This window comes from Oreochromis niloticus, linkage group LG3 (assembly GCF_001858045.2).
Source record: "Oreochromis niloticus isolate F11D_XX linkage group LG3, O_niloticus_UMD_NMBU, whole genome shotgun sequence".
NCBI classification, from domain to species: Eukaryota; Metazoa; Chordata; class Actinopteri; order Cichliformes; family Cichlidae; genus Oreochromis; species Oreochromis niloticus.
Genome location: NC_031967.2, coordinates 37,274,038 through 37,334,985, shown reverse-complemented (window position 1 = coordinate 37,334,985; position 60,948 = coordinate 37,274,038). Strand labels below are relative to the sequence as shown.

Sequence of the window (60,948 nt, the reverse complement as noted above, 5' to 3'; positions counted from 1 at the left end):
TTTGGTATACAAAAGAATGTAATTCTCACAATGAGAACTGGTTAAGAGATTAGCATCTGCTACACATCAATACCTGTCAGGAGACACTTCCTCATAACACCTTAAATTACAGAGAAAGATGGGAGAAAACAGATAAAAGGAGCCTGAGTCAAAGTGAGGCTCTGTTTGGAGGTTACAGTGCTTAAATAAAAACCTTTCCACTGTAAATCTGCAGGTGAACTTCCGGTACAAGATGAACTTCCACGAGTGCAATCAGTCAGACATATGGGGTTGCTTCAGATATAATTGTCTCCAGTCGACCTACATACTAAATGTGGTAGAAGTGGTAAAAAAGGAGAGCAGTGGAGAGTGATGTCAGACAGAGGGACACATGATTAAACAGTATTCCAGCGATGCTCCATTTGAAGTTGTGTATGTGCATGTCACGATTAAACAAAATGAAATTTGTTGCAGATATTTTCTGCACAGGGTGACAAAATCTGAAACGCCTCCTCCAATAATAAAAATAATGATTAATAATTAAAAGACTCAAACTGTATGGAGCTTTATGAGAATTTTGCTTTTTTAATCTGGGTGGTGTCTGAAAACCCAATATCATGTTTGGGGTGGGTATATCTGCACATACAATTTGCTCTGACTGACTTTCCCACAAATTTTCACGAAAGGTTGGATGGTGGTAACTGGATAGATGGCATTGTAAATGGTATCGTGTCATGGAGAACTGTAGCTCTGGTGGAGCTGAGGAACAGATCTGAGACCGGCAAAACCAATTCATCACCCCAGACCACCATCATACCAGCTGTGAGGTAAACGTGTTCATTGTTGTTTCATGTATATAGATACACTTACCGCAAAAAAATTACAAAATAATTTTAGAGAGTTACTTGTAAATAAACTTCATCAGTTTAGAAGTGAATTCTGCTCAAGTTGAGATTTAAATCCAAAGAAACATTGCTACTGCTTTTTCTAAGAAAGCCTTGAGGAACCTGTGAGTCCAGTTATTTATGTTAAAAAATACCAAGTGAAATACTTTTACTTAACCGACAACTAACACGTGACCTTCCTTTGTCTAGTCAAGAGAGATTAAATCTCTGCTTTATTAGAGTGAGCAATGACTGTCAACAACTGCTCTAAATGTAGAGTAAATTCAGTCAATTAACCCCCTAAACAGGTGGTTGTTGGTGTAGATGAAGTTTACACTGAATCACATTGCCATTTTGGCATTTTTACAGAATTATGCTAAAATTTGATTTACAGAAGAGAACATCAAGTCTGTCTAAAACAAACGACACATAAGCAGGATTAATCTGCGAAAAAGCCAGTGGAGATGGTGTGAATGTGGGAAATGTGGACATCTAAGGATAGATGGACAATAGCAGGTCCACAAAGCCCTAACCAAACCCACCTGGCTGAAAGAAGATGAGGAGAGAAATCATGAGCAACACACTGCAATTCCTCAAGAAAATTCAGAATTTTTACCTGAAATGCTTCCACTGAAATCCGCGGAATCATTAACCTGAAGGCTAAAGTGCAAAACTGTTGAAAGCCGATCTTCACATGGAAGTTGGAAAAGTGGTTGCAGATCTTTAAAATGTATATCAGTTGACTGATGAGAAAAGTAAATTTAGATACAAGCTGATTGAATATTGAAAGCTCACATGCTTTAAACAACTTTAAGACAAATGAATACATATAAAAATGAATTAAATTAATCAACAAATGTTACTGTATTATTAATAGTCTTACAGACATGAATTTATTTTATATAATATTCCCATGTCATAAAAATTATAACATAATACTCTTAAATCTTATTTCAGTCTTAAATTTTTGTTTTTACAATGTAGCATAAAACATTTAAAAAAGAGAAAAGAAAAAAATAGAATTACAAAAATTCAACAATCAACATTGTAAGTTAAAAATCATAAATGACTTTGAAACAAGAGTTTTCACAAATACAACTTATGTACTTAGCAACTAAGCACATTTGTGGAAATAGAGACAGAGATGGCAACTTGCACTCGTGACTTAGACTCGAGTCCCACTTAGCTTGCAAAAACCAAAGACTTCAGACTTGACTTAGACTCGAGGTTCAGAACTTGAGTCTCGAGAAACATTTTTTATCTAATAATGTTATCCTCTGTTTTTGTTTCTGTTCAGATTCAGCCAACCTTTTAGCTGCCACCTGCACTACAGGCTTGACAGTGCTTGAACTACTATCAGTCTACCTAATCAACTGATCAGTCTACACATCTTTAATCTACCGTTCATTTTTTGTTCAATTTTAAGCACAGTGTCCAAATAACATTGTGGTAATAGAGAACTGTGTCAAGAGTTTTGAGTAAATCTCAAATGAAAGCCTGACGCGGTGACACAGTTTAAAACATTCTGTGTCTATAGTCAAATGAACACATTAGTCATTTTTTCAACTTTGATGAATAAGTATCAGTAGTTTACAGCATACCATGGCAAAGACCTTTTTTACACAGTGTTTAGTTCCCAAATCTAGTTATCTCAGTTAGATATATATCACTAATTATTATACACAAGGGTTTAAATTATCCAAACTCCAACAAGACAAATGTGAAAAACCTGGTTGTGGAAGTTTAATTAAGAAAAATAAAATTACAAAATGCGTCACTCGACATATTCACATTCCCAATTCTCCTCCGAGAGAGGGCTTTTAATCTCTAGGGGTGAGAGAGAGATGTCTCAATGTCTGCCACTGTTTCTGCTCACTTACAAAAACACTCACAATGAATTCCACATCTCCATGTGGATACTGACATGGTTCCTTATTTTTCCTTTTTTCACTCACACACACAGGCACAGACTTATATTTTTATATGTCTTATATATCTTTTATATATCAATGACTTCCAAACCCCGAAGCAAATATCCTCTCAACTATTCTCAACTGTGATTGTTACACATGTAAAGGTTTGATACACAAATGCACAAACACAGACAGGGACACAGACACACACTTACAAACACACATATGCACTCAATTGAACACAAATCATTCAGCTATCGGAATTCACACTGCATTTTCTTCAGGAAATCAATTCTGTACTCTCTTCCTATTCCTCTCTCAGAGTTCCTTCAAACTGTGCAAGAGATTTCGTCTTGTTGGCATTTGAACCTGGTGGCGATGTGGTTAAATGCAGAAATGGGGATAAATCACTGTCAGAATGTAATCCCTGCACTCCACCATCTGTCCTCAGCCTCGCACCAGTAAGTATCAAGAGTAGTTCCTTAAGTTATTGACGTGTGTTGGCAGATATTGTAGTGCTAGACACTGGTGGCTGAGACCAAACTGAGGCAGCTACAAAAAACCCCAATATCTGATGAATTTATTTTTCTTTTCTTTTTTTGGAGTCTTGTAATCTGTCCTTCCGCCAACACTGATAGCAGTAATGAAGGTCCATATGCAGTACAGCTGGTGATGGAGGACTTTCCCCGGCAGAACATAACTCTGACTCAAACCGATGGGACACAGCCTAATCTAACTACCAATAATGCTATTGGCAAAATACTGGTCCAGTTTGTTTTAAGGGGTAAGACAACATTTTTTGACAACCTGAATCTGTAACCACAAAGAGCTGCTCTGAAATAAGGAATGATGAAAGTTGCTGAGTTAAGACATTTATGTGTGTTTGTGTTAAATCTGCTACCAAAGATAGTCGCAATCTTCAGGAGCAATAGTTGAATAGATATTCTAGTTTGGACCAAATTTTTGGACCATCTGATGTATCAATTTGCATTTCCATCCCATGAAGACCGGCTGAACATTGTTTCCTTTCTGTAATATTTTAGTGGATTCTCCAGTGCCATCCTGCACAGAAGGACTCTTTCTGCCACTATTCCTGCCTCCAAGTCCAGCCAATGGAGCTCAGCTATATACCCCTGTAGGACAAACCCTGGAAATCAGCATCAAAGCAGAGGCGACAAATTCCACGTAAGTGAAAGAGAAAAAAATTTAAGAGGAGTTTTGTGGATGTGTAAAGTTCAAGGTCAAAGTAAAGGTTAAAATACCAAGAGTTAACAGTGCCTTTAATTACTGCCTGTGATTGGACATGAAATCACTTTACATTGCAAAGACTTTGGAGAATATCCAAAATTAATACATGACACAGGAAAACAAGATGAAGAGCAAACTTGAATACCAGCAAACTTTCAAAGACAAACAAAATTTTTGGTTTGATAACATTTAAGTTGAAAAAAAAAAGCTTTTTTAATATGAATAAACAGATGCATTTAATCTGCTGCAGCTTTCATACATTTTGAAAAACACTTTAATCTATTTGTATTTGGGTGAGTTTTAGAAATGTAGAAATCTTTTGTAATCTGTTTGTTGAAGGATCTCTGAGCTGCTCTACAGTGGGCCCTACACTATATTTCAAAATAAAACAGAACCAGGAGAGTTCATCCTCTCATGGATGCCATCTGAGAGTGAAGCGGGAAAAAGCTACCCCATCTGTTATGTCGTCCAGGCATAAATTGGGTCAGTATCTATTATCCCACAGAGAAATACAACCCTGTAATGTGTTTCTCAAAAACAGAACCATATACAGCGTAAAAGATGGATGCAGCCTCTGGGAAGTAAAACACTGGTTGTTGGACTCTGCACCTTTGGTGACCTCCATGTTGGCTTTTTTGAGGCTTCCATATTTAGACGAAAGGTGTGCTAAACCGCTTGCTATGCTACCAGGTTGTTTTGTTTCTTTTGTTAAGATGCACTCATAAACTTTAATGTTGGAAAGCCTGACTAGTTCCCCTTAAATGGTGCCATGTTTGTAAGGACGTAAGTGAGTTACACCTATAGCAGGGTTGCCAATGTCTTCTCTGTCAATGCCAAACAGGGTATTCTGCTTTTGACTCTTGTTTTTTGTTGTTAATTGGACTGGATGATTGAAGTATGAAGAAACATAACATGTTGGCAATTTAACAATTAATTCTTTTAACATAGACGAGCCACAGAGTCTGTAGCACAGCTCGTAAGGACCATAATATAAATAAGGGACTGTTTAAGTTCCAAGAGCAGTAATGTCTGCTTTCATTTTTAACTTTTGCTTGAGACCTGTGTGAGTTTTGTAATCTGATGTTTTAATGAAAAATTTAAATTAATTCCTATTTTAAAGCCACAGCAGCGAGACAATTATTTTAGCTAAGCAGAAAGAGTAAAAACAAGTAAAACTGTCCAACGAGCGGTAAATCCATCTATCAGCTCCTCTAAAGACAATTACAGTGGAACCCCGACTTACGAATACCCTGTTTCACGAAAAATTCAAGTTACGAAAGGAACTGAACGGCAATATTTCTGCCCGTGTTACAGCAAAATGCCCGAGTAACGAAAACTGCTGGCTCTGATTGGCTGAGCCTACAATGCCCACAATGCCTTCCGAATCATGTGACAACCCCTTGGCTTCCCTACTTGCCCTTCCCTGTTCCACTTGAACAACGTATTGTTGTTCTTGTTAGCAATTAGCCTATAGCCTATCATTCACTCAAAACGCGCAATGGGTGCTTCGACTTACGAAAATTTTTGACTTACGAAAAACCCTCGGGAACGAATTAATTTCGTAAGTCTGGATTCCACTGTATTAAAGAAAATGATTTAATTTTGTTTGCAAAATGCCAGTCTGACGTTTTTTTGGAAGTTTATTTGTTGTTTCTCCAAATCTCAAGAACAGACTTAATGAAAAATAAACTAGGTGAACACTAACTGGAATATAGTGGACCTACATTATAACAGTGGTATTGAGTTCTTATTTAGTTCCTAGCAAAAAAACAAAAACAAAGAACAAGCAAAAAAAAAGTAGTTCAGCACAGGGGCGATTTTAGCCCATTTTGGGGGTGCTTCAGCACCCCCAAAATGAATCAAAGCACCCCCAAAGATTTCTTACTTTTTTTTGACAATATTTGCTGTTTGTGTGACACACTACTAAAAATATAAAAAGCATACAGTACTTGGTTGAGACGGAACATTTTAACAACAAAAGTATAGATAATCCCTCCCCCCTCCCAAAATGGTTTGTTCCAGCTCGCCCCCACTCTGGCTCTAGGGTCGTTGCTGCCAGAGCGATGGTAGCTGAGACGCAGCGGAGCGGAGGTGGAGTGCCTGGATTAAAACAGGACATATTAGCTGCATTTAACCTTCAGTTACTCTTTATGTAGTTAGATAGGAGTCATGTTTTTTTTAGCTGAAAAACCTTACACCAGGTAACCTGCAGTGTTGAAAACGTGTTTTCCAATGATGTTTGCTACCCTACAATCCGTCCTACTCTGTAGTAAATTCAGCGACATTTGACCGTCCTGTTGCTCCCACTGAAATGTATACAGCCTATTTAAAATCTAAAACTTAAAATTGTCCGTAGCCTGCTGTTGTTACCACTGTCCTGTTTGAAATGGATGCTAACTAGCTAACTGACTGAATGCCCATTAACCTTATAACTCTTGGTGTGTGTGTGTGTGTGTGTGTGTGTGTTTGTGTAGAGAGAGACAGCCAGGTTCATAAGGGATATAAGGAAGTTTTTTCAAAAACAGGAGCCACATTCAGGTAAAAGTGTAAGATCAAATGATCCATCATTAAAGGATAATGTTGGATCAGTGTTTCAATATTTTATATCTTTTATTAGATGTTCATGTGGTTTGGTTATTTGCCTTTTGGTTGAAAGTACACTGAGACAGGACTTTTCGTTAGTGATCTTAATAATTTCTTTTTTCATATTAATGTAATTTTTTCATCTAATTGAATACAATCTATTTGTGTGCGATTGTCAGTCCAAAGAGGGAGAGAGGAAAGAGGGGAACGTGAGGAGAAAGTACAAGGTCAGGAAGAACCAGGTAAGAAAACAGACAGGGAACAGTGACAGGCAAAACAGAAACTATTAAACTGACGAAGAGAAAAAACCTGATTTTACTCATACAATCAGGAAGTTGTGCTCTCCCTATATTAAAGCTGCTATACAGAATCTGCAAAACAAACTGGGTTGAAACATTTTTGACCCTCTTTAACAACATTCCAACATAACATTATCATTGATTGAGGAGATTAAAATTAATGATATATTTTTATGTGGTTCAGCCACAACTCTACTAAAACCTCAGCCAGTAATAGGTAGGCCAACTTTTGGACCGTCCAGTTGTCTGTATGACTGCCGCATACAGACTTATGTGGCAGAGAAACACTTATCAGTGTTTCTCAAACTTTTTACAGTGTGCACCACCTGAGAAAAATGTCAAGCTCTCCCAAGTACCACTATGAAAGCATGAAACTCATAAATCTTACAACACAAAATTAGTATTATTAAATTAGTTAAATTAGTATCTGCAGTAAAGATTTTTTCATACATTGTATACATTCTACCACAGGCAAAGTTGCCTCCATTTTTATAGTTTTTTATTAATATTTTGTAATAATTTATTCTGTTTTGGGAGTGTTTTTTATGTATCTGTATTATATTATACATACACATTAAAAGTGAATCTCAGTCCAAAACATGCACTCAGTTTACTTCTTACTCACTATGAGCATCATTTAAATAACCTTTATCAGATTTGATGGTTTTGTTACAGACTTCTCAAAAAAGTGTTTTGCTTTTCTTTCACAAATGTGGGGATTAAATTGTGTTAAAATGTACAAAACAGTGATGTCATGTTTTGTGACGAGGACCCAGGCACAGAGAGACTTGATGAATTTAAGAATCTTATGATTTAATAAAGAAATTTGCAGACTTGCACAGAGATGGTAAAATTATGATGACTGATAACGGAGATGAAGACAACAGACGATGAGGACAGGGAGGAACAGGGGTTTAAATGCACCAAGGAGACAGTCAGAGGGAACTCGGGACAACTGGAGATATTTAAGGATGCATGGACTGACAGAGACAGTGTTAAGGTTCAAAAATGTTGAGGAGGAATCCATAAATAAGCACTGATCCGGGCGTGTGCAATTAGACGGCATTTTAATGAATACACATGTGTGAGTCCGAACGCTGTGCAGATTTCAGCGTCGAACTAACTACAATATTCACAACAAAGACTTTATAGGGTTGGCAGTCTTCCTGTTACCAGGCAGACTCAAACAAAGCATACGTCAACTCAAAACCACAATGACTTTTAACATAGTCTAAAACAGAACATCATCTTCGCCTCGAAGGCAGATGCTTCCTGTCTCCATCCTCGCTGTCGCTCATCTCTGGGACATCTGGTGTACTTCCTGGAACAGACTAACACGTACGCACCCAAACTTTGCAGTTATAAACTCTTACCTACTAAATGAGTCTATCTCATATGTGTGTGCGTGCACGTGCGGGGGCGCGTGCGTGCTGTGTACTGCGTACATGTTGTGACCTCTCTCACATCTCCCCCGCTGCACTTCTGACCTTTCACCAGAACAGAGGCTCATCCTTACATATACTAACCTAACTGGAACTATATATGTAATCTACTGAATAAATGTTTTAATCAAAAGCCTCTACTAAAAGCTTAATACAGTTTCATATCCTACTCACAGTACTTGCATTCAGAGTCTGCTTTCAGTTTCACTTCTGCAAGAGCCTGCAACTTCAAAAACATGTACTTCCTGTCGCTGCAGCTCAGTCTTCTCACCCACTGAAGACTCCAGTGTAAGAATATAAAAACATTCAAAAGCCTTTAAATTATAGATTCAACTCCACAGTTTAAAGTGGTTCTTCTTGGACCTGTAATAAAGACTAATATGATACCAATATATTTGAACATCTGAATGCATCTAAATGCAACATCACTCTCAATAATGAAATGTTAATGATGATTATAGAAATAGCAGCAAATAATAGCAGTAAAATATTTCTCCTCTCGATAACAGGGAAGAAGTCTCATCGTGATGTGTAAAGCTTATCTTGCCTGGCTGGGCAGCTCTCTGGGTGCTCAGCACCCCCAAAGCTCTGATCCTAGAATCGCCCCTGGTTCAGCATGATTCCAATTTATTACTATAAAATAAAGAAGGGTTTACTTGTACTTGTAATACTGTGTTGTGTGTTTGTAAGGCTATGTGATCACGTTTACACTTTATATGCTTTAAACAGGAATTTAAAATACAGATAAAAATATTTACTACATAAAATTAATTCAGCTCATTTATTTCTACAGTGTAGTGAAGTATCACTCTGACCTTCGATGCATCATTGTGACTGTTGAAAATGGTGAGCTGAGTTTTTCCTCATTCTTTTTGTCACCTTTTAAAATGCCAATGTTAATTTCCTTCCTAATTTTTCCTAATTTTTCAATTTTTATACCTGCTTTTGTCACTGCCCTGAGTGGGAAGATCTCCTTCTCATTGCCTTTTACTGCAGACAATGTCAACAGTGTCGTCATCATACAGAAGGTGAGTCTCTTTTTATCTGTCAGAAGTAATAGTAACAGTGACAGTAATAATCAAAACCACTGCATGTTTCCTGCTGTAGATTAAAGAAGAACTGGAGAAACGAGGTCTGCCGCCAGACGCAAGTCTATGCCTCGTGAGAGGAGACCAAGTATTACAGTTTTTCTGTCGCTTTGGTGCGTTTCTCAGAACACCATCAACATTTGCACAGCAGTTAGTGCATTTCCCAAAACAATTAGTGCAAACTGCAAAACCTAGTGGATAGCCTGCAAAAGCACGTCACATGCACAGAATTGATTATCCATACCGCAAAAGCAAGTATCCATGTCAATGAAACTGCCAGTGCCATCAAAATGAAAAGTCTTGACACCATCTGTATGAACAAGATAGTCAAATGGCATTGTCATGTTTCCACTATGACAGTTTATAATTTCAGTGTTTCCCATTGCAAAAACAATTGGTGACACCTGAAAATGCTGACGACAGCACTATGGCCTACCTGTACAGCCATCTGAAATGTGCAGTGAAGTCACTGTAGATGTTATGGGAGTCTTGGGAGTAACTGAGACACTGAATACGTACGTTTCACATTTCCATTGTGTAGAAGTGTTTGTAATCCTACAGAATTGTGCAAAAGAAAAATATGCTACAGTCACTTGTTCACTGTAGAATACATGTAAACATAAAATCACCCATTTGGTAGAGCTGTGCACTAATGTGAACAATAAACAGCACATGTAACAGTACAGTAAATCATTCTGGCACATCCAGACGTTCCTGTCTGTCTGGCCACATATTTTCATCTACATCACAACAGATGTTATCCCTCGCAATGCAGCGAGGAAAGTATCTCCTGGAGTGGCGAATCCATCCTCTGCAGGACTCTGCTGTGATGTCATCACAAGCTTTTGTAGATTCAGTATGCACCTCATGCCAATCCTGTCTGTTGGTTTACATTACAGTTTTTCTCAGTTGCTTTGGTGCATTTCTCGCAACAGAATTAAACTTTGCACAATAGTTAGTTCAACCTCCACAACATATAGTCGTTTTGGCACAACCTTGTGGCGGTTTCATGTTCATTTCGTCCAAAGGCAAATGCCTTTGGACATGAAGCAGTTGAGTAAGTACAAATATCTAAAGAATGGTCACTTTTGACTTGCTATTCATCACTATCTCCTTGCTTCTATCATGAATGTCACAATTATTTATACTTGTACCGGCTGAATAGTCATTGTCCATACAACTAATAGTCTTCATGTCATTGCTTGTGTCAGTGCACTCAAAATTGTTGAACATCTTGTCAAACAATTTGTACACCCATTTTGAAAACCCTATTTTTAAGGAGTTTCCATGAAAATCTCCATAAATTACTTTTCTCAGGTGAACCTTATCTCACACTAATGAAAACTGGTGTGTGTTACTCTTAGTTGCAACCAATGAAAAGCCTCTTCTACCCAGTCATAGGTGAATACAGTATCCCCTACTCTACAAGTATATATATAATGTAAACCAACAGACAGGATTGGCATGAGGTGCATACTGAATCTACAAAAGCTTGTGATGACATCACAGCAGAGTCCTGCAGAGGGTGGATTCGACACTCCAGAAGATACTTTCCCGGATGCAACGATAGAGCTGACATTCGCTGTGATGTTGATGCAAATATGTGGGCAGACAGACGGGAGCGTCTAGATATCAATGATTGATATGCAGCAGTGTCTGTTTTTCAGGGGGGTTTTTGTTTCATAACTACTGCAGTAAGGTTTACTGTCTAAGTGAGTTTATGTTTGCTGTAAAATGTTTGATTTACTGTATTTCCCCAGTTGCACAATGCTGTGCACAGTTTCAATTGAATATTATCAAGAGTGCATATGAAGTGTCTTGAGTTTCCTTTACAATTTATGGTTTTCAGACTTGACATGTCATTGGGAAGCACCTACAAAGAAATCCGTCACAATGAGAACATGTTCAAACCATTTGATTTTGTGACCAAAGGTGCTGGTGTACTGACTTGTAATTGTGACAGCCCTGACACTTTGATTGATATAAGTACTTGCTTTTGATGAATATATTATCTGTTTTGATTAAGGGACTTGCTTTTGCAAGTTATCCACCATGTTTTGCAGTTTGCACTAATTGTTTTGAGAAGAGTCTTAGTAGTGGTGCAGAGATCAATTCTGTTGTGAGAAATGCACCAAAGCAACTGAGAAAAACTGTAATAGCAACCACAGCACCCTCTTATGGCTGATTATCACACTGCACATGAGTGCACAGCTCAATAGCCAGAGAGTGTGTTGGGGATTTTTTTTATAACATATATACCTGTATAGACTGGACATATACTCATATAATCATATATGCTCACATATATGCTGTGTAATCATATATACTTTTATACACTATATATACCTGCGTTGGAGTATTTTTATGTATACATGATATGTACCTAGACGGGAGAGTTTTATATATTGGAATCACTGTGTTAAACATTTAACCTACATATTCAAATCACAAGACCCATATATGTAGATCACATAAACCTATAATATTATCGACAATTATATTAATGAAGCCTGTGCCTGTGTTGTATAATCACCTGTTGATCCATACTGTTTGAAATGTAGTAGTTAGGATCAATAAGTAACCTTTAATTGTGTTTTGTATTTGACAAATCATATTACATTGATAAGTGGGGTATTATTGACATTTGTAGAGTAGAGAAAATATTTATTAGTTTAAAATTAATACAATCCAAGTAAAAAGCAAGGAATGAAAAGTTACCCAACAGCAGGAGGATGGGTCACTGACCCTATATAAGAGGAGGGTCAGTTATGCCCCGATCAGCTTTTTTCCTGTGTGTCATTTTTCTCTGTTGTTTGTGATTAAAGGCTCTTGTTAGGGTTCAATGTTGAGAGAAGAATCCATAAATAACCACAGATCCAGGCGTGTGCAATTAGACGGCATTTTAATAAACACATGTGTGAGTTCAACAACCCAATCAGTGTTGAACTGTCTTTATCATATTCAGACAACTGTTTTATGGGGTTAAGAATTGTACAGCCCCCTTTTCTGTTACTAGGCAGATTTACGTCACACCAAAACCACAATGACTTTTAACATAGAACATCATCTTCGTGTCGACGGCTGATGCTTCCTGTTAGCCCACCTTCGCTGTCGCTTATCTCCCTGGAACATCAGGTGCACTTCCTGTAGAAAATGTCACTCATACAGGCACAACCTTGCAGTCTAAAACTCATTTAGTAGGTAAGAGTTTATATCTGTGTGTGTGCACGTGCAGGGGCGCGTGCATGCTGTGTACTGCGTACGTGTCATGACCTCTCACTATTTGTCTGTCTGTGCGTGCACAGAGTTTGCATCTGCTTTCTGAACCTTAGTTGACCTCAACTTAAGCAACTTGAACTTTCCCCTATCAGTGATCCCTCTAACTAAGTGTGTGGGTGGTTACGTGTATGTCCGAACCAAGACTATATATGTAATCTACTGAATAAACACCCTACTCTTCAGCTTGCGCTCACTCTGCTTTCGGTTTCACTTCTGGAAAAGCACGCCGTTTCCTGTCAGCCTGCAACTCAGTTTTCTCACCCACTGAAGACTATGTGTAAGAATATAAAAACATTCGAAAACCCTTAAATTTTAGAACAACCTGTAATAAACCTGTTAATATTTGATTATGATAACCCCTGTAATACAAATTATAACCTAATGCCAGCACTTCAATAAATGCTTGGATGAAATGATAATTAATGCAATGATAAAGATGATGGTTATGAACAGTAACCCTAAAATAATTCCTATAATCCTACACTCCCCTCTCTTGACCTCTTGACCACAAGAGGTCACCATACACTTATAACATTACTCTGACCCTCTCTAGAAATGCCCGCTCCCCCTAAGAACACTCCATGGGTAAAGTCAGGTTCGTCCTTGGTCCCTCTCTTGTGGAAATCTCCTCCTGTAAAGGATAGAAAACACTTTCTCCCTACTTTATTCAAACCTGATTCCAGCTAATATTACTCAAAACATGAACCTAATTTTGTATTTGGTTTTTTGACTTTTATTTTTATATCTCATTCAACCGTACTCAGCATTTGTAAAACTCTCAAAGCACTGCTTGCACGTCTCTGCAGGCTTCCTGTTGGTTCCTTATCTGATCACCCACATCCTGTACACAAAACTGTCACTGCTGCAAGGGCCTACCTCTCATCTAAAGTCACCTTTCACAAGAAAAATCCTAAACACTGATTCTACTAAAGGATCAAAGAAAAAACAACCATTTTAATCAACTAAGTTTAAGCATATAATCAATTACTCCTAAATAACTCTCATCATAGCTAAAAGCTCCCTAGGAACAACTTCTGTGTGTTGACACTAACTTCATTGTAACACTCACAGTTCCTGTGTTATAACCTGTTTTAATATATCATTTTATTTCAGTTTACTACTCTTAATGTAATGGTACATTCTAATTATATTTTATCAGTCATTATATTTTATCAGTTTTAACCAAAATACACAAGCTTTTCCCCCCTTGGACCTGGTTTAAAGCAAAAACTTGATCCCTTCAACAAGTATTTGTTATCCTGTAACTGCATCTTATATAAGAGGACTAATTTAGAACTGCATGTGTTATCTCCATATTTTACATGTCACACAGTTTAGTTACAAACGAAACTCCTATTGAATTAAATGCTAAATGGATTTCAGGCCTTTTGCCTGGAATCAATACTGTCAGGTCTTAATGAACTCTATATGTCTGTAAGCGTGTGCAATCCTTCAAAACTCAGGTCATTCTCACAGTAGATTGGCTAATCATAACGTTAACCAAAAGTTTGTGACCCTCAAGAGACGACTCTCTGAGCCACAACTCCGTCAAAGGCACAAAAATGCAATGTGTATGAAAAAATCCTTTCTACATATATAATCTCCAATATTATTCATTTGAGTCAGCGAGACTTTTAACATCCTCGTAAAAGCTCTCCTCTACCCTAGAAATAAATCTATTTACTATCTGTTTCTAAAGCCTACATTATAACAACATTCTAGCATTATGTCACTGTTACAACTTATCCTAAAAATCAAAAAGAAATCACACATTTTCTACTCATAAAATCGTCACTATCTTCCCCAAAGCATATCCTTTATTCCCACAATTTCCCCTTTAAGTTTGGTGTACAACTTCTTATTAACCCCAGCAATTTATCTTCTAAACCTAATTCAGTTCATTTTAATCCTTTCTTTTAACAAGTCCTCAGTTTTACTATATCTAGATTATCAAACAACCCCAATCATTATAAAATCCTAGTAAAACCCCTTTCACCTTAAACAAATTAAATCTTAAATCCCTCTCTTTTTTGACACATCTCATGTGGCAAAAAACTCAACATGCTTCACCCACGCTTAACAAATTAACAAGGGAAAAAAGGTTAGTCATCTCATATCATTTCTCAGGACAGCTCAGCAATCCTCCTCTCCGGTATTTTGCTCCAGCCCTGAAAACCTGTGTTTAAGGAACAAAATCAATTTAATCATCATGTCAAATCTCCTCCAACTCGTTGCTCCATGCAAAGTCTGGATCCTTGGAATTTCCTGAAAACAAAACCTGTGCCTTACATTTCATACTCAACTCTCCCTTTATGATCTAGTCTGTGTCATGACAAAAATAACCTTAAACAAAACAGTTATTAATCCTGAGTTACCTCAGTTAATGGTAACTTGAATCTCATCAAACAATGTTTCCCCTTTTAGCATTTAGCATTCTATAGTGTAATAACATAATCCAACCCCAGTAAATAATTTTCTCAAAACAAACATCAATATCCCAAAATCAGCATCCCCAGATTTAAGTCTCCCACTTGTCCTGCTTATGGCAAAAGCAAAACAAAGCATCCCCTTTCTTTTCCTCACATGATAAATCTGTCCACATTTATTCATTCCCACCTTAGTCCAGTCACTCACATTCACTCACACTCATCCACACATGATATTTTTTTTTTTTTTTGCTGATCTGCAGCCCTCCGCGCACGTCATCAGATGCTCCACATCAGCAAAATGAGCTCAATCATTTGTTTTAATTCGTTTTCCTTTTTAGGAAAATAGTTCTCTATATTTTTGACTGGATTGAATCGATACAATCCATTTTTAGACAGAGACTTGCCGCCACTCAGTCTCTGATTGTAATCAATTATAATTCTGTAATGCCCACCTGATTTTCGTACTTGGTAATTTTGTCAGCGCCATCCGTTCACTCTCTTCCAGGCCTGCTTAGAACAAAAATGAAAAAAGAGAGCTGATTATTAGCTCATCAAAGTACCAAACAAAATCACCTGACAGGTTTTTTCCCGAGTGCACTTACTACTACAAAAAATTTTTTTTTCTCTGGGCCCCTCTCAGACCTATCCAGGTCCAATCAAACTCCCTCTCTTGAAATAAAACAACAGCCTCAAAAATCTGAAACAATCTTAAATTTCACCCGTTCAACACACCGAAAACCTCGTCAAAAGATCAAAGACCGTTTGCACAATGTCACCCTTCCTCACTTTGCCATGTGTTCATTCAGCACAAGATAAAAACCAATTTCAACCACATATCATCCTTAAATTATAAATTTCCTGTCCAAATCTGCCCCTCTGAACAGACCTGACCACCGTAATCAACTATCCTGATACTTTACCATTATATTTCGCCAAATACTCTTCATCAGCCCCGATCTCTCTTGAACTGAAAGCCTCCGACTCACACGCACACAGGAAGTGTCTCTGCTCCAGCTAATTTGCATAAACCCACAGCTCAACAGCCAACTTAACAACAGGAATACATGTTTAAACCTTATCACATTATTGAATTATTTTCATTTTCTTTCTATACTAATCACTTACTTTGATAAATCAGTGCAAGAGCACTCCTAAGTAATTACTCCTCTTTTGTTTTTGTTTTTTTTCCATAACTCACTCCCTTGTCATACAGCTTCGTTTGAGTTATTCCACAACAACTCTATTTTATCCAAGTGTGTTTTAAGTGTATTTTCTTCAACATTCACACCATTTTAACCCTCATGAAATTAACAGGCTGATTTAATTACATATGTTTGTGTTCTTAGCCAAGTTTTAATCACTATCTATGCATTACTCTTCATGAGCTTATCTCTGTAAGGTTAGTGCATTTTCTGTTTGTATGTGTGATTTTTATAAATGTTTCTTTTGCAGTGTTTCAAACTCCTTTGACAGGGTGTATTTTCTCTCTCTGGTTCATCACTGGTCATTGTTAATGACATTTCCCCTTCGTCTGTGCCCAGTGGCCTTACCTGTTAAATCCCGTCTCCTCCAGTGACTCCAAGGTCACTCCGGGACTTAGGTTCAAGCAATCGTGACTGCGCCTTGCCTTAGGTTGTCCCAGGGTTTCGAGGTGGGATCTTACCCGTCATGGGCTGTCCAGCCTTCCATGCCCGCCTACTACAGTGGCCAACTGGGCAAGGGTGTTATCAGATCTAGGGGACACACTGGTTCTGGAAATTAAAGGAGTGTAAACTGCTTTCTTTATTAAACTTTCCAACAATAATTTCACATGTAACAGTTTGTGTACGTGCATTTTCAATTCATTAATGTAATTGTTAGTTCCTGTATTTATTTCTCTCGGTCTGTCTCTTTTCTAAAACCTGTAATTAATATAATTTTATTACTTTATTACTTTTTCTTAAAACATGCATTCGCTTCATCTTCTTAGAATTTAACTCTGTCTATTTCTCTGGGTGCTCCCCTGACGTCATCAGTCACACACACACACCTTCCTCTCACACACACTTTTAAATAGAGCTCTTCCAAACATCAGGACAACTAACACTTCTCCACGCACAGGACCATTCTTTAGGTCAGTTTTATAGCATCAGTCACCCAATAATCTCTTAACTGGGTTTCCCAAGTATATATACTTATGTGTTTTCAATCAGAAAAAATAAACTCAACCTGTCATAACATCTCTCATGGATTTCTTGAATTAAAAGCACTTTCAACTTTAAAACATCCTACTTTTCATCACAAAAGAAATATATTTCCCACTCCTTTATTTCATACACACGTTTAAAAGTTCTAACCTCTTTAGTCATTCAGTAATCGTCTCACACACTGCCTTTTCTTTCAAACTCCCCCTTTTCACTTACTCAGACAAATCACACAGTCACTCAAATCAAATACTGACAGCATTCACACAGTTAAAATCACACAAAATACGCTTTCATACGAGTATTTTGGACATGCCTTCCATGATCAGAAAGAGCAAGTCAAAAGAAAAAAGAAAAAGAAAACTGAAACCTCTCATCGTCTCACAGCTTCTCCCCACACACACATAACTGAAAAAATAAAACACACCAACATTTATGGCTCACGATATATACATCTATCAAAATTCAGTCATTTTCTATACATCCACACTAATATATTCAAACTGTATTTACACTCTCATAATAAGCAAAACCAACCTCTTACATACAGGCATTTAGCAAAAAGCTCCATTCTGTCGAAACTGAAACCACCCTCTCTGCGCGTCACCGCTGCTCATTTGCATTTACACACCATCAGTGCACATCCGGCTGTGCATCACTGACACAGAGACTGATCTTACTCATAGATCTCATATTTTATATTACAGACGTCTTATTAATTACAACTGCACAGATTTTTTAGGCTTTGTCGCTCCTACAAATTTCGACAAATTTAATAATAACCGCCCAGCGGAAAACTCCCTGAGTTTTTTGCGACCAATTTAGCCATTATCCCGTCCCCGACGGTGGCCCGATTGCTAATACCCTAACCAAATTTATCGTAGCCAAAAAAGCGCAAATAGGAGACTCTAACTCCTAGCAATTTTGAAGATTCCCCAGTCCTTCCCGGCTCGTCGTGCCGTACTAACCCTACTCTTCAGGGTAGGTCAAGGATAAACGTCTTTATCCAGGAGGGAGCGTTACCTCCGAGAAAATGCGCTTCTTAACAGACGCCGCTGCCGTTCTAGAAGAATTTAGAATAATTTGAGTCAACAATCTTACCCTCCCCAACAAGGATTAAGATTGAGGACAACCCTCAACAATTTCGGAGATTCCCCAGTACTCCTCGGATGTTGCCCGAAACTATCCCTACTCTTCAGGGTAGGTGAAGGATAAACGTCTTTACCCAGCAGGGAGCGTCACCTCCGAGAAACTTCTTCAGGATTGTATAACCAATGGGACTCTAACCCACAGATTGACCAAATTCCCTATCACTCTAAGTTCACTTATTACTTACTTATTCTCATTACTCAGTACTGTCACTTATACTTCATTATCATTACTTCACCCGGTAAACTTCATGAAAACTTCACCAAAATTAAAAAACAGACATTCACCAGTAATTTTCAGTGAGTAGACTTTAATTTGACATGTCCAATCTAGCACATTTTGGAAAATTCAACAGGTATGTGCCTTACCTCTGTTTAAGCCGGCTTGTCTCTCACTTCAGACCACTGACTCCTATCTGCCCATCCAATCACCACAGACCCTGGATCTCTCCATCTACACCAAAATTATTCCCTCTCTCTCACCGGAACGAGCCCCCAAATGTTAGGGTTCAATGTTGAGAGAAGAATCCATAAATAACCACAGATCCAGGCGTGTGCAATTAGACAGCATTTTAATAAACACATGTGTGAGTTCAACAACCCAATCAGTGTTGAACTGTCTTTATCATATTCAGACAACTGTTTTATGGGGTTAAGAATTGTACAGCCCCCTTTTCTGTTACTAGGCAGATTTACGTCACACCAAAACCACAATGACTTTTAACATAGAACATCATCTTCGTGTCGACGGCTGATGCTTCCTGTTAGCCCACCTTCGCTGTCGCTTATCTCCCTGGAACATCAGGTGCACTTCCTGTAGAAAATGTCACTCATACAGGCACAACCTTGCAGTCTAAAACTCATTTAGTAGGTAAGAGTTTATATCTGTGTGTGTGCACGTGCAGGGGCGCGTGCATGCTGTGTACTGCGTACGTGTCATGACCTCTCACTATTTGTCTGTCTGTGCGTGCACAGAGTTTGCATCTGCTTTCTGAACCTTAGTTGACCTCAACTTAAGCAACTTGAACTTTCCCCTATCAGTGATCCCTCTAACTAAGTGTGTGGGTGGTTACGTGTATGTCCGAACCAAGACTATATATGTAATCTACTGAATAAACACCCTACTCTTCAGCTTGCGCTCACTCTGCTTTCGGTTTCACTTCTGGAAAAGCACGCCGTTTCCTGTCAGCCTGCAACTCAGTTTTCTCACCCACTGAAGACTATGTGTAAGAATATAAAAACATTCGAAAACCCTTAAATTTTAGAACAACCTGTAATAAACCTGTTAATATTTGATTATGATAACCCCTGTAATACAAATTATAACCTAATGCCAGCACTTCAATAAATGCTTGGATGAAATGATAATTAATGCAATGATAAAGATGATGGTTATGAACAGTAACCCTAAAATAATTCCTATAATCCTACACTCTACACCCTGGCTTGCTTTGCTATGTGTTGTCTTGCATATTGTACTGTTCTGCTTTTCATATGACACTGTTTAATAAACTCTGTTCTACGAATTCTACGGTTTTCCAGAGGATCTTTTTTGAGTGATTTGACTTTAATTGGATCTGAAAAGCTAGACCTCTACATCCTTGTCAGGATAAGGTTATCATATTGGCTTTAAAATTTTGCGATCCAACAAGTGTTTCTCAAAAATCTGTCAAAAATGTTTTAGTACGACTTTGGCAAGCTACTAAGCCGCACCGCTTGATGGATTGTCTGAGCAATCTACCGTATCTGGGTCCAAACTCTGCTGCAGGTCCAAAAGTCAACCGAACACTGCGGCATCACTGAGAGTTAAAAATTGTGTCAATTCTTTCATCTTTAATAAAATGATCAGTGTTGCTGCTTTACCAGGTGTAGCAGTTAAGTTTAACATCCAGGCATCCATGAAAGCTACAGGGGCATCACACTGCTCAGCCTCTCTGGGAAAGTCTATGTCAGGATGCTGGAAGGGAGAATCCGTCCGTTAGTCAAACCTCGGATACAGGAGGAACAATGAGGTTTTCGTCCTGGTCGCGGAACAGTGGACCAGCCTATTTATCCTCTCAAGGATACTTGAGGGTGCATGGGAGTTTGCCCAAACAGTCTACATGTGTTTTGTGCATTTGGAGAAGGCATTTGACCGTGTCCCTCGAGGGGGGCTGTGGGTGGTGTTGCAGGAGTATGTGTCTGGCCCATTGCTACAGGCCATTTGATCCCTATACAACCGCTGCAAGATCTTGCATAGCGTGCAATAAGTCGGACTCGTTCCCAGTGGGTGATAGGCTCCGCCAGAGCTGCCCTTTGTCACCGATTATGTTCATAACTTTTATGGACAGGATTTCTAGGAGCAACCAAGTGGCGGAGGGCTTTCACTTATGTCGCCTCAGAAACTCATCTTTGCTTATCACGGATGATGTGGTTCTGTTGGCTTCATCGGGTGATGGCCTCCAGCTCACACTGGAATGGTTCGCAGCCAAGTTTGAAGCAGCGGGAATGAGGTTCAAATGAAGTTTAGAGTGCCCACTGTGGGTTGTGGACGAATTCCTGCCCCAAGTGGATTACTTTAGGTATCTCGAGGTCTTGTTCATGAGTGATGGGAGAAGGGAGCTGGAGATTGACAGACGGATTGGTACTGCAGTACCTCCTGGGTGAGGTGTTCTGGGCATGTCCCACCGGGAGGAGGCCCAGGGGCAGACCCAGGACATGCTGGAGAGATCATATCTCTCGGCTGGCCTGCGAATGCCTTGGTGTTCTCCAGGATAGGCTAGAGGAGGTGGTCTGGGCTTCTCTGCAGGCGCGCAGGCAGGCGCGCAGGCAGGCAGGCAGGCAGGCAGGATGGATGGATGGAACTTTAATGCCTGTGTCTCAATTTCACGGCCCATGTCACCCCTACTTGCAGCCTGCATAATGACATGAAGAAATGTTTTTTAGAGCCTCTTAATGCATGTTTTGTTTGGTTTTCCACCGGCGTGGAATTACCAAAAATAGAGAGGGCATAGCCTAATATATGAAACAGGAAAAGACTGCCGTGTAAACCATTTATTTCAACAAAGTAACTGTATTCCAAATACCACCCTTTTAAACCGTAACTGTAACGAAATACAGTTTCTCATATTTTGAATGTTAAATACGTAACGGCGGTACATGTATTCCATTACTCCCCAACACTGAATATAAAATAGGAGTAATGTGAGCTTGCTTGCTAGAATGTGTATTTAGTCTGGCTTTAGCATAAGATTATTCTATTTGTTTATTTGGGAATAGGCAGAATGTCCTCTCTTCCTCACTGGCTCCATGTCTCTCAGTATGTCATGCACTGGTTTGCTGTCTCTCACACAAAATCACCACGACACAGCCACTGATCACGTGACTCTGGTCAGCTGAACTAAGCATCCAGGCATCCATGAAAACAGAATTTATTAAAGTTAATATAGTTAGAAGTTTGTAGAATTTAGCATTACACATCTGACTCCTGCAGCTCCTTCCACTCTCTCCTCCAACTGTACAAGAAGGAAATATGTGTTAATGAGTTTTTACATGTCAGAGAGCGCTCGACTCTAACTTTAGTATAGCAAAAGCCCCAGTCCGTGAGATCTTCAACGCACACCTCCAGCAGAGCTTCAACAGCATTCTGGGGGAGACTGGGGAAAAGGACTTTCGGACTTCCTTGAAGAGATTCTGGCAAACCGTCAGGCAACTCAGGAGAGGAAAGCAGTGCTGTGTATAGTGCTGGTGGGGCGCTGCTGACTTTGACTGAGAAAATTGTCGGGCGGTGGAAGGAATACTTCGAGGACCTCCTTAATCCCACTGACTCTTCCTCACTGGCTCCATGTCTCTCAGTATGTCATGCACTGGTTTGCTGTCTCTCACACAAAATCACCACGACACAGCCACTGATCACGTGACTCTGGTCAGCTGAACTAAGCATAATATTTCTACACAGTATTTCTGAAGCAGTGTGTTTTTTTTGTTAGCTCCACCATTACCAGAGGCAAAAAGGGATGTTTATCCAAGCTGTTAAACAGGGCATCATGATAATCTAAATGAGATGATACAAATGCATGAAAATGTTTTTCCAGATCAGCTGAGAAGATCATTTATTGCAATTTAGAAATGTTCCTTAAATGAAAGAAACAGGAATGATATAAAGATTTTACAAGCAAGTCGAAGCCCAGAGAAGGACCACATTAAACCAAGGTTTCTAATGTTCGACTCAGCAGTTGGACAAAAAGAAGTAAGAACCTAACTGATTTTAGAATGTAACTCATGAAGGGTAATGATCATGGCCTCAGTCATGTTGGTGTTTATTTATTGCTAGAGAGCCAACTGGTAACCTGAGTTAAACAGTGGACTGACGTGACTGAGTGAACAACCTATCCAGCAGATGAGGCATAAAAGACTGACATATACAGCTGAATGTCAGCTGTATATGTCAGTCGACACAGAAGTTATAAAAAATGTATTTAAAAAAAAAAAAAGGATATATGTGAAAATAATGCCAGCTAAAGGAACCATGTAGAAAGAAAGTAATAATGGACCCAAAACTGAACCCTGTGTAACCCTGCAGGTTAGGGAGGCAATGTTAGAGGAGAACTTGCTTGTTCTAACAGAAAAGATCCTATTAGATAAGTAAGAAAAAAAGCAAATATACCAGACAAAACCTTAATCCTATTAAGTACAATTTTGTGGTCAATGGTATCAAAGGCTGGACTCAGACCAAGCAAAAATGAATAAATAACTATTTTCTGAAGTCATATAAAACAACAATAGTGTAAAAACAAAAAACATTTTATCATGATTTCATGTTTATTTTTGTAGAACATAAGAGATAGGAGTTACTACATTAATATAATTTTAGAAAATCAATAAAACATTATGTTAAAATCATAAATCTAATGGAAAAAAAAACATTAAACATTATTATAGTCGTTAAACATCCATTAAAATTACTGGGGGGAAAAAAACAATGAACAGAATGAGAAGCATATTATTACATAATATTTGCAACCTAACAAATTTATATTTTACTTATTCAATCTGATCATTCTTGAAAAAAGTTATCTGTAGAAATATTTATATAGATTTTCTGATTTTCCTGATCAGACAAGGAAGTTCATGTTCTAACACATGATGTAACAGTAGAGGGCACTACAGCTTCATCAATCTGCACCTCACTGCTTCAGAGAGCTACAGTAATGTCTCCTGACAGCCTCAGTCCGGTATATCGTTGATTTCAAAAAGTAAATGAGATGCAGGAATTTAGATGCAATGTGTTGTAGAAACCATCCATACATTAGAGATGATCCACTGGGTGTCAATGTTATTATTGTGTATCGTATGTGTAGTTCAAAGGTTGAATGAGGAGACTCAGTTATGGGCAATTTTGTGGAATTAATTGTGTGACAGCATATTTTACAAATTATTTGCATTTTTAAAATTATAAACCTGCCTGTTGGCTTACAGGCTTTGCAAGGCCTAAATATACCTGCAGATGTCATCAGTTTTCTCTGTAGAGATGTTTGTAGGATTATAACTACATTTCTAAAGGTGGAAATATACTGGTGATAGAAGATGCAGGTCTGACAAAATATACCTATTGTAAATGTCAAGTACCAAAGCATATAAATTTCTTGATGCATACAAATTTGCTCTTTGCATTTATGGCACAATGCTCTATCTGTAGTTAGGGACACATATATAAAATTCAACAAGATAAGACATGGGTTAAGAGACATCATCAAAAGTTCCAGGAACTTAGAAAACTCATCTGATTTAAATTTGGCCAATCTTCCAGTCTTTTTGCACACCGATCGACTGTTTTCAATCCAGCTGCTATTTTTGGTAGAAGTCCCATTGTGCCTGATTGTCCTAGCAACAGCTTTCCTCCTGTGTGTAAGTGATAAAATATAGGAAGGTAGAAAAAGTTATGGGAGGGTAAATCTGCTGAGTGGTCCAGGTGGTGAGAAAGAAAAAATTTGCAGTATGGCAGACTTGTACACAACATATTTCACATCTTCCTCTGAATGTTTTCTCTCAGATGCCTCATGATTCTATAGTAGTATAGTAGTCATATTGGAACATCTTAGGTGAGACCTGAAAACAGCAGCCATGCTGGAAGCTGCCCGGACATGCCAGAGAAGATGAAGTTGAAAGGGAGACTGGCTAAATGCTGGAGTTTAGGTACATTGACTGGGTTTAAAAATAAACAATTAGTTACAAAGAATCAACATTAACAGAGCTGTTATAGATTGTAATTTATTACACAGGATTTGGTTACATATCAAAAAGTAGTGGAAAGAAGTGCACACTTATTTAATCCCACCCCTTTACCATAAATTATCAGTTAATATAGTTAATATTATCATTATTCAGCTTCTTTACCAATATAAACCTCAATAATAACAACTAATATATTTCTAATATAATATATACACTATTTAAAATACAACTTCTTATCATATCATCATCTTTTTGCATCTAAAACTTTCCCTCCACACAACAAAGTCAATACCTGCAGTTTTGGAAAGTTAATGTTACAATTCGAATATGCATGAAGCAGCAACTTTTTAAACAGAGATTTTCGCTGTCAGAGCTCTGTTAAGCCAACCGAGGCTTGCTCCTGCTTTCTTCACTGTTTCAGCACTTGTTTAAATGTTGTTACAGCATTTTGTGAGCTTATTATACTATCTTATGCCACCTTATACTTCGAATCAAAGAATTGTTGAATCATTATACGGCTATAGGCCACATTATGCCTTGGATTAAATATTGTGAAATCATTACACTGTTTTATGATGCATTATACTGCTGATTTATCAGAAATACTGTTTTCAGAAGATCATGGCCTTATTTGTCTGATTAGAAAGAACAGAACATACTGCACAGGAAGCCAAGGTCATAACTTAGGCTCACTGAGAGAGAAAGAATGTGGAAGTTTAGGTTTTATGACTTTGGAGGGGGGCTGAAGCTAAAAGAATGTGAGAAACGGTCAGACATTCGAGATCTGGCGGACACCCTCCTGTCCACATCTCCCGTCTGGACGTTTATGCTCAAAGTGTTGTATGGAATAAAGAGAATTGTATGGAATAATAGAGAATGTTGATTGAGCATTTATACAGCGAGTGTTGTTCTTCCTTCAGCTGAAAGATCAAAGAATTGGGGTATTTAACAATTTTCAGAAAGTGAGGCTGTCATTATCAACATCAATTAATGTTAAAATCTTCCACTATAATTATTTTATCTGAGCTGTTCTTCGTGTTTTCCAGTTGTTGATAATCAATCAGTGTATCGGTGCTAGACTAAGGATAGTCACACCAAAAATAACATTTAATCTAACAATTTCTAAGCACAAATTAAATCATTTCAGATTATAGCACTGGAGAGTCAGGCTAACGTGTTGCTTTTAAAAGCTGCTCTTGAGAAGTGAACTTAATTATTACAAATGTTTGTTAAATAGCAGTGAAGCCAAAACTTCATTCAGCAGCTGAAATGAAAAAGCTCTTGAAGCTGTCAGTAGATGTTCATGTTGTGCCAGTAGAGGGCGCTGCAGTTGGACCAATCTGTGGTTTGCTGCTTATGAGTCGGACGATCATGTGTTGGGGCAGCCCTTTGGATATCAGCAAATTTTTGATCTACAGAGAGAAAAAAAGAAGAGCGAGAGATATGATCACTGATTTCTTTTTTTAAATGTAAGAAAGAAACAGCAAAGGTTTTACAAAACTGTGCTCACAGAAACAATTTTTATGTTGAAATATGTACTTTTGTGGTTGTGCATGTCTATCAAGTGTGAACACTGTGGAGTAAATTAGGATGATTATTCAGTTTATAGTATGGCCCCATACAGTCATTTCTCCCAGTGGGATGTTAGACATGCTCACCCAAAGGAATCCTCTGTCCAATGAAAACTCACATTCATACAAATTATGATAGCAGTCTTGTATGCAACGGTTTCGCAGAGGAATTTGGTTGCATATTTTTGTTTTCTTGCATCCTAGCTTTTTGTGGAAATTTTTGAAGTGGGGTATTCCACACACACACAAACACACACACGCACCCTATAATGAGACGCCACTGCTGCAACAAATCAATCAATTTTGTCTTTCCTACATATTCCATGATTAACTGTAAGTGGTATCATTACAGAGTGGAAGTTGTTAAGAATCACAGCAACTCAGTCACAAAGTGTCAGACCACATAACGTCACAGAAAAGGGTTGCCAGGTGCTGAGGCACATACTGGGTAAAAATCTCTGACATTAACATCAGCACAAAAACTGTCCACCTGGAGCTTCATGTCATGAAGTTGTCATTTCATGGTTTTCTTGGGAGATTGGCTCCTGTAGTTTTAACATGTTAGTGGCCCAGTGTTTTTTCCATTTAGTGTAATAAGGAGCTTGCCCTCATTCCCTTTATCCTTATGACTCAGTGGTGATAATGGGTGTATTCCGGTAATTTGTTGTCGATAAACTTTTTCCTTACAGTTCATGTGGTGCAGTTGTTTGACGCTCTGATAGCATTTCTGAATAAATAAAAATATACTTACCTGTGTAAGGAAGGTATCTCTATCAATTTTAGACAAGTCCACCAAAGAGGTAATTTTCATTTGAAAAACTGCAACATCTAAACACAAGAATGCAACATGTTAGAATTCATTAGAAATCACTTTGCGCTAAAGTTACTGCAAGTAGTTGCATTTATCAAAGTTTCCAAGCAACCTCAATTCTGTTGATATTTTTTTAATTCAGACCAAATACATTTTTTCTATTTTGTGTTAGTAGTGAGAGATTGTGTCTTCCATGTTGTCCTCCATGACACATTAAACACAAATGGCACAGAATGTGACAATGTAAAATCGATCAGTGTATCTTTGTTTAAATAGGTGCACACTTTAACGACTTTTATATCAAAAACATTTGTTTGTGTTTGTTGTTGAACGAGCCTGTGTTCATCCACCAAGGCTTAGTTAGCTTTACTTAATAATCGATTTACTTCCTGCTGGCATTTTGATTGTGACTGTATATTTCTTACTTTGCTGATCTTAAGTTTGTTCATTAATTGACACTACTGATTGCAAAGACAACGATTCGGTTTTTGTGGCCTGGTGAAAACCACCTCTAATCAGCTCATGCCTTTATTTTGTACTTTGGATTTTGTATGCAGTTAGTCAGTGCTACAAAATTCACTCAGTATACCTCAAAAATATTTTGCTTTATTTACAAATTGTGACCTGAGAGTAATATGTAGTGATATAAAACTGATGTGAAATTTTACTGTTTTGGTGTGACCAGTAATCAATAGACATGAAATAATGTGAGATTAATAATTCTTACACTGAGACAGAGTAACTCTGTAAACATCACCTCATTTTATTCATACTCACAAGATGGTTCACTGGGTGTAGTTGATGTAGGAAGAGTTGTGCTTGGAGTATTGGTAGTAGTTGTTGCAGGTACAGTAGTAGTTGTTGTTATTATTGGTCCTATAAACAGTCAGAATTAGATGTAATAACTCAGTTACACTGATTCAGTATTTTACATTTAAAATATGGCTGAAATGGTGAACGGCTCTACTTACTATTTGCTACAGTCACAGTGACACATCGAAGCTCTGAGTGATACTTGGTTCCACTGTAAAAATAAGTCAGTTTAAGACAGGCCTCCGATGCCATGATAGCTTCAAGTCACCTAAACACTGACACTTTCTATCTTAATTGAGCATGCTTTTACAACATGGTGGTTTTCAAACCCGCTGCTTTCTAATACTTGCACCCCTTACTGGTCACTACTGATCACTACAGCAGAAGATTTGCCTCCTGTGTTTCCAAGGTCCTCTTCAGTCACACCAACCCTATGTATGTCCTCCTTCACTACATCCATTAATCTTCTTCAGTCTTTTTTCTCTTCTTCTCTTTCTATTTTAAGGTCCCCAATGAGCATCCATATTTATTTACTTGATAAATCCATGATCCTCTACCCAGGTTCTTAGTGTCTTTTCTTATCTAAAAGCAGTGTTGCAGAGTAACGGAATACATGTGCCAGCATTACGTATTTAAAATACATAGTAATATTAGTAACTGTATTCTGTTACCGTTTAAATAAGTGGTGAAATAAATGGAATACACGGCGGTCATTTCCTGTTTCTTATATTAGGCTATCCCCTCTCTATGGCTTCTCCAATTTGGTGATTAAACACAGTCGGGCGCAGGTTTAGCTCAGTTGAATCCGCGTGTAGTTATATATCACATGGCTGAGAGCGGCCGGCCTAGGTTCAAGTAGGATTGGCGGGCCTTTTTTAAAAAAAAACAACAAAATAAAACCAACTCAATTTCTATTTGGGATTAATACAATTTCTCTGATTACCAACATTGTTAGCTGGCTTTAGCTGAGGTTAGCTCATACACTGCAGACTGTTAGGCCATTTCTAAATACTCATGTACTTGAGTCCGTACTCGTGTTCTCACTAGTCTGGACTTCATAAGTTCACACGGGAGTCCAGACTTCCCGAGAACGCAGTGCGATCATTCCACAATTGGAATGGCAGTGTACATTAAAAAAATGACACATGATGTAGTAGATTTCTTTAAGAAAAAAATGATAATCTGAACTAATTTGAATTGAATAAATATTTAAAATATAATCTGATCATTTTTGGAGCAGCCTTCAGGATCTCCAGTATTAACATGCTGTTTTTAGACTTGATGACAGCATTAACATCGGGGCCTGGAGCCTGGTCCTCGCTTGGGCCCCTTCAGGGGTTTGGGTGCCCTCGGCCTCTCGGCCCGGGGCTCGGTCACTCTGGCACAGCTGGCTGCCGGCGGAGCTCACGGGCACGTCACTGCAACCCCCCCTGGCTTCTGCTCTGCGGCTGCTGAGTGACCCCTCATTTGGGGCTCTCCTCGGCTCTTTCCGGGATAGTGGCACGGTTGCCCCTCTGTTGGTCTTCCTTGGTCTCTGGTTCTCTGGGGGTCTCTGGTTGTCTGGAGCCTGGATCTCCTCCATACCTGCTTCATGCCCTGGAGGACGGGGCTATGGCCCCCCACACCCTCTAGCAGATCATTACATGAAGGAACCTTTTAAATACAAGCGCGCTCATGCTCACAGGTGTACACACGAGGACTCACACACACAAACTACACCCTTTTCTGGCTCCTACCTCAAAGCACACTGTGCGCTGTCGATCTTACGTGCTGCACAATAATATTCAGTATTTAGTATTTACTGTTATATTCACATAGATCATCGCGATGATGTTGTTTATTATATTGCTCTCTTCTTTTTGCTTGTTTTCTCTTTTTTTCTTTCTCAACAGGTGATCCATGTGATTGATATATGTATTTTTTGTCTGTTTGTTTTGTTGGTTTTTGTTTTTTGCCATTTATCCCCGTCCCTCTTCCCCGCTGTTTTTCTTTCCCTCTTTCTTTCTCCCTTTTCTTTCCCCCAGTCAAGTCTGTCCTGTATTTAGCAAGTGAAAATAAAATAAAATAAACAATAAAAGGTGAATCAAATAGACCATTACGGCAAGGCTGGGATGGTCCATTTGGTAAAGTAAATCCGTTGGGCATCTTTCTTTGCCTTTAGACAATAATTCTGATGGCAAAAGAACCAAACGGGACAGGCAAAAAAATAAATAAATAAATAAAAAAGGCTGCTGGGGGATTCCCATGATGCATTGAGTTTTTCCTTTCCAATAAAAGCTGTCTGTCCAATAAAAGCAAAGGTGAATCAAACAGACCAATACAGCAAGGCTGGGATGGTCTGTTTGGTAAAGTAAATCTGTTGGGCATCTTTCTTTGCCTTTAGACAATAATTCTGATGGCAAAAGAACCTGCTACCTGCAAATAATCATGTGCAGTTCCACATGATTATTGACAGACACAAAGAAAACATATTACTGATACCAAAATAGTTTTCTAAACAAGATCACTGCAAAAAGTTCAGTCTTGCTCAATGTCCATCCTGCTGTTATTCATTTTATATTAAGATTTAAAAATCTAGTTGTTATTGGTATAGCAAGTAACCTTCAGTAATAGTAATAATGTAGTTGTAAAAAGCATGACAATATATTAAGTAATCCAAAGTATTCAGAATACGTTACTGTCATTGAGTAACGTAACAGAATACGTTACAAAATACATTTTGGGCCATTTTTTCTGTAATCTGTAGTGGAATACATTTTAAGAAAAAACATTCCCAACACTGTCTAACAGCTGTTTTTCTCTTGTTATCAGCTTCCTGGTTTTCATTTTGCCTTCTCACTACAATTGTAATCTCAAAAGATAAAAAAATATTTATTGACTCAAAGGAGAGCTAACTGACTTCTAATGACGGAGCAATCCTTAAAACAGGAAACTTGTTAGGCAAAAAGTTAAAATGTGACTTTAAAAGCTTTCCTTTCAGGAATTTCAGCTGCTATAACTTTCTACAGAGTCATTTATATGAAACAGGAGACTGACTTGAAAACTGCCTGGACAACAAAACAGATGGGGAGGCTTTGTCCGCCTTCGCTTTCAGATGATGTCCATCTCAGGGTGAACTGTCCTGGTCCTGATGTACTGCTGATTAAACTGTACGGCCCGCTGTAGAGCAGCTCAGAGATCCTTCAACAAACAAACAAACAAACAATCAAAAACTCATCAACCTTCTTTTTTCAAAATCTCTACATCTGCAAAAGGTCAAGGCTTCAGAGTGCGACTAATTTGGTCGCAAATGCAACCTAATCTCTCAATGGTCCGACTAAAAAAATCCTAGGTCGCACTGCTGTGACTAGCCATTCGAGCAAAAAACCCCAATTTTTCTGCAACTCTCAAAGTCTCTGTGTGGCCAGCAGCAGACAACATTATGCCCATATCGTGGCCTTAACCAATAAGAGATAGCCAAGGGCTGAACCTCTCAGATGCCCAAGGTAAGATATTCAGATATTGAGATATTCTGTTGGACCCCAAAAATGCACCTGTTAAGAGACATGCTCACGAAGTGGATTTCAAACTCTGTCAATCGCGCAGTAGAACACGGGAATAGAGCAGTTGCCAGAGAATTCAACATTAATGAATCAGTGGTACAGAAGTGGAGGAAGCAAGAAGAATGAGCTGAGTAAAGTTTGACTTATCTGTTTGGTTTCGCTTAATGCGCCTTATAATCCAGTACACCTTATGGTCCAAAAAATATGGTAACTTATCTTTCTTGTAGAACTGTGCTCCAAATAAAGAACTTTCTGTTTACAAGATTGTTATTTAATCATTTACAAATCAATATTGACTGTATGGACAGCAATGTAAAAAACAAGGGAACATGTAAAACTGCGGTGTAAAGCAATGCGCTTCAAAAGTTTGGGTGCACCTAACTTTTGCACTGGTGCACCTAAGAAAAAAAGTTAGGCGCACCAGTGCAACCATGACAAAAAGTTAGTCTATAGCATATTTCTTTTGCTTTCCAACTAGAACACAGCTTTTTTTTTTTTTTTTTTTTTTGTATATACCAAACCAACCTTGGAAGTATTTCATGTTGTCTAACTTTCAATGTTTACTGTTGTTTTACTTAATCTTTTTGTATTCATGTCCTTATATCTGTGTGGTCTTGGCTGTTTTTCACTTACTGTGTCATCTAACTTGACTCCTGACTGTAATCTTGTACATCAGCACTGGAGTTTTGTAATACTAAAGATCATCTCACACATGTAACCTGATAACCTGAAACATATTTTTGATTTTTCATCACTCATTTCTGTTAGATCCATGACTTGTAGGATGATATCTCATGTCTACCCAGAGGCTGCCCTGAATTAAATATTGAAACTTTTATATCTTTAACTGTGTTTTACTTACGTGGAGTTAAGTGCCTCTGCAGTGATGTTAATTTCCAGAGTCTGACTGACATTGTTGTAGAGCTGAGCTCTGTTGGCTGGTGTTGGAGGAAGAAACGTGGGCAGAAAGAGTCCTTCTGTGCAGGATGGTACTGCAGGATCAACTGGAAGAATACAGAGAAGTTAACCACAGGATGCAAAGATGATCCACAGTAAAATATCTGCTGGACAGATTAATATTTGTTGGTCCAGAGAATCAGTCCTGATGACACTGCTGGTCAAACACCTCAGTACGTGAGGCCTTCATCGTCAGCAGCAGCTCTTTAGTGCTTTCATTTTAAGATAATGAAACTTTATTGGTACCTTTCAAAGCAAACTGAATCGGTATTTTGCTGATGGCATCGTTGGTAGTTATTGTTGTTTGTGTCCCGTTGGTTTGAGTCAGAGTGATGGTCTGTCTGGGGAAGTCCTCCATCACCAGTTGTACTACATACGAACCTTCATTACTGCTGCTGGTGGGGCTGAATGACAGAGTACAAGAGGACTGCAAGAGGACGAAAATGGGCTTGAAGTCAAAATAACTAAAATGTTTTCTGTTATGTAATTAAATTCAAGGATAAAAAAATGTTGAAAAAACACTTGTTTTGGATAAACTTTAGCTTCTACAAAATTTATATGAATTGTAATTCAATTAAAATATTCCCGTCACAACGTTGTGTGACTGTCTGTGCCAGCTTTCGGTCTTTGCCTGTCTCTGAGAGTAACAATCATTGCTCACCGATGAGAGGCTGAGGACAGACGGTGGAGTGCAGGGGTTACACTCTGAGAGTGAGGAGTTTCCATATCTGCATTTAACTTTGTCTCCATCAGGGTCAAACATCAACAGGCTGAAATCTCTCTGACAGTTTGAAGGAACTCTGAGAAACAAAGATTGTAGCTTTATTTGCTGTATTCATTTCAATGTAAAGAACAGGTGATAAATACTTTGTTAAATACATTTTAATATGAAAGGGATAAACGTAAAATATGAAATATAAAAGAAAACTACGCTTACAAACATAGACACACATTAAGTGGGCTTACCTCACAGCTGGTAGGATGGTGGTCTGAGGTGATGTGTTGGCTTTGCCGGTGTCAGAGCGGTTCCTCAGTTCCACCCGAGTCACAGCTCTCCATGATACAATGTTATTGATGTTTGATATCCAGGCAGCACTATTCAACCTTCAGTGGAAATTGATCAGAAATTCAGTTTTTAAAGTCTGAATATAAAATGTTTTAATAAATTATTAGTTAATCATGAGCCACCAATACAGCAGAGCTGATCATTAACATAATTCTTCACTTCTCTAAAACATTATTTTTTGTTTGGCCTTGAAGTTTTCGGGAAACGTGGTTTGGTTTGGTTTTGTTGCCCATCACTGATATTTTAAAAAAGTTTTTACAAATGACTTTTTCCTGTTGTTGTACACTCACCAAAGCTCAAACGGAGCGTTGCTGGAAACCTGTCGAGTCATGATTCCCTCTCTCTGACACCAGTCTCCACTGCTCTCCTGTTTTACCACATATAGTGTGTGGGTTTCAGTCCCACAGTCACCACTGAGGCACAGCCAGTTATCAGCTGTGCAGCCATGGAAGTTCAGCTTATACCGAAGTGTTACCTGTAAATTTACAGCCACAAAGTGTTCACTGAGGTCTTGTAAGATTTTTAAAAGTAAATACATTATTTTAAGAAAGAAAATGTACGTACTGTGACAGATCCATTTGCAAAAGTGTCCTTTGGGTAGTAGGTCATGACTGTGCCTAAAAAATGTGAAGCCTGAGTGCCGCAAACCATCAGCAGCACCAACGATGTCACAGAGAGCGACATGATGAATGTGTGTCTCTGCACAAAGGCAGAAATCACTGAGAACACGAACACCTGTACTTCCAAAGACAGCCTCTCTTTCACTCTCTGTCCTTTTGTCTGATGTTTTTTTTTCCACACACAGAAACTGACTCAGTTTGTAAACCAGAAAATTACCTGGAATGAGGAAACGTCTTTCAAACATTACAGTCAGATGGGGATTTCACCAATGCAGCAGTCTAAACCACTTATAAGAAGCACAAGCATATTTTTAAGTATATTTAAACAAAGTTGTTTTGAATTTGTCAGAACAACAACAAACATTTGTCAAGACCTTTTTCACAGATTTGTTTTTAATTTCATCTTTTGGGGGGCGACAGTGGTTCAGGGGGTTGGGAAGCTCATCTTGTAACTGGAAGGTTGCCGGTTCGATCACCTGCCCTGTCTGTCTCGGTCGTTGTGTCCTTGGGCAAGACACTTCACCTACTGGTGATGGCCAGAGGGGCCGATGGCTCGATACGGCAGGTTCGCTTCTGTCAGTCTGCCCCAGGGCAGCTGTGGCTACAACTGTAGCCTCCACCAGTGTGTGAATGAATAGTGGAAATGTAAACCGCTTTGAGGGTCTCAAAAAGCGCTATATAAATGCAATCCAATCCAATCTTTTAGTTGTAATAGTGATTAACACAATTGGTTTTGTGAAACAAAAGTTATTTCTGTTCACAACAGATCACAGAGAGTGCAAGCTCCATGTTTCGTTAGTGTCTTTTGCGCATGGTAAAATGTACCACAGTCAATACTAGTAGTGCAACGGATCAAAAAGCTCGCAGTTGGGTTCGGGTCACTGTTTTGAGTCATGAATCACCAAAAAAAGAAATAGACAAGACAAATTTAACTCTCAAGTTATTTATTTAAATACTTTTTGGCCATTAAAAAACACTCAACTCAAAACTCATTCCACGCAATTATATAAATACAAATGAAGGTGCATAATAGGGCATGATAATCATTTGCTTTAATGTGGGCACAATCAAAAACAACTTAAAATGCAATTTAAGGTATCGTTGCTTCTTACTTTGAAAATGGAGAATGAACTCCACATCATCAAACATTTAAATTTACATGTAGCTCTAGAGGTATTTAGGTGCATTATTAGCAGTAGGCTACATCGATGTAACTTCTTTTTAGGGGGAAAAAGATATTGGTGCTACGTAATGCCTCGCAAGCTGGATTTCACTAACAGGAAAAAAGGATCAGTGATGCAGAGGCAAGCGACGTTGCTCTGACCTCTGGTTCATGATACAGCTGCATTAAAGCTCTTGCCCTTTGAGTTTTTTCTGTGTCACATTCAACATTAAACATCATCATTATACAGTGTTCAGTTATATTTAGGTTAGGGCAAATGATATACATAAATATATTGATAATTAAATAAATATAAATATAAATATAAATGATATTGCATAAATGATATGCAAATCTCTGCAATCAATCTTTATGTACATTTGACACAAAAGAAAATTTGTGTTTGTCATTTTAGGCATTTAGATTACAGATCTAAAGAGAGCTGAAAATATATTTGTTTCAGTAATTTTTTAGTAGGTGAACAAACTGCATTTGCTACTTTGACGTTGAATGCTGACAGACAAACTTACAAAGCAAGAAATAAAGTCAGTTTATCACAGGAACACATCTTTTAGAAAGAAACTGTGACTGCTATTGTTAGTGTTTAAAGTGGAGCAATTCTGAACAATGATCAGCTGTGCAACACTTGCACAATGGTTCTGACATGGACATCTTTGTCTTCAGAGCTGCAGCAATTGAATCATCATTTCTTTCCAGACTAAAAAGGGTGTATTTCAGATGTGGTATATGTAACGTTACCTCGTGATTCATCAGTCAGTGATTCAGACACGGTTCAATTTTGTATGAATGCTTTGAAAGGTTTGTTCAGACACAATCATGACAGTGACAGAATGAGAACAAAAAGAAAAGTGTGTGAGAGGAAAACTAAAAAGCTCTCCACGACAGTCTGTGGTTTGGTCAGTAAGACATCAAAAGCACAATACTCAGGTCATGAGAGATAGCACAGAACTGACACAGAGTTGTGTCAGTTTGTTGTGCAACTGTTGAAAAAGCAGAGTCAATTTGTGGAGTCTCTGTGTGGCTCAACTATGAAGCAGGTTTTGGGCTTAATGAGGTAACTTCTGGGTTAACTCTTTGTTTTCAGTATCAGGGAGGTGACTCACCTCTTACTCTACCATAACTTATTCTGCAGACTTGAGGTGCATTGTTATTCTAAATTTAGTTGACTGTAAACAATTTTACAAAGATCTTCTAATAAAAATTCATATATGATCCTAAAACAGGACACCTAGTGAACAGGACACTGTCTCAGGTGGCCTAGTTATCCATCCAGTCATTCTCTTCCACTTTTCCTTGTCAGGCTCGCAGGGAGGGCTGGAGCCTATCCTAGCAACCACAGAGGAACAAGCAGGGAACACCATGGACAGGTCTTCAGTCTGTGGCAGGGCTAACACATAGAGACAAACAACCATTTGCACCTATGGGCAATTTAGAATTATCAATTAACCTAACCCCACTACCTTCATGTCTTTGGACTGTGGGAGGCAGCCAGAGTACCCAGGTGGTGGAATCAAACTCCAAACTTTCTTCTGTGTGTATACACATGCACACACACACATAAAATTATACAATAATTACACTGCAGTGAATCAAGACTGACATGATATTTTGGCGTTTGAGCACCCCATCAATTCAAGCACTCTCACACTCAGATGTGTACTGGATATCCCAAATCTATTGACTTGATGTTTTCTATATGCTTCTTCTTTTCACTTATACTCACAAGCTGGCGTACTGGCTGGTGGGGTAGTTGATAAAGACTTGAAGGTATAGTAATTGGTGACTTTACTAAAAATCATAAATCCAGTAACCTACTGCTGGTAGGAAAAAAATGGGGAATGGCTCTACTCACCACCTCCAACACTCACAAGAAAGCTTTGAGTGATTCAAATGGTTAAAATAAATTGATATGGTAACTCCACTTTCTACATTAAAAATGTCATTTATATATTCTGTAGGTTAGACTTTAACGTTTAGCCAATGTAAATGTCCAACAGCGCTTTGGAAATGCTTGATCATACCTAGACTGTCCCAAAGGTGAGTCATAGCAGGGAAACTGGTAGATGTACATCACTGTCCAACAGCATGTCATTGTCACAGTGAAGCCTGTTTTTGTTTTATATATTTGGATAAGGAACTTAACTGATGAATGTCAACAAAAAACAATGAACATCAAAGTTCTAAAAAGGTTATACAAACAAATGTTTGCATAGTTCTTTTTCATGACAAAATGTTTTAAATACTTTAACCTTCCATCAAACTCAGACTTCCTTTTATTTTCTTCCTTCAGTTGTTGGATATTTTTATTATTACTTTTTAATAATTGTTTTTGTTAATTTAATTTTAGGCTTAAAACTGTTTTGATTTCACATGCCTTATCTCAGGATTAGTATAAAACCAGTTATGGCATTCTGATTGCTGTTGTGTCAAACCTGTCTCATGCTTCACTGTTGGAAGTTCCCTAACAAACTTTCCCAGCTGTAAAACATGGCAGATACAGTACAAAAAGCACACGGATATTCATTTGCTGTACAGTATACTCAGTGCTTCAGGACATAAGTAAAGTAAGAAAGATTAATTTTCTTTTCACTTATGTGGAGTTAAATACTTCTTGAACGACATTGGTTTCAAACTGAGCTGAACTTTGACTTAATTTTTTATTTTTAAAGAAAAAACTGATAAACTTTTTTCAAAGTATACAATTTTTGAAGTAAATCATTTGAATTTTCCACCCCTTCAGTGGCAGTTTATGGCTATTGTGGACTCACTGAAGCCAAGGGAGAGCTAGTATATCTCATACGAGAGTAGGGTATGCCATTGTTTACCATGATTGGATCTCACAGTACTCATTACTACATTGCTACGTGCCATCCAGGTCATGGTAAAACCTAAAAAAGATATCCTGTTGCCTTAAAGCCTGCTTTTCATTGGCCATTTATGGTTGAATGTCTAAGCTGTCATTCATCTGCTATTTTTTATTTTTTGGTACAGGCTATTTTTCACTTTTGCAATCACATGCGCTTTTAGCATGGATACAGGTCCATATACTGTAAACAGACTCGTCTACTAGCCAGGGTCTTTAAGTTTTAGTGCACGTTCTCATTAGTTTATGTAATGATTTCCATGACAGAAGCAATTTTATGCAGCTGTCATGGAATTACCTTGATAACCCTACCATCACTGAAACGTGCACAGTTGCTGCATTCAGAAAGCGTCGGAGTTTTAATTGAGAAAATATGTCTGTGAAGGTTCTCAGTCATCCAGGTCATTGTAGTCTAAGGAGCTTGGAAAGAAAAGCGTCTGGACTTCTTTAAGTTGCTTGAAGACGTTTCACCTCTCATCCAAGAACCTTCTTCAGTTCTAAGGTCAAATGGCCGAGAGTCCCAGATTTAAACCCAGTGGGAGTTTCCCCCCAAAGAGGGACAAAAGGACCCCCTGATGATCCTCTAATCACCTGAGCCAAGGTGTGAAAGCGGGTGTGGGTCTTAATCAGCCAGGGTTTCGGGTGAGCTCATTGTGAAACCTGGCCCCACCTTGTCATGCGAATTCCTGAGGTCAGATGGCCCAGGATGTGGGCGCGCGCTGGACTGTTTGCCTTTCCTGGACTGCGCTGTGCACCTTGAAGAGAATGGCAACCTCAACATCGAAGTTTACCGGAAGCCCACACACACGGACCAGTACCTCCTCTTTGACTCCCATCACCCTCTGGAACACAAACTTGGGGTAATCAGGACCCTACACCATCGGGCAGAACATGTTCCCTCTAAGCCTGAGGGAAAAAAGAAGGAACACACACATGTAAAGGAAGCACTCAAAACATGTGGTTATCCTAATTGGGCGTTTATAAAGTCAGCAAAGAGGCACAGAAAAGAAGATCAGACACCAGCGAGGGAGGATAAGAAAGACAGACGCAACAACATTGTCATCCCCTATGTAGCCGGTGTATCAGAAACACTCAGGAGAGTTTTCTCCAAGCACGACATCCCAGTGTACTTCAGACCCAGCAACACACTCAGACACAAACTGGTTCACCTGAAAGACAAAACTCCAAAACACAGACTTAACAACGTGGTGTATGCTGTACAGTGCAGCGAGGAATGCCCAGACCTCTACATCGGAGAGACCAAACAGCCACTTCACAAGCGCATGGCACAACATAGAAGAGCCACCTCCACAGGACAAGACTCAGCAGTCCACCTGCATCTAAAGGACAAAGGTCACTCTTTCGAGGATGCCAATGTTCACATTTTGGACAGAGAGGACAGATGGTTTGAAAGAGGAGTGAAAGAGGCCATCTATGTCCCCTGTGAGCGACCATCTTTGAACAGAGGCGGTGGTTTACGACACCAACTGTCTGCCATCTATAATCCAGTTTTGAGTTCCCTCCCCAGACGCCTTAACGCCCACCCACATCCTGGGCCATCTGACCTCAGGAAATCACATGATAGGGTGGGGCCAGGTTTCACAATGAGCTCACCCGAAACTCTGGCTGATTGTGACCCACACCCGCTTTCACACCTTGGCTCAGGTGATTAGAGGATCATCAGGGGGTCCTTTGTCCCTCTTTGGGGGGATACTCCCACTGGGTTTAAATCTGGGACTCTCGGCCATTTGACCTTAGAACTGAAGAAGCTTCTCGGATGAGAGGTGAAACGTCTTCAAGCAACTTAAAGAAGTCCAGACGCTTTTCTTTCCAAGCTCTTTTGGCAATTGAGAAAATAGTTCTGTCTGATGTCAGTGACAGGTTGGGCTTTAGAGCAGGGATTTTACCATCCATTTTACCGGTCCTCAAGGCCTCAAGGACCGGTGTTCTGCAGGTTTTAGATGTGTCCTTGATCCAACACAGCTGATTCAAATGGTTAAATTACCTTCTCAACATGTCTTGCAGTTTTCCAGAGGCCTAGTAATGAACTAATCATTTGATTCAGGTGTGTTGACCCAGGGTGATATCTAAAACCTGCAGGACACCGGCCCTTGAAGCCTGGAGTTCTCCACCCCTGCTTTAGAGGGTTAAAAGTAAATGCTGCTCAGAGAGTGAGCTACTTGTTTTTCATCTGTTTCAGTGGTAAATGGTAAATGGCCTGTATTTGTATAGCACTTTACTTAGTCACCAGCATATCAAACAGTGGAAGAAATTAACTGCAGGAAAGTAGCTCTCGAGGACTTGAGTTGGACACTCCTGCCTTATAGTCTGCATGTTTGGTATGTTGGCACTGAGAACAGCACCTGTGTTTGGAGTTCTTGTAAGTGTGAAAAAAAGAAAGATTTCCTCATCACTCACATTGTCTGCATACAACATGACAGAAAACCTTACACAGATCACTCCTCTCAAATTTCATGTTCCCACAGAGTTAATTTCTTCCACTGTTTGATATGCTGGTGACTCAATATTAAAAAGATGCCAAACTAGAACCAGCATTTTCCAAGTGTTTTTAACAGGTTAAAATCATTGGGACGCACTGACAGCACCTCTGTCAGTGCGCCCCATGCAGCTGTGGCTACAATGTAGCTTGCCTTCACCAGTGTGTGAATGTGTGTGTGAATGGACTGAGGATGACTGAATGTGTAAAGCTTGGGGTCCTTAGGGACTAAGTAAAGTGCTATACAAATACAGGCCATTTACCATTTACCACTGAAACAGATGAAAAACAAGTAGCTCACTCTCTGGGCAGCATTTACTTTTAACCCTCTAAAGCAGGGGTGGAGAACTCCAGGCTTCAGTAGTGTGTGTGAGAGCTAAAATTTCAGTAGTGTGTGTGAGAGCGTTTCAGTAGTGTGTGTGAGAATGTTTCAGTAATAATGTCCCTTACGGCACCTCATACCAAAGTGTTCAACTTAACAAATTGAATTATATTTTTATTTTTTCTTTACTGGCTTTCATCTGGAGGAAAAGGGTTAAAATTGTCTTGAATGCTGTGAGAATACCTAAATTTAAGCAGCAACATAGTTTTATGATCTCTGCATTGCATTATCCTGTATTTATTCTAATATTACAGATTGATACTTTTGTAAAATATGTCACTGTGGTTCAAGTGGACCTGTCCATGCTTGTGATTGGCCTGTGCTTGTACTTTTTATATTAATATGTTTGATGCATTGACCTTTTGAACTGATAACCACTTCTGTGTGACTGCTTATCAGTGTTAGGGTAAGTGAAGGCAGATAAGGAAAGGATATGCAGGTTGTGCTGAACTTGCTGCACAGTACATGCCCCTGAATAGAAATGTTTTTGTTGCCACTTAGCTCATTCAGCTATACATACATCCAGAAACAGATGACACAGTGTAAATAACATTGATTTAGCTGGACTTATATTGTGTTTCCAGTTGTAGTGGTTGGCAGCTGAACTGGTTGTGGAAGCATTTATCGTATTTTTTATCATGTTGTGCTGCTGTTGTAATAGTTGTGGTTCCTGGGGTAGATTTTATATGATATATGTGCATTTTAGATTTTTATCCATGTAGATTTGGCCTTTTTAGGAAAGTGGTATGATTTGTTCACTTTTCATAAACATGATAAACTCTAGGATTTGGTTACATAGTCATGATTACATGACTATCTAAAGTGCTTGTAATAACAATATCAACCTTATATCACATGTTTTACACTAATTAAACATTAAGTACTGTTTAAGTCCTACACAAGCATTCTGTGAAGCAGGCATATTGTGCATCTCTGAGACCCCAGGAAACCTTTGGAGTCCGTTCTTCTTCTCATCAGAAAGAAGAACTGACTCCAAAGGTTTTAACATTTGGGGACCAAAGTCACCAAACAAATCAAAGTTGACTTGTTTCGTAATTAAAGTTTTATATGGCCCAGTGACCACTGGAAATAAAGTTAAGGATCTTTCCAGGTTCATTTTGATAGGGACTTTGTGTTGTCTTAGCCAAAATGACCGCCCAGGAGCATTGCAAAGATTACTGCCAAGTAGCAATCATCACTTTTTAAACTAGTTAACACTTTTTAAATTCCTTGATGTAGTCTCTTAGTGATTTTTGAGTCTGTATTAATGATTTTTTCTTAAGTGTTTCTACTTGTTAAAGGATAAATTCAAATTGTTTCCAAACTACAAACCTACAAATAAACCAGTGGTGACAAAATGCTAAAGCAACAAGAGCACCACTATGAGTGGAAACTAGCTGGCAGCAGACATTATTCTCAAGTGGTTTTCATTCCCAGGAGATTGTCATCTCTCTTTTTTTGCTTTGATGATTACACAACTGACAGCTGCATACAGTTTGCAAGTGTTGCTTTCTTGTCAGACCTGTCTTATGTGGGTGTTTCGTAACACCACTGAGAAAATTGACTTCCTCTTCATCTGATCACCTAAATGTTAGTAAACTCTTGTGGGTATGCCTTTCTTGTTTAACCAGAAGCGGTCGGGTGATTCTATTTTTGCGGCAACATTTTACCTTCATAACTTTAAAAAAAAATAAAGATTTGTTTTATATTTTTTATAATAATTTTCAATACAGACATGTTTAACTATATGAAATCCATTATGGTCAAGCTCAGGGATAAATAAAATAGTATTTACAGGTAGTTTTGTTAAACATCGCCTCTGAATGTGTTCCATCCTGTTAGGGACATTTACATATAGACCAGAACTAGTTAAACATGTAAATATTGTTCAATTGTGACTTTTTCTTTTCAGAGTATGTCCCTTTTGTTAATATAATGTTTTATACTTAAAACTGAAACAGGTAATTTAATTACAAATACTATAGGTCTGTGTTATGCAAAAATTAATTTATTTTTAACACATTTTTTTCTGACAGCATGGAAAATACTTGCAGTCCTAAAAACATATACATATTTGTGCATTTTAATATTCCTGACTTCTCAACATGGCACAACAAGTTTCAGAAGACTTCTGATTCTGTTCAATTATTTAAAAAAAAAAAAAGTTTTCCAAACAGGGTGGAATGGAACATAACAGGATGGAACAGAGTATAACAGAGGTGGAAAATCAGTGTTTCTGATTTTAAAATCTGAATAAAGATCTATGGTTCATTTTTGCTTGTTATATATTTTTTAATTAAAAAGTACATCTGAATATAAACATTATGACACAGCATAGTACCACATATAAATTCCCTGCTCCAATTTAGAGGTCTGCATTCCCGCGGCTGTCCCGCGGGAGCCGCGGGACCCGACCAGATTTCTTGCGGCGCGGGAATAAATTTCCAAATAAAATGCGGTAGCGGTCGGTAACTCTGGTGTAATTTGAACGGGAGCGGGCGGTCTGAAAATATAGCGTGCCCGACATTTTTTCGGAACAGCATATCTGTGATTTCCTCATTCTAATTGAGCACTGGTACAGCCAGTGCTCACGCCTGTTACACGCACTGAGCGCATGGATCAGTGCTTTTTGCACGTGCATTTTACTTGCACAGTCTGTGACTCTGTGCGCGCATCACCTGCATCAGAGCGCGCTTTACCAACATGGCAGAGCAAACTGAAGATGCAATTTCCTTGAAGGACGTTCAGCTGGGATTAGACAACGGTCAGTTTACTTTAAGGAAACCCACATCAGGCAAGTCTGATGTATGGGAGTCTTTTTCATGCGTCATAGACGCAAATGGAAAAAAATTACCCTTTGTACAATGCGATAAATGCCTCAAAGTTTTACCCTTTTGCAGTCACAAGACTGGAACCTCAGGTTGAAGGCGGCACTCATGTCCCATCACAAAGGGGCAAACAAAACTGGCATTTACTAAATCTTTGCTGGTGCCAGAGAAGTTTAAAAAAGAAACCAGAGACAAATGTGTTCAGTTTGTTTGCCAAGACATTCGACCGTATGATACCATCTCTGGAAAAGGCTTCACACAGCTGGCCCAACATTTGGTCGACACAGCAGCAAGAATAGGAAAATTCGATGTCTGTGAGATACTACCACACCCCACAACGGTGTCAAGAAATGTTGAAATGAGGGCTCAGAGTCTACGTAAACATGTTGTGGAGGAAATCACTGCAACAATATCGAAGTTTGGATGCGCTGTTACAGCAGACATATGGACAGAAACATATCGAAAAACGTCCTTTTTGTCTGCAACCATCCATTACGTTAATGAGCAATCTGAGCTACATTCAAGAGTGCTTTTTGCTGCCCCTTTTGACCCAAGCACCTCAAAGACAGGTGAAAACATTCGAAGGCACCTGCTGCAGAATCTCAGAGTGTTTGGCATTGATGCGACAGACATGGGCAAAAAGATTATTTTTGTCACAGATCGTGGAGCCAACATGATCAGTGCCTTACGAGAATACACGAGGCTAAACTGCACAGCGCACATACTAAACGTGACTCTCTCCAGTGCGTTTGGTCCTGCCATAATCGAAAAGTCTCCAGAGATCGCTAGCCTTCTGACTGATGTTAAAAAGTTGGTTACATATTTCAAACACTCAGGACAGCAGGGCAAGCTTAAAAAGTCACTGAAACAATCCATAGAGACACGATGGAACTCTAACTTTGACATGTTAAATTCTGTCTTGGAACAGTACGAAGACATTGCATCTGTGCTGACTGAGAGCAATAATTATGACAAGATCGGACGCATTAGCATCAGTACTCTTAAGTTACTAGTATCATTCCTAAAACCCTTCAAAGAGGCAACTGACGACTTGGAAACTGATAACACAGCTCCCAGTGCCTCACTTGTTCTTCCGTGGTCTGTGCGATTAATTGAGCACTGTACATCAGCCACAAAAGACCCTCTGCTCTCTGAAATTGCAACCGTCTGTGTAACACGGCTGAAAGAATTACTGTCAGCAGACAGCACTTCATCCCATTCTGTTCACATGCTTTATAAAATAGCAACCTTTCTGACACCAAATCTGCGAGGTCTGAGAATGTTAGATGAAAGAGGGCGACAGAATGTGATACAGGGAGTCAAGGAGATGATCGAAGATTTAAAGTTTGATCATGCACATGATGAGGATGTTGAACCAACACCTGCCAAAAGGCCTACTGTTCTTCATAAATTTTCAGATTGGGAGGAAGAGGAAGAATCATGTGGATCAAAATCACTAGATGTTCAGATTCAGGAGTACAGGACCATGAAACTTGAATTATCAAGTCAACAAAACATTTTGCAGTGGTGGAATTCCAACAGTTCCCAGTTCCCTGCCCTGAGCAACCTTGCAAGATTTGTCCTCTGCATCCCGGCAACGAGTGCACCTTCCGAGAGAGCATTCAGCCTTTGTGGTCGGATTTTGGAGGAGAGACGTTCAGTACTGAAACCCTCATCAGTCAGTGACATTCTTTTCCTGCATGGAAATTTAAAATAATTTGGATTTTTTAAGTAAGTTTCGTTCATTTGATTAATAGTTTATAATTTTGAGATGTCGTTTATTGTTGTATTTATATATGCATATTTTCTTTTATAGGAGAGACCTTGAATTCGACATTGGGACATTTTTTCGTTAAACTGATAGTTTAAACAATCATTTAATTTCGCAGTGGCCAACTATTTTGTTCTTTTGTTTACAATTTTAAGTGACTTTTTTTTTTTCGCGACACTTTCCCTACTGTGTTGACAGAAAAATGTTACGTTTGTATTTTACATAAAAATAACAAATAGGCCACAATGCTGTATTCGTTTTTATTTATTTTATTTTTGCAACACGTTTTCCATGTTAAAAGATAAATGTTGCATCTTGACAGATAAATGCATCTTGTTTAAGAAAAATAAATACAATCATTGCACAACCTGCAGTTTTATCTGTTATCTCTATTTTTTGGTGGTACCCCATTTAAATGTGAGATTTTGGAAACCAGATCTAAATTTAGCGGAACGGTCGGGTCGGGTAGAAAATTATTCTAAGCGGGCAGCGGGTGAACAAAGACTGAATATACAGCGGGAGCGGTCGGGTGCGGTACAAAACCTTGCGGGAGCGGGACTAAAAAAACATTCCCGCGCAGACCTCTAATATGAGAGTCTGCATATCTCCATCGGGAGACGGAAAAATGAATGTGTGAAAGACTTTATTCTATAACCCTGATAACATCTCTGATAACATGAGTGGTTATTAGTGATGCGCGAATCATGAACAAATCGTTCAATACTCGAGAATCACTTTACTGACTCGTGAATCATGATTCACAAGCGCAACTGACTCACTGACTCATCCCTGTTGCTGTTAGCAAACTAATTTCATTAGTAGAAATATATATAGCTTATAATTCAAATTGCGAAGAAAAACACAACATCCAGTATCTTAACAAAAACATTTCTGCTCTGAACTGGAAGAAAAAACTCTGAGTAGAAGCTCACATCAAGACAATAGCTCCTCGGTTCACAGTAGCATCGCTCTGCTAACATGCTAACAACACATTTGAGCTACTCACCCCCTCCCTTCCTGCGCTGAATCGTAGTGTAAGCAAATCACTCATGACTCGCTCACCCCCTCCCTCCTGGCTCGCAGCTACTTCTTCTTCTTGGTTGGCAACCAATGTTAAGGCGCACTACCGCCCCCTGGCTCACAGCTCAGTGGACATTTAGATGAGAAAATATATATTTGACACATGTAAGGAAAATACTAATAAAATAAAAATAAACAAAAGAAATGTTCCCTTTAGAAATTCTTTTGCTCTTTTTTGCTATATAAAATAGTTGTTTTCTTTAAGAATCACTCATCTTAGCAGTAGGATTTACATTAAAAGAGAAACAAATTAAGTTTGAGTGAAAATGTAAATTTTTTGCACTCTCTGGTCAACTGACTCAGTGACTCAAATGACTCAAAAAACCCGATTCACTTTGGTGAGCGACTCATTAAAACTCAATTCAGTAAAAAGAATCAAATTTACCATCACTAGTGGTTATCTTAAAGCAGAGAAGAGAGCTCATCTTAAATGACGAGAGTACTGCATCACCCCCTTTATTAGGGAGGAGGGGGGCCCCTTTGACAACTGTAAAATGCTATTTTACAAAAAAGCTCACAATGCAGTTTTACTGTGTAACCATGTATTATGAGCTTGTTTGTCCTGCAGCTGGTATTGTGGTATCCTCTCTAAATTCCAGGCATTGTTATAAACACCATTTTCAAAATACTGAAATTTCCTATTGTCTCTTACAGGAAAGTTCAAAACATTAGGACCATTTCAAAAACTAATTTGTATTTATAGATTAACTTTACAACATATTTCTGTTTACTATGTGATTAACTTAAAGATCTTCTAAGTAAATTATCTCTCATTAATAACTCTCAGGACACAGTGAAGCCTAACGGTCCTGCTACAGTTTTAGAAAAATTGATCTATGTTATCTATAGAATCATGATCTAGAATCATGTCACATTACAGTCTTAAGCTCGGGGAGCATTATACTCAATATTTGCCGTGAATTTCATTTCTAAATAAAGGATTATGAACATGTTGTACTCACTCAGTTTGCTGTCCAGTCTGGAGAGCTGTTCAGAGAGCTAATATCACTTCTGGATTACAGTGAAGAGCTGAGCTGATGGTAAATAAAACAGAGAGCTGCTATATTTACGCTGTCTGGCTGAAAATTAATCTATATGCAAAACATGTAGCCAATAAAAAAATGAAAATGTTTTCCTCGTCAAGTGCAACAGACCAAACAAGAAAATAACCAACTTTAAATCAAACATTATAGATCCCTGTTTCTGCTCACCTGGTGAAAGCTGTGACCAGATGATCCATTTGTCTTGAATTCAATAAGCTGTCAAGAAAATGAATGAGTGGAAATTGAGTTATAAACTAAAAACAACAGGTTACATACAGATGCTGTTAGATACTCAAAATACAACAGCTTAATTACACAAGAAAATACATTTTAAATGCCGCCTTTCTTTAATTTTCTTTTCATTTTATTTTTGGCTACTTCAGCCTTTACAGGACAGTACAGAGAATATCCTAACATCACTGTACAGCTCTTAGCCCAGCTACTGTTCTTCACACAGCAAGCAGTGAACAGTGCCAGGATAGTGTTGCCACATGAAGTGCACTTTGCTTCCTCAGATATGATTTGCATGAAATACTCATGAAAATTGCAAATATGATGCTTCTCTGAATTGCACAATGCTGTTAAGCTACTGACACAAAGAGCTGTTTATAAATGTGACGCACACACCAGCAACACAGACCAAGGTTTGTACAAAATGCAAAATGTGGCTACAAACCCAGCACCACAAGAGAAACTGATAACTGAATGTGTTTCTGTGACTAATGTCAACTCCAGCAGCTGATTACCTTGGTGGTAGACTTGCTGGTGTGTTTTGAAACATTGTCCTGCTGCAGAGCTCAAGTGTGCTTCATGGTGATGTCATAAGCAGATGGTCGGGCATTCTTCATCAGGATGTTTTGGTATTCAGGAAAATTCAGGGTTCCGTTTACCACAGCAAGTCTTCCTGATCCTGAGACAGCAAAAAAGCCTCAGACCGTCACACTAACACCTCCATATTTTACCACTGGTATGATGTTCCTTGTCTGAAATGCTGTGTTTTTATTTTACATCAAATATAATGGGACTCAACCCTTACAAAAGTTATACTTTTGTCTCATCACTCCACAGAGTATTTTCCCCAAAGTCTTGGGGATCATCAAAATGCTTTCTGGCAAAACTGAGATGAGCCTTTGTTCCTTTTGCTCAGCAGTAGTTCTCATATTGGAGCTCTGCCATGCAGGCCATTGTTCCCCAGTCACTTTCTAATGGTGGACTCGTGAACTCTGACCTTAACAGAGGCAAGTAAGGTCTGCAGTTCTTTGGATGTTGTCCTGGGGTGTTTTGTGACCACTTACATTAGTCCTTTCTGCCCTCTTGGGGTTGGTTGGCTACTCCTAGGAAGGTTCACCACTGTTCCCTGTTTTTTCCATTTGTGGATAATGGCTCTCAGTGTGGTTCACTGGGGTCCCACAGGTTTAGAATTGGCCTTACAACCTTTTTAGGTTTCGTTTTGCTTTTTGCAGGTTTCTTTTGAAATGACTTTCAATGATTTTGAAAGGACTGATGGAAATGCTATCAAAATACAGTGAAAAATGAGAAAAACAGACATTTTTCTCAGGTGATCGCATCAAATTGTTATAATCCCCACACTCTTTATAAGACCATCAGTTCTATTTTAAATGTGCCCCAGTCTACCACCCTGGAAGGCTCTGCTGACAGATGTAATCAGTTTATTTATTTTTTGTAAACAAGGTTGAGTCCGTCAGGTCAGCAATAGTACCTCCTACATATGACCTATCCACATTTAGTCCCTGTTCAGCTGCCTTATACCAGTTTGAACCCATCTCAATTACACTTCTTAACGAGATGGTTAGACAAATTAAACCTTCTGGTTCTCCCATGGATGTGATCCCTGCATGGCTCTTTAAAGAGGTTTTCCCTTCCCTTCCTGGTTGGCATCAAAGGTGCAGCACTGGACTGGCTTTGTTCATTTTTGAGTGGCAGAACGTTTAGTGTTAAAGTTGAAAATTTTGAGTCCACCTCAGCCCCCCTTCCTTGTGGGGTACCCAAGGGCTCAATCCTTAGCCCTCTTCTTTTTTCATTATACCTGCTGCCTTTGGGGTCTGTTTTTAGACAACATGAAATATCCTTTCACTGTTACGCAGACGACTGCCAAATTTATTTGCCTTTAGCACCAAATGGCCCAGACTCCATCCAAATCCTTTTGAACTGCCTTAAAGATGTCAAAGCTTGGATGGATCTGAACTTTTTGAGTTTCAATGAGAGTAAAACGGAGGTGATTGTATTTAGACCTAATAATATTTCATGCAACCCGCTTGAAATTGTGGTTGGCTAGGGTCTTATATCAAACAGCATGTGACAAATTTGGGAGTCATTATAGACTCAGATTTTAAATTGAACAAACATATTAGTTTGGTGTTGCAAAAAAACCTTTTTCCAGTTGAGGCAAATAGCTAAGCTGAAGCCAGTTTTGTCAAGACATGACATGGGGAAGGTAACGCATGCCAGTTAGTCTTTGAGGAATTTACTCTTTATCACTGGGATGTGATAAAGAGGAAGAAAAAGTCTGTTTCGCTCACCACCGGACACTGCTGCTCCAAGCATGAAGGGGCGATGGCAGCATGAGCCTCGCCTCCGCTGAGCGGAAACAGCTGAGCCACTGAGCAAGGAAGCCTCCGTAGAGCCGAGGTGGGAGGCAGAGGTGTTGTGGCACGGCAAGGTTGAAGGTCCGGTGAGAGAAGCAGCTGGCGGACGAGCGAGGAGCGGGGCAGCGAGGGAGTGAGCAGTCGAAGCTTGGCCAGTGACGCCCACTCTCCGCGACGAATGCTCCGATGCAGGTGAGGCAGCTGGTGGAAGACCGTGGCGTCTCCGAGGCCTGCCCAGAGCCAGGCGAGTCCCCTCGAAGACGTGCTCTCTTTCTGTGAAGAGCTGCTGTTTTCCCCTGAGCTCCTCTGCCCAGCGGGAGAGCGCTGCCTCCTGCTGCTCAAACAAGTCCGAGTCCGCTGAGTCCACAACGCGGGGTCATGTCATTCTGTCAAGGGTCGTGGTGTGGAGCGAAGGAAAAGAGGACTCAAACGCAAGACTCGTTGATGTGTGACAAACTGAAGGCCGTGTTTATTATAGAGAGTGGATGAACAGAACATGAACTTGAGGACTGTCTGTCTGTCTGTCTGTCTGTCTGACTGACTGACTGACTGACTGACTGACTGACTGGCTGGCTGGCTGGCTAAAAACACACACGGGAACAACGGCAGTGACAACATCAATGACACGACAGTGAACGAGTGGAAACAGAAGACTTAAATACACAGACTGATGAAGATGATAATGAGAGACCGGTGAGTACACAGCTGAACTTAGTCCAACTAATGATGCATGGAATGAACTGGAACACAATACACATGTAGACTGGCTGGCACAGAAAAAACAGGAAATAGAACAAGTGAGCCAACTGTGGGAGTATTAACTCCCACAGTTGGTATTAACAACTAATAACAAGCATTTTCTTTCTTCATGTCAACAAATACAAAGAATGAAAATACAACATGTAAGACAATAAAATACAACATAAAAATAACAAATTAATTGAAAGCTTGTCTATATAAAAATGTATTCAGCTGCTCTTTAAAAGAATCAATGGAGTCAGTACAGCGTAAAAACAGTCGAAGAGTATTCCACAACTGTGGCGCCACTTCCTGAAAGGCACAATCACCACGAGTTTTAAATCAAGGGCGTGGGGCCACCAGCAGTCTCTGATTACGTTAAAGCTTGGGAAGATAAATGCGGTTTCAGCAGGTCGATATGTATTGGGAAGCTTGACCAGAGACCCTAAAGGTTAGAACTAAAATTAGCAAATGAAACCTAAAATTTACAGGGAACCAGTGAAGGGAGACTAAAACTGGAATAATATGAGATTCTCTGTTGATGCCTGTTAAGAGTTGTGCTGCACTGTCTGAAGATGATTTAAAGCTGATTTGTTAAAACAACTAAAAAGACCATTGCAATAATCCACACGGGAAGAAATAAAAACATGAATAATCATCTCAAGTTCAGCCTTTGACACCATTAGTCTGAGTTTTGAAATATTCTTAACTGTGTTAAAGAATAAATATATATTCTTAGTGCTTATTTTCTGATTATATTGTTTTATGTATTTTAACAATAAAGGCTTGTATAAAGCAAGGCCAGCTGTGAGAGAGAACTAGGTCAGAGGGTGACAGGTCGCCTTAGCAACAGAGGCTTAAGTTAGTGGAAGTTTAAAAAACAGGAAGTTTAGTGCAGAGATGCAGAGGCATATTAATAAAATAAAACCAGTACAGGGAGAAAAAGCGGAACTAAGTAACACACACACACGCACATCAACTCAAAAAGTAATTAATTATAGTTACTAGTTATTTCTTCAAAAAGTAACTGAGTTAGTAACTGAGTTACAAGATTCTAAAAGTAATTAATAACTTGAAAAGTAACTATTGCATTACTTTAAAAAAAATGTTTAACCCTCTGGGGTCCAGGGTATAACTGGCCATTTTTAACCACTTTTGATTTTCCCTCTACATTTCACCTTTAAAAACTGTTTATCTTGCCTTGTTTGGTGTCATTCTTTTCAGCACAACCTCACGTGTCTGAATTTACAGTTATGTTTTCATTTTGACATACTGTATTAACACAATTGATCTAAAATCAGACAAAAAAAGTTATATTTTTTACTGTAACAACCACAAACATGTTTAATGAATCATATTTCATAACTTTAAATGCAAATATAAATTGTCAATTTTAAAATCATATGCACAAGTTTTGCAAAGAATAAAGTTATTTGCAGCCATTTACCTTTTACGCTTTTTTAAAATAACCATTTCAAACTATTTACAGAACAATCAGCTGTTCTGCATTCAATAAGATGCCCCACAAATTATTTGTGCCACTCCAAATATTTCTGTCCACTATAAAGGAGAACATCACAGCCTGATACCTGGAGACAACAGTCACCTCATTGTTCTGACACACAACACAAAACTATCCACAACACTACACACTAACTACACAAGACAACACATTAACTACACACTCCAAACACACTAAAAGTCACAAATCTCTCACGTCTCAAAACTCGCTCTCTCTCTTTCTCTCTCACCGTCACTCCTAAAACTTCCCCCTCTTCCTAAACAACCAAATGTCATGTTGCCATATCATTTTTTGATTGGTTGACATGGTGCATTTTTCCACCAACACGAAAGGACTGATTTTTGTTTTGGTTTTTTTGGTCATAAGCAGAGAGTGCTTACTGTCGTTAGACAGTAAATGTGACAAAACTATTGAGGAAAAAACACGCGTATATATTGTTTATCATGACTCTGGTTTTACGTGGCCTATCGACACAATTTAAAAACTGGCACCTTGTTGCTTTGTCATCTTGAAGTGGCCATGTGATTGGCTTACCACAACTACTTTAATTTTCCTCAGCCAAACAGCAGCACTCATGGAATTGTTGTCCCCCTTAGCTCTCAGGTGCCAAAAAGTGATCGTGATTGCCTTCCTTGGGAGTGCGTGCAGCTGCTTAAAGCTGTAGCGCCATGATTACTTTCGTAGACAGCTACTTCCGTGCGTTAAGCTGAACGCAGCTTCAACCGTCTGTTGAAAAATACTAATGTGACCGCACAGCATTTTCTTGTTAGTAACGGTAATGGCGTTGTAACGATAGGAATAGTAATTAGTTAGATTACTCGTTACTGAAAAAAGTAATGCCGTCACTTGTAACGCCGTTATTCCCGTCACTGTGGATAATCAATCAGTGTATCTAGACTAAGGATACTCAGTGCAAAGTAACATTTAATCTTCACAATCTAACAAAAGTACAAATTAATTCATTTCAGATTATAACACTGGAGAGTCAGACTAATGTGTTGCTTTTAAAGGCTGCTCTTGAGAAGTGAACGTAATTATTAAAAATGTGTGTTAAAGAACAGTGAAGACAAAACTTCATTCAACAGCTGAAAGGAAAAAGCTCTCGATGCTGTCAAATGTTTATGTTGTGCCAGCACAGGGTGTTACAGTTGCACCAATCTGTGGTTTGCTGTTTATGAGTCGGATGACCATCTGTTGGGGCAGCCCTTTGGATATCAGCACATTTTTTACCTAAAGAAAGGGGAAAAAAACAAGAGAGAGATATGTTCATTTTCCCTTTTTTTTTTTTTTTTAAAGATGTGAGACTTCTTTAGAAAGAAGCAGCATGTCAGGTTTTGTGTGGAGGCGAGGAAGAAGGAACCCAAACGCAGGACTCGCAGGTAGGTGAAGACTGGTGAAGGTTTATTATAAGGAATGGATGAACAGAGGGTGAACTGACACTGACTGGCTGGATAACTGAATGGCTGACTGAATTGAGGGAACACACGGAAAGGACAACATCACACGAACATCAATGACATGACAGAGAAGTGGTAAAACTGAGGAACTTAAATACACAGACTGGATGATGACGATAATTGGACACAGGCGAATACACAGCTGAACATAATGAAACAGGAAATGGCAGGAGTGATGAAAACAGAACATGAACTGAAAACGCTAGGTCAATGACCCAGGAATCCTGACACAGCACAGGTTTTACAAAACTGTGCTCACAGAAAATTGTTTTTATGTTGAAGTATGTACTTGTGTGGTTGTGCATGTCTATCATGTGTGAACACTGTGAAGAAAATCAGGATGTTGATAGTATGGCCCCATACAGTCATTACTCAAAGTGGGATCTTGTAGACACTGCTCAACCAAACGAATCCTCTGTCCAAAGAAAACTCTGATTCTTACAAATTGTGTTAGCAATCTTATATGCAATAGTTTCACAGCTGAGTTTGGTTGTGTATTTTTTACTTGTGTCCTAGCTCTTTATGGAAATTATTACTGTCGTTGTCCTGAGTCTGGTGACTCAGTGTTCTGTGTTTCTTTATTATGATCTTGTTTATTCTGATTGTGTTTTCCATTAAGATTTGCCGTTTGTTAAGTTTCTGTTCTGTGCCTGCCCTGGTCCCACTTTTCTGTGTTTCCTCTGTCTGTCCATGATGTTATTATGTCTCGTCTGGAGCTCTGTGTCTGTCGTGTACTTCCTGTTTTACTTTGTAGGTCTGTGCCTTATGTCAGTGCGTTCAACTTTGTGCTCTCCCTGTCTCGTCAGTGTAATCAGCGTCAGCCGTGTCTCCTCTTAGCTCGCTTCACCTTTTGTATTTAGTGTCTGCATCTTCCCCTGCTCGTTGTCCCGTCATACCCTCACCATCACTGTGTGTTCTGTTTCCCAGCCTTTGCCTGTTTAGTTTGTTCTGTATTCTCAGTTTAGCTAGTTTTTTGTTCAGTTGCTTTCCAGCAATAAAGCTGAGTATTATGAGTTATGTAAGCCTCCGTAAGTCCAGCATTTTGGGTCCTCTCTGCCTGCCTGCACACAGCCATGATGATTACAGTGAGCTACTCCACACACTCACACTGTCTATAATGGGATGTGTGTGTTGCAAAACATCAATTTGTGAAATTTCTTCCCTCCTACATATTCCATGATTAACTGTAAGTGGTATCATTACAGAGTTCAGGCGTTTAAGAATCACAGCAACTCAGTCACAAAGTGGCAGACCACATGAAATCACAGAGCAGGTTTGCTAGATTCTAAAGGCACATAGTGGGTAAAGGTCTCTGGCATTAACATCAGCGATGTGCACATGGAGCTTCATGTCATGAAGTTGTCATGCAATGTTCCCTCTAAGCTGTGTGCGTGCGCAATTGCGCACTGCTGGCACGGTCTCTGCGCAGAAAAAATCTGTGTTGCGCACAAAAAAAAACTAACCTAAATTGAAATTAAAGTAAATATGTTAACAATCCTGTTTTGCAGTGTTAGTCAGTAAGTGACTGGCTGCTCCAGTATGGGATTAGAACGATGCCACCTTATCCCATAGTCCAGCCACTGAAGCAATTCACATTCGTATATACGCAGCTAATCAACGTGGTTGACAGGCTATGACAGTGTCCTTATGTGCTGACACCGGTGTTTTAGCTAGCAAAGCGGCGTGGCTGATGTGCAGTGAAGCCACATTAATGACAACGTGTACAACCATTGGAGATGTGAGCAGGACTGACAGAACAATTGACGGAAAAAGTGTGGACTTTATACCAGTTTTTAAATTGTGTTGATAGGCCACGTAAAACCAGAGTTATGATAAAAATATATGCAATGTTTGGTTTTCTTCCTGAATACTATCGTTGTTTATATTTACTGCGGGAAGAAACGGTAAAAACGGCGTTTTATAAGGAAAAGGCTCGAAAGCGCTCTCCGTCTGTGAGCAAAAACAAAACCAAAACTTCTACAGTCACTTGGATGAGTGAACAGGACAGGGAGGAACGCTTTGTGCAAGGAGTGAAGGAGGCCATCTCTGAATCCAGAAAGGGGCCTAAGGGTACATCTTAAATGCTGTATAATGCCCCAACTCTCTGTGAATGGTACTCATGGCCATTGAATCAGTGGTTGTTGATAAGGGCTCACAGCAATTATTTATCCTGTGGCATATTATTGATCAAGAAACTGACCTCACACCACACTGTCAATTCATTGGGCTGGTTTCAGTCAATGGTGTGTTTATAAGATTGGGGAAACTGCAGTCAGCTGAAGGAGTCACTTGGATGAGTGACAAAACGTAACCATTTACTTACCTGTGTAAGGAATGTATCTCTATCAATTTTAGACAAGCCCACCAACGAGGTCATCTTCAATTTGAGAACTGTAACATCTAGAAACACAAAGACACTTTAGAATCCATTAGAAATCACTGAACTCTATTCAGTGCTGAGCTACAATTACAGCAAGTAGTTGCATTCATCAAAGTTTCCAAGTGACATCAACTCTGTTGATAATCTTTTAATTCAGGCCAAATAAATTTTTTGTGTTTTGGTACACAATGACCACTGTGACTTTTGATTTTGATTGTGTAAAACTTGTGTCCACCATGACACATTAAACACAAATGGCCTGATAACTACAGATCAGTCAGTGTATTTTTGCTAAATGTTTTGTTTAGAAATTAGGTACACACTTTAAAGACTTGTGTCAGCAAAATTTGTTTTGTGTTTGGTGTTGAACGAGCCCTGTGTTTATCCACGAAGGCTTAGTTTGCTTTACTTAATAATGTACTTACTTCCTGCTGGCATTTTGATTGTGATTGTATATTTCTTACTTTGCTGATCTTGAGATTAGTCAGTAGATCACACTGTTGAGGCTACGTCCACACGTACCCGGGTATTTTTGAAAACAGATTTTTCTATGCGTTTGCCCCTTTTGTCCACACGTAAACAGCATTTTCAGTCACTGAAAACGGAGATTTTTAAAAATGCCTGCCAGGGTGGATTTTTTCGAAATCTCAGTTTTTGCATTTACCTGTGGACAAGGAAAATGTGCCATCGAGGCTTCTAGACTTCTGATTGGCCAACATTTCTACACAGTTAGTAATATATCGCCACCTGCTCCTTTGGCATGTTCCTAGCTGCGTTTTCCTTAATTTTTGCGTTTACGTGTAGACGGAATTATTTTTTGAAACGAAAACGGAAAATCTCCGTTTTCCAAAATACCCGTGTACGTGTGGACGTAGCCTGATTGTAGATTCAATTCAATTCAATTCAATTTTATTTATATAGCGCCAAATCACAACAAAAGTCGCCTCAAGGCGCTTTATATTGTACAGTAGATAGCACAATAGATAAAACCCCTGTGTTTTGTGACCTGCTGAAAATCACCTGTAATTAGTGCATGCCTTTATTTTGGACGTTTGATTTTGTATGCAGTTAGTCAATTCACTCAGCATACTTTAAAACCAAGTATTTTGCAACTTGTGAATTGAGAGTATTATGTATAGAATAGAATAGAATAGAATGCCTTTATTGTCACTATACAGTTGTACAATGAGATACAGAGCATCTCCTACTCAGTGCAAACATGCTGGGGGGGGGTACAATTCTGCAGCGCTATATACATATGGGCAGTATTAACATAGGGAAAAAGATATATATATATATATATACATAAAATGTACAAATATACAAGCCGGTTTAAAAAAAAAAAAAAAGTAATATGTAATAAATAGTGTTGTGTATATACAGTTGGGTTATTGCACATAGAATTGGTATTGCACAGTGGTGGTCCATAGAGGAAGTGGGAAGAAAAAAAAAAAGGGGGGGGGGGGGCTGTGTTATCGGCGCATGTGTGAGTTCAGGGTGGTTATGGCTGTGAAATAAAGTGTGAAAATAGTGTGAAATAGTGTGGAATAAAGTGATATAAAACTGATATGATCACATTTGGGGTGTTCGTGGCTCAAGAGTTGGCAGTTCATCTTGTAATCGGAAGGTTGCCGGTTCGAGTCCTGGCTTGGACAGTCTCGGTCGTTGTGTCCTTGGGCAAGACACTTCACCTACTGCCTACTGGTGATGGCCAGAGGGGCCGATGGTGTGCTATGGCAGCGTCGCAGCTGTGGCTACAACTGTAGCTTACCTCCACCAGTGTGTGAATGTGAGAGTGACTGAATAGTGGAATTGTAAAAAGCGCTTTGAGGGTCTCAAAAAGTGCTACATAAATGCAATCCATTATTATTATGAAATTTTATGGTTGTGATGTGACCAGCAATTAATAGACATGAACTAAAGTGAGAGTAATATATCCTGCACTAAGACAAAGTAACTAAGTAAACATCACCTCATTTCATTCATACTCACTAGATGGTTCACTGGGTGTAGTTGATGTAGGTGTAGTAATTGGAGTACTGGTGGTAGTTGTTGTAGTTGGAGTAGTTGTAGTACTGGTAGTAGTTGGAGTAGTTGTAGTACTGGTACTAGTAGTTGTAGTTGGAGTAGTTGGAGTACTGGTAGTAGTTGGAGTATTTGTAGTACTTGTAGTAGTTGTTGTAGTTGGAGTAGTTGTAGTACTGGTAGTAGTTGTTGTAGGTGTAGTAGTTGGTGTACTGGTGGTAGTTGTTGCAGGTACAGTAGTTGGTGTACTGGTGGTAGTTGTTGCAGGTACAGTAGTTGGTGTACTGGTGGTAGTTGTTGCAGGTACAGTAGTTGGTGTACTGGTGGTAGTTGTTGCAGGTACAGTAGTTGGTGTACTGGTGGTAGTTGTTGTGGTTATTATTGGTCCTATGAACAGTCAGAATTAGAGGTTTTAGCTCAGTTACACTGATCCAGTAAATTAGATTTAAAATGTGGCTGAAATGGTGACGGACGCTACTCACCGTTTGCAACAGTCACAGTGACACATCGAAGCTCTGACTGATACTTGGTCCCACTGCAAAAATAAGTGCAAGTTTCTTTTTCAAGTATACCTGTATACCTGTTCCACACTCCTTAAGGGATTCTTGATGATGATGGTTAGATCACAAGACAAAATTCACACAGACACACCGCACTCAAAAAGAAAAGTTAACAATAAATGGAAATCTGATGGTTTGGTAAAAACTGCTCTTGAGAAGTGAATGTAATTATTTCAGTAAAAAAGACTGTGTAAAAGATCACTGAAGCCAAAATGTTTTCAAGGTAAATGTGATAATTTTGATCAAAACACAACAAATATGACAAAAAAATGACTTAAAGCCTGTTTAGAAAATAACGTGATTGAGAGATGCCAAGGCAAATCATGATAAAGTTTAATGTTTCATTATATAGCCCTTCAATCACATGACAACTTCAAGTCACTTAACCATGGACACTTTGTATTTTAATTTAGCATGTTTTCAAAACATGGAAGGTTCCTGGTTTATATGTTGCCTTCTGACAACAACTGTAATCTCAAAAGATAAAAAATATTATAACTTTCTACAGAGTCATTTATATGAAACATGAGACTGACTTGAAAACTGCCTGGACAACAAAACAGATGGGGAGGCTTTGTCCATCTTCACTTTCAGATGGTGTCCATCTCAGGATGAACTGTCCTGGTCCTGATGTACTGCTGGTTAAATTGTACGGCCCGCTGTAGAGCAGCTCAGAGACCCTTCAACAAACACAAAAATCCAAAATTTGTAAATTTTCTTTTCCCAAAATCTCCACGTCTGCAAAAGGAGCATATTTCTTTTGTTTCTTTTATCTAGCCATGTTTTTTTCTCAAACCAACCAAAGATGGGAATGTTTCTTGTTGGTAACTTTCAATGTTTATTGTTGTTTTACCTAATCTTTTTGTATTTATGTCCTTAAATCTGTATGGTTTTGGCTGTGTTTCATTTACTGTGTCGTCTCAATTGACACCTGACTGTAATCTTGTACATCAGCACTGGAGTTTTTTTATTACTAAAGATCCAGTCAGATATGTAACTTAATAACCTGAAACATATTTTAGATTTGCACATCACTCATTTATATTAGATTCATGACTTGTAGGAATATATTTCATATCTACCCAGAGGCTGCCCTGAATTAAATATTTTAACGTTTCAGACAAAGTCTTTTTTTCTTTTTTTTCTTTTTTACTTACGTGGAGTAAAGTGCCTCTGCAGTGATGTTAATTTCCAGAGTCTGACTGACATTGTTGTAGAGCTGAGCTCTGTTGGCTGGTGTTGGAGGAAGAAACTTGGGCAGAAAGAGTCCTTCTGTGCAGGATGGTACTGCAGGATCAACTGGAAGAATAGAGAAATGTTAAGGTGATTCTCACAGGATGCAAAGATGATCCAAGGTAAATTTTGTCATAGTCCTGAGTCTGATGACTTTGTGTTTTGTTTATTTATATTATTTTATGTTCTTGTTTATTCTGGTTATGTCTTTCATTAAGATTTGCTATTTGTTTGGTTTCTGTTCTGTGCCTGCCCTGGTGCCACTTCTCTGTGTTCCCTCATACGACACTGTGTGTTCTGTTAGCCAACTTGCCTGCCTGTTAGTTTTGCTTTCCGAGATTAGTTAGTTTTCTGTTCTGTCTGCAATCTCACAATAATGCCGTGTGTTTTGAGTTCACTTCGCCTCCTCGAGTTCAGCTCTCAGGTCCACTATTCCTGCTTACCTTCAACAGCCATGACAAATATCTGCTGGACAGATTAATATTTGTTGGTCCAGAGAATCAGTCCTGATGACACTGCTGGTCAAACACCTCAGTACGTGAGGCCTTCATCGTCAGCAGCAGCTCTTTAGTGCTTTCATTGTAAGATAATGAAACTTTATTGGTACCTTTCAAAGCAAACTGAATCGGTATTTTGCTGATGGCATCGTTGGTAGTTATTGTTGTTTGTGTCCCGTTGGTTTGAGTCAGAGTGATGGTCTGTCTGGGGAAGT

At 38.9% G+C, this 60,948-nt stretch overlaps 2 protein-coding genes across 3 annotated transcripts in view; both read right to left on the bottom strand.

Annotated features, from left to right (window-relative positions):
* Window positions 1-24,708: 24,708 nt before the first annotated feature.
* LOC109197005 (uncharacterized) lies at window positions 24,709-34,438 on the bottom strand. Of its 2 annotated transcripts, XM_019351873.2 has the most exons (12): window positions 34,013-34,438; window positions 33,739-33,923; window positions 33,349-33,486; window positions 33,044-33,182; window positions 32,629-32,809; window positions 32,288-32,429; window positions 30,924-31,063; window positions 28,441-28,444; window positions 28,042-28,094; window positions 27,848-27,946; window positions 27,011-27,087; window positions 24,709-26,100 (listed from the first exon to the last, which is right to left on the bottom strand). In XM_019351873.2, the coding sequence occupies exons 1-12, from the start codon at window positions 34,130-34,132 to the stop codon at window positions 25,990-25,992; spliced, it is 1,389 nt and encodes a 462-aa protein (XP_019207418.1). In that variant the 5' UTR covers window positions 34,133-34,438; the 3' UTR covers window positions 24,709-25,989. The 2 variants fall into 2 exon arrangements, with proteins under 2 accessions (XP_019207418.1, XP_019207419.1); XM_019351874.2 differs by lacking the exon at window positions 28,441-28,444 and having other exon boundaries at window positions 30,920-31,063.
* Window positions 34,439-52,883: 18,445 nt separating this feature from the next.
* Window positions 52,884-60,948, bottom strand: part of LOC102081571 (flocculation protein FLO11) — a 10,993-nt gene continuing 2,928 nt past the window's right edge. The window contains exons 6-11 of the mRNA XM_025905533.1: window positions 60,844-60,948; window positions 60,161-60,302; window positions 59,540-59,683; window positions 58,926-58,978; window positions 58,585-58,830; window positions 52,884-53,811 (exon numbers count right to left, since the gene is read on the bottom strand). The exon at window positions 60,844-60,948 is cut by the window's right edge and continues 76 nt beyond it. Coding sequence (XP_025761318.1) covers window positions 53,693-53,811; window positions 58,585-58,830; window positions 58,926-58,978; window positions 59,540-59,683; window positions 60,161-60,302; window positions 60,844-60,948 — 809 coding nt within the window. The 3' untranslated portion in view covers window positions 52,884-53,692. The remainder of the gene's footprint in view (window positions 53,812-58,584; window positions 58,831-58,925; window positions 58,979-59,539; window positions 59,684-60,160; window positions 60,303-60,843) is intronic.

Excerpts from the sequence above, each read along its gene's own strand:
- LOC109197005 (XM_019351874.2), bottom strand. The coding sequence starts at position 34,132 with ATGTCGCTCTCTGTGACATCGTTGGTGCTGCTGATGGTTTGCGGCACT. Across the intron at positions 31,064-32,287 it reads GCAGAGGCACTTAACTCCAC|GATCTCTGAGCTGCTCTACA; the intron begins GTAAGTAAAACA and ends TGTTTGTTGAAG. Across the intron at positions 26,101-27,010 it reads GAGATACCTTCCTTACACAG|ATCAAAAATTTGCTGATATC; the intron begins GTAAGTATATTT and ends TTCTCTCTGTAG.